A 60948-nucleotide genomic window follows, 5' to 3' on the forward strand; every position below is an offset into this window, starting at 1 on the left:
TAGGTTTTAGAATTTCATCAGTTTCAGAATGTATGCTTAATTGCACCAGACTCACGATACAGCAAGTCCAGCATTTTCTTTCTTTCTTTTTTTTTTCTACTTCCTATTAGCCAATGCATCTAACCAGTCAGTTATGTTTGTGCACAGCAATCACATGCTGTGATTGTCTGCTTTCAATGAGTGAAAGACTGTACCTGAGTTACAGGAGTTCCTTTGACTGCATTCAACCTATTTAAATGATCTAGATATATGAAAAATACCAGATTTGTTGGTATTGCTAAATATTATCACCCAGCTCTTTCTGATGTTTTCCAAAAAGAAGTTGCCTTTATTTGTCTCACATACATTACTGCACAGTGAAATTCGTTCTTTGCATATCCCATCCTGGGGGTTGGGGTCAGAGCACAGGGTCATCCATGATGCAGTTCCCTCTGGATTGGGCAGGTTCAACCCCGATCTTCAGATCAACAACCCACAGCCTTAACCACTTGAGCTACCACCACCCCAACAAGGTGCTTAATTCACAGATCACTAACAGCCCAATTATTACCATTCGTGACTCGTCCCTGTTCGGTAATGAGAGATATTCTGACTGGATTATGGGGAAATATTTCCTGTTTGGACCAAACAACTAGAGTGTTCACTGAGCCTTTCTGCTAAACATTCTTTCTCTAACAAAGTTTCAATTCGCCTCAACTGTATTATCAGCAAATCATGGCATTTATGAAGAAGGGAAACTAATCTCAAACTCTTAGCTGCTAGAAACTGTGAAAGAAGTTTATTCAAGTGTTTAGTTTACTGGGCTAAGGGTTGATTTCGAGTGAGATGCCAGAGACAGGATTTACTTCCTTCTTTCTTCACTTGGTCAGCCAAGATGTGTTTGATGTCAGTTATTTGCTGCTTGGAGCTATGAAGCCAACATAATTAGCTTGTAATAAGCCAACAAGCTAGCAAGATAACCGTGCTGCGTGACGCACGTCCGCCTCCTTAAACAGCAAACTGTATAGTCAATGTTATCGATTTAAGAAGCATGCACACACCTGTATTACTTATTAGCATCCTAGCTCCAGTGTGAAAAATTAGAGAAGAAAACATCTTGGTTGACTTTTGTCGAGTCGCTCTTTTAGTTGTCATTGTGCCAAATATCAGGCAACGACTCATAACGATTACGTTCAAAACCGAAAGGTACACAGTGTATAGAGGTCAGTGATCTGAGAAGGGTATCATACTGCGATGCTATTACACGCCATTAGTTTATCTATCATAATATCTGGCTTCGCTAACAACAATAGAGCTACTATAAAAACGTTTCATAAGAAACCTGACGATAAAGGAAGCGATGATGTAAAAATCCACCATTGTATCCAAACGGATCGACGTTTAGAATCTAGACATATCGACGAGATCCTCGACAACGGCATCGTATACTGTGACTCTGTTATACTGTCTTATACCACAGCGCTGTGGATTTCTTCATTCTGATTGGTCAGAGAGTGTTGAACCATTTCCTTCAACAGCAGACACTAGTGCAGCTGCAAATCACAGGTTGATATTAACGTGTGCATCGTTCTCGTACGTTCTCATTTCTATAGTAACGGCTAATCGTTAAAGCCGACGATTCACGATCGACCTAAACGGATTTGACGTGTATAGTTGTACATGCGTGAATTTTTCTATGAGGAGATATGATATTTTAATGGAAGGCGTCTACAGCGTCAGCACTTTGTAACGGTCAGTTTCTGATACAGGGAAGTTTTCAGGACAAAGACTTCTCATTGTTTTGTTTTGTATTTTTTTTTTTTTTTTTTTTTAAACTTAATAAAGGGAGGCTGGTGAGAGAGTTTATAGCTGCTATAACCTAAGTGATAACAGGAATTACCTAATTTTTCACAGATAGCCGACAGCATTATAACTACAGTTAATAACAGAATCGATTGAGTCATTCTTTAGTAAACGAACAACTTTTATAGAAACTTTTATAGAAAATTGCTGCGGTGCAAAAGGAACAATATGCGTTTGGATGGAGTGCATTACACCCTCGAGGGTTTTACTCCTCGTTTCATCCAACCTTTATAACATGTCTGTATAGAATTGGAGTTAAACAACTGAGTATGTTAACACTAGTTCACGACGGTTCGGATCGGTCGAGCTGTCTAACACTAACAACTTTTAACAGTTTATTTAAACCTGAAGTTTTGTTTCAACATTCGGAGCAAATTCTTTGCTTCTGTTCTGTTCATTGTTTCTGACATTGTGATTTTTTTTTTGTATGTATGTTTGTACAATGTGCCATCGATGCTCAGAAGCCCGGGGTTTCCTGGTTAGTGTCGACTATGAACCCCGTGTAAAGCACTTTAGACTGAATTATGATTGTTAACATATATGTATAATATATATTTAAAAAAATTACAAGCAATAAAATAGTACATTCTGAAAATGAGTCTGGTCACTTTTACTTTTTTCATGCAAAATTGCATTGTGCGCTGTGTATATAGGTAAAAAAAAAACAATATGAATTTGTCATTACAACTAGTTTCACTTTTCTATAAAATCAGGATGATGGGATTGTCTTCATCACCTGAGCTGAAGGAGACATCTGGGTCTGTATTCAAGAAATTTCTTGCGTGTAAAGAGTTTCTCCTAGTGACGTAATCCTAAGAAATTTCTTAGAAAGGTGGATGTTTTCCCTTGAAATTAAAGAGAAGATCCTAGTAAAGATAAAAGTTACTCATAAAGCATCTTAACCCTTAAAAGAGCTCATAAGGCCAAAAGGTGCTCGTAGTGAGGAGGACATTTAAGAGGCTTAAGAGTTTTTTAGCAGAGGAGAAAATGGCCGAATGGTGAAAAGAGAGAAGAAATGTATTGTATACAATATTTAATAATGATAGTGAGTTAATAAGATGATACAGATTAGATCGTGTAGGGGTTATGTTTGTGACCAGTCATGTTAGAGGTAAAATCTCAGACACCGAGCCTAAATGCCGTAGAGCCAGATATAAATTATATAATTTGTCTCTATGGGCCTTTTTACACCTGGTCACTTCATGTGTTGTCTCTGATCCGATAGCTATCTGATTTGTTAAAACTTCCATTTACATCAGGCCACATAAATGCGTCTCGGCGAATCGTATATCAATCTGATCTTTCTACTCCCACCCAATATGCAAATATATTTCACCTCATTTCTGGGGTAATTGAAATGGGACACGCTTCGGTGTATGCGATTGCTACAAAAAACAGCATTTACTGTTTGCTGCATTTTCGCTGGCGGCAGCAGCGCATCTTAAGACCCAACGAGACACCTGGGTGAAAGATCGGAGCCAGCACTGGTGGGAAAACCTGTGAGTGACATACTTGTGTGGCTTGAACAACCACATGCATTTACACCTGTCCAGTTTCATCTGAAATGAGTCCCAGACCACCTCCTGAAGTGGTTTGAGCGATCGGATTTATATCTGTCTCGAAACCGTTTCGGAGGGCATTTAGACCTGGACTTTTTACCATCGGATAGCTATCGGATCACAGAAAACACATGAAGTGACCAGGTGTAAAAAACCCCTAATATGATCGGTAACGAACGTAAACCCTACATGATATAGTCTCAAATATCTTAACATAGAGACAAAGTGAAGGCTTATAATAGACCAGATATTAAAAGCACTTTAATCATTATGAATACGGGCTCTGATTTTTTTGAGCAGGGGTATTGCTATCGGGCTCGAAGTGTGCCTTTTTTATATATACATATATATAAACCTAATACTGTTACACGATTCAAAGAAAATCTTTGCGAAACCTTTTTGAAGCCTCCTCATGAAGGGAAGCCAAGTGTAGATCCAAAAGTGAACATCATTGTGTGTTAGCAGCTACGTTGTCAGACATCGAATAAACGATCACGAACACTCATTAAAGAATGCTGAACTTTACGCTTCATTGTTTTTATTTAAAAAAATTATCTTGTATATATTTAAAAATTTGTTCATCAATGCTCACATGAACTGCTTCAAGGGGATTTCACGTGTAAACAAACCAGCTAACCCATATGGAAGCTTATTAAAGGATAAAAATACAGCAGCACAATGAGATTTCCCACGATCTATCCTGGGATAATACATTGTTTAGTTTGCATAGTGTGTAACAGTTAGTGTTTTGGGCATGAAATCATTTAACGTCAAGAACTTATCTTGAATTTAATTCAGTAACAAAAATGTACCTGATTGAATTTTTTTGAAATAACAATAGAAAAATTAAACCTAATATGTAGTCTAGATTGGATTTGTGTTCTGCTAATGAAATTTGAACGTTATTACAACCGTACACCTTTTCACAGACCTTGGGAAAATGTTCCCAAAAGTTTGGTAGCATCAATGCGTGATGTCACAGCTCTCCGTGTCCCATCTCGGCTTTGACCTGTTCGTTTTGGATGACGTCTGTCTCGGGTGCCTTCATGTTGGCGTAGTCCACTTCTCTCCTGAGCTGCTCCACAGGAGGCAAACCGAAGGCCAGGTTTCTCATGGCAATGGCAGTCATTAGAAACCTACATGAGACAAAGCATAATTATTGAACCTTGATTTCTGCTTATGTTGATGAAGCTCCGCCTGTTGGATCTACGGTGTCATGTGACTTACTACCCTGATCAGATATCTGATGAAACGTTCACATTTATCTGAACAATCTTACCCTCGTCGGATCATGTAGTATTTTTTCGTTGCAAATCGGTTGAACCTCTCGAGTAGGGGCGCCTCTCGTCGCTTTTTCACCTCCTGTATGCGCTTTTGTCGCTTGAGGAAGAGCCGTACCAGTGGGTCTGTGGCGTTGACCTCTGATCCATCATCATCGACACCGGTTATAAGTGGCTGCAACTCTGGGGGGAGAGGCTGTGTCTCTAGAAGATGGTTCGAATTATGCATAAAACATTATTATTATTTGTATTATTTATTATTATTTATTTATTTAAAAGATCAGTGTAAGCATTTTGGTAAAATCCATATTTTTTATAGTCAATTCATATCTCTAGTCATTTTTCAAATCCGCTACACTAAAATACAACTAAATAAAGCCTCTTAAAAATGCTCATGTTCTGCACAATGCTATGACAATCTTTATTAACTAATGGTTGATGTCCTTTCTTTAGTTCTCAGTGAAGCTACGAGGCTGTGAGCACTGACCTGTCCCGTTGAGGACTTTCTCCTTAAGCTCCATAAGCTTGGTTAAGTTCTCCTGCAGCGCTGCTTCGGTGGTGTTCACGTAGATGTACATGTAGCAGGACGGGATATCGTTCATGGTGTACACTTTGTGATATGCTCCAGCAGGAAGCTAGGTACACACACGTAACATTACATGTCTACCAGATGGTAATTAACCTTGGATAAGTTGTTAAAAAATATACACACCTGCATCTTTTCCCCTGGAACGAGTGTGTAGTTCTTCATCTCCTTCAATATCTCCACGTTCACGGTACCCTGCAGTACCTGAACACTGGTGTTCCCCAGATCCTCACTCACATAGTTCTCTAGGTGCAGGCCTGCCAAAATAGTGCCACAAAGGTCAAAGGCGGTGCAAGACGATTCTGATGAGTAGTTACAGTAGTCTTGCATGGTAAGATACTTTATACATTTATTTTGACTCATACAACAGGTGACTTGTACAGTATATATAAAAGACAGAGACATGTATCATGGTCTTGAGCAACTGCGTATGGAGACTGGTGCATACCTGGGAAGTCGGCTATAAACACCACCTCTGTCTGGTTATCCAGTGTCCCTTCAATCTCTTGAAACTTCGTCCTCCATGGGGACAAATCGACCAGCAGGGGCATGAGCCACGGGTTGGTACAGAACGGAGACCAGTCTGCTTTCACGATATCGACACGGGGGTCAAATATCCTACAGTCAGAAGAACAAAAGTTTGTAGAACACAAGACGAATTCTCTTTTACTGAATTTGCGCCAGATTTCTTAAGCGACTTTGAAGAGTGAATTGTTAATGAATTTTATCCGGTTGCCTTTTGTGTTTTAGTACGTTCTTTTAGCTTATCCTTTTTTCCCCATATACTTTGTCTTATGCTGCATTTAAACTGTTTTTTTCACTCTTTCTACACTGGTGGCTGGTCTGGCAATGTATGGTCCTATCTTTAGTTGAATTCTAGTTGCCATGGTTTTATGGAAAATATATAATACAAGACATATTCAAGACCAGCTTGAACACAAATAATATAAAATCTTCCTGCTAAGAAAGTGATGTCTTTCACATCTTTGCCACAAATGTGTCCTTGATAAAAATTTGATTCTGGATGAAAGTCACTTATGTGAATCTGGGAAAATGGAACAGTTGCAGCTTGTGATTGGGAATTAGTGCCTGGAACTAGAGGTCTAAAGAAATGTACCCGACCCGAAGTGACCCGAATCACTTTTTACCCGAACCTGACGTGCATAATTATTATTCTTTTTTTAAGAACGACCCGACCCGAGACAAACCAGAAAAGATTAGACCCGAGTCCGACCTGACCGGTTGGCATTTTTTTTAACCTGACTGGACCCGAATGTTGCATAACTCTACACTAAAGTAACCGCTACAGCATGGATTGACAGGTCTGTTTCAACGAAAATTATCTTAGTGCCAGCCACACGTCACTAGCCACATGTCGCAAGCGGTCTTGGCAAACAGAGGAGAGGTTGGGAAAGGACTCGAGTCGATACACACACACGAGATACGGTAGTTCGGGTCTTCTCGGGTCCGTTCGGTAAAAACACATTCATTTTAAATTACCCGAGACCTGATGCCGCTATTATTATACCCGACCGAGGCACACGGGAAACTTTTAGACCCGAACCCGCTCGGGTCTCGGGTCAGACCTCGGGTTTCGGATCTAAGTGGACCCGTGAAGACCTCTACCTGGAACTGAAAAACTAAAAGTTAAAGCACGGAATGGCTGTTCCACCTCCTGTTGATGCACATCAACCAGTTACCTCTTTCAATCCTGAAATCCTTACCTCTGCTGAAAGCGGTCATTAATGGACACCCAGATGTCGAAGTAAATCTGGGGCTCGCTGATGTTGTAGTGGGGTAGAGTGCGACTTAGACAGGCAGCGTACTGTTTCAGCATGTCTCCGTGATCCTTCCATCTCCGACTCTGTGTAAAAACCTGCAGTATACCAAATGACACTGTTGCAGCGTGGTCTAGAAGGAAGTGGACAGTAAGCAGTTTTGTTGTTACGTACGGTCCGGTCCTAAAGTCCGAATCTACTGTTAAATAATCTATTTATCAAAACCAAACGCAACATGTGTTTCGGTATGTACATCCACTAATGAAGCGAGTAGTGAGAAAATTACCCCAGGGTTCAGGTAGCCGATCTCTCCTGTTACTCCGTCTTTGTAGGTGATTTTAACATGCTGGTGAGAGCGAGAGTGAACCATCATGTCCCACGAGTAGCCGTACAGTCCGTTAGTCCAGTTATTGTAGCCCTATAAGAATCCAGAGATAGATACAACAGCATTTCAAAGAACATCTGATTGCCGAATTGTACTTTGCTCATTGTGTAACAAAACAAATAAAAACAGACAGCACACATAGTTAAGACAGAAAAAAATTACTTTTGTAATGAAATGGGAATAGGGCAAGAAAAATTGCTCCGCGATGTACAGCATGGTGAAGATGGCAGCTATTTTGTGTCTAAAGCGTTTTGTGGAGGGTTTTGGAACTGTCCGTGTGTCTGCTCGCTCGGTTGAGCCGCTTGACAGACTTGGGTACAGACATGAGGCGCTTGGTTGGGGAGGCGGAGTCACCGTGGGCAGGACAGGCCAAAGGAACTCTGGGAAGTGGCTGAAGAAGCGCCTGGGCCAGTCGGCGTAGCAGAATAGGGGACTCGTAACCAGCATGGTGTAGGGAAACATTCCTGTATGGGTACAAAAAATAATCATAAGATAAATTAGGTAATCATTAGATAAATAAGTTACTGCAGATTGTATTAAAAACCCTGATAAATTCTCTCTTTGTCTCAAATATAATTATATTTGAATAACATATTATATTGTATTATTTATATTATATATTTATCTAATTATATTATGTATTATAAATAATTATATATAATTATATTTTAGAATTTAAAGGTGGTGTCTCCGTTGTTTGAAAGCCAATGTTGACATTTGAAATCACCAAAACAAATACGCCCCTAACCCAAATGGGTCCCACCCCTGTTTTGCTAGCTCCGCCCCACACATACACTAGACAAGTATAACCCAAGTATTAAGGCGGAACCTGTTGGGGCAGCTGTTCCAGGGTATATATTTATCAATAAATGAACTCAATGAGTAATATTATGGTAGTACAAATGTGTTTTTGTAATACTGTGTGTTGTACCATGAAAGGTTTAGCTCCGTTTCACACGGAAGACTCTCCAGAGCTGGAAAGCTGATCCTATATTAACACGTCCTACTTCTTGCCTTATCGTAAGCCTTTCTTCGCTTTCTTTCTTTGTTTTTATCCTCCATGTCAACGTTAAATCCGCTTTCTGCTAATGTCACACATGCGCACTGAACACTCTCTCCGCCTATATTGACAAGACACGCCCCTTTCTGCACATTGGCTACACGTTAGTTTTGTTTTTGTTTTGTTTGACGACCCTCAAACAACGGAGACCCCACCTTTAATCAGTCTTGTCCCATGTGTAGTTTGATGTTTGTGGAGCAGAAATGTGACATGGAGGAACTAGATTAGTTAGTAGTTAATATCATCTCTCAAGCGAAAATCTCCGTAATATAATTATATAAGAAGTCATATGGATCAGATTAATCTCAAGAGTCCTGATTAAATTCATGATTAAATGATAAATTGATTAGACGCTGTACTGCACATCACACTTTAACATGTATTTCCTCTCTAACAGATGCTGCGACAGCAATATATATACGTACGTGATCCGATTATTATCTTTTGAATGTGACCCATGATAAGCCTCTTACCGATCTCGAACAGCTGCGAGTTCATACAGTGAAAGTAGCTGACGAAGAAAAAGGCAACCGGCCGAGTGATGTCGAAAAACAGCAGATAGCCGGCCGTGAGATCCAGGATGAGTCCTCCACCATGGACCACCATCAGACTGACCCACTCCACAGGCAATATCACCCTAATGAAGCAACACATGATTCACATTTTAATATTGTTATGGATAAACTGATCAGCCGGTTACAGACGTGAACATATGAGAACGAGCTAAATCCCTATGTTTGACGTTTAACAAAAAATTAAATGTAGAGAATTTTCCCCTCAAAAAACTTTACTACACGTTAATGCCCTACTTACTAGACAATAACTACTTAGAAGTCAGGTTTTCTGTGGTTTGATACGGTTTCATTTTTGTATCTAGGAAAAAAAAAAGCCAGCTGTTTTTTCCAGACATTTTCTTCCATGCAAGTGAAAGTGCATTCCTATGATTAAACCTGCTTCGAGTTCTTCCCAAATCTCGAAAGTTTTTAAATAGAAGAGTAATGCTGAGTAATGAAGCAGAGCATAGTTCTTTGTCGTTTGTTCAGTGGTACACTGAATCATTACTCTTTAAAAAAAGGACTGAAAATGTTATTTTATTTCAGACTCACTTAAAAGGGTCGAAAAGCCAGTGATGAGCCAGATATTTCATGGAGTAACCTTCCACCCAATCAGCATCCAGCTTCTTTACCCCAGCAATGAAGTAGACTATGAAGATCTGTTAAGCAATTGAAAAATTATGGTGTATCGTATTTGACGGTTAAAAACTACTCGTTACAAAGCATGTTAACCGACGTGTCATGTGTAATGATGAATGGCGTCAATCAAACTTTAATTTACTAAAACACAGACCTGCGTTCTGAGTAGAGTGTAATTCCACAACGGCACATGCGCGTTCTTCTTCCTGGGGTTACGGAGGCCGTCGATTGACCTGCAAACGAGCAGAAAAGCCCACAGATAAGATCTCCTTCATATACACTCATTGAAATGTTTAAACTAGAATGTTTTATTACCCAAAACGGCAAGACGGATGAAGGAGGTTGCAGGTGAGAGTGAAACAAGCCTACATTTTTTCCCCTCACATAAAATTATTAATATTACGCGAATGTAGCGCTTCACTGCATATATCGTGACTTTACTAGAAATGAGAATTAGAATGATTAAAGAATTTAATTAATTGAATGGGGAAAAGATTTAAATATTTGAATGATTTAAAAAAAAATAAAAAGTCCTTGACCAAATGCATTTTAAGGGAATCTGTGAAAGGGACACAAAACAGGATTTAATAAATATGATTCTGTTACGGATGTTTATCTACGTCCATCAGCTCACCAGTATCTGTTGGCATCCATCAGCATGAGCTGGAAGCCGATGAGCCCGTAGAGGTACGAGTGATTGTTCCAGGCCGTTTTGTCCAGGAAGAAAACGTACCAGTAGGTAGAAATGAACATGAGGCAGGAGAGGCGGTAAAAACAGCCGAGCATGATACCAACAGCGCCTGTGTAACACACACACCAAACACCCCACACACCCACCAAACACCCCACACACACCAAACTGTCAGGGATCCACCAGCCACACCTTCACCTAACACACCTATGACTCCTAGTAGCTCCCCTACTTACTAACGTGCTACACCTGGCACTCATAACCTCCGTTCCCCACCAAGCTCATTGTCTGTTCTACAGTTTAGGCTGACGAACATTGCTGAACTACGCAAGCTACTTTCACTATGTGTCATAGTATTGTTTTCACAGTTTATTTCTCTTTGCCATTTTCGGTATTTGCCCTTTCGTTTTTTCTATTAAACCTTGTGTATTGCACTTCAGTTTCCGGCATGTTCTTCCGCCTGACAGAAGAATGGACTTTGACGGTGTAATCAGCTCCTTAACCTGAACCCATGCAGCTCGGATCACAGCGGCTGTCTCAGCAGGAAAGGGAGCGCTGGTGGGCAAACCGAGCATGTCTCTACTGTGGAGAGAGAGGGCATCGCGTGGCCCAATGTCCGACTCAACCTCCTCGTCAGACGGTGAGTACGGTTAAGCTTTCCCTTGACGTTGCCCACCTGTCCACACTCACCGTCACCTTAGTAACTCCTGCTCTCTCTCTGTTGGCCACCGCCCTAGTCGACTCTGGCTCCATGAGGAATTTCATCTCCCAGGCGTGTTTAGAACACCTCTGGCTACACCGGAAGAAGGGAATACGGGAGTTGGCTGTCCAGACCACTGGTTCCGGGAGAGTGTCAGGACATGGGAGGCAGCACATAATCAACTGCGCAGGGCTTTGAGAGACACTCGGCAACACGCGAGTGCACGGAGGTTGGAGGCCCCATCTTACATGCCCGGGGATTTGGTCTGGCTGTCCACCAAGGACCTCCATCTGCGGCTCCCCTGCAGAAAACTGAGCCCCCGATACATCGGGCCTTCCAGGATCGAACGGCAGATCAACGAGGCGGCGTATCGGCTGGAACTCCCCGCGCAGTACCGAATTCACCCCACCTTCCACGTGTCGCTCCTCGAGCCGTACACCCCATCGACCACTCAACATCCCGGTGAGGCAAGGCCACCTACGCCGGAAGTGCTGAACCAGCCCTCGGTTTACACCGTGCGAGAGGTGCTGAACTCTCATCGTCGGGGCAGAGGCCTGGAACACCTAGTGGACTGGGAGGGCTACAGCCCAGAGGAAAGATCATGGGTGGAGAGACGGGACGTTTTAGATCCGACACTCCTGGAGGATTTCCACACCGCCCATCCGCTTCGTCCTGCGCCCCGGGGTCGATTCCGACCCACACGGAGGGTCAGGGCGTCAGGAGCCGCCCCTGGGGGAGGGGGTACTGTCAGGGATCCAACAGCCACACCTTCACCTAACACACCCATCACTCCTAGCAGCTCTCCTACTTACTAATGTGCTACACCTGGCACTCATCAGCCTCCAGGCTATATAACCTCACCAACCTCATTGTCCGTTCTACAGTTTAGGCTGACGAACATGTCTGGACTACGCAAGCTACTTTCACTTCGTGTCATAGTATTGTTTTCACAGTTTAGTTCTCTTTGCCGTTTTCGGTATTTGCCCTTTTGTTTCTCTATTAAACCTCGTGTATTGCACTTCGGTTTCCAGCACGTTCTTCCGCCTGACACAAACACACCAAGGTTTAATTTTAAACTTGACCTTATCACCCCTTAGCTTTTTCTCCTACAGTGCACCTAGCATAAAATACCAGTTATTTTACTGGTTACACAATAACACACTTCACCTAATGTTAGCTAGCTTGCTACAAAGCTTAGCTATTTCTTTAAGGTAATTACGTCTTACTACATCATCATAATTCATATATTGTTAGCTAGCAAAATGAATTGTAATGGTTTTACATTAACAAAGAACTAAATTAGTTTGCCTCATGATAACTAGACGTTTATTTGTCCTATCCTACATGATAGATCATTTTCCTGAGGTAAGCTAACTTGCTAGAGGATTAACATAGTAGTTTTAAAACACTGAATTAAATTTCGATCTTAGCTTGCTAATTAACTATATAGTTTATTTAGCCTATATTATCAAGATTAAATTAATCCATTATATGGATTAATTTAAATTAGTAGAAGACACCTGAGTAAACAACTGTGTTGAATCAAAACAATTTGTTTAAGTGCTATGTCTGACTAAAACAATGGCTAGTAATTGCAATTATTTCAGTTGGTCAGCATTATTACAGATTAAATTCCACAATCATTAGAATATTATATAACTTCATGTAGTTTGAAAAACATCATTCAGACAGGAAAATAGCTTATATAGTCATCCTATATATGCTACCTAGATATTTATAAGTAAATTACCAGACATTATGATGGAAACCAGTGAAGAAATTTTTGCCTTTATATATTTTTGTATGACCATTTGCTGATGTTTTTGATGTCATTTTTATCCACGATTTCTCTTTAACTTTATAATAATTATGATTTGCATCTCTTATACACGTTCTAACTCATTGATATATACATATTTACCCTTAGGGCTGTTTCTGGATATGTTGATTTTCTGATTCCTTGTGTATTGGTGAACTGGGTCTTTGTGATAGAACACTCTTGGGTCAGAAAAGATAACACACCCTGACGTAGTCCTCTTTTCTTTGTATCTACTCTTCCCATCTCTCTTCTTCTTCTCCTCCTCTTCAGCTCTCTACACAAGTTTAGCCTTCTCAAAGTTTGGAAAAACAAATACAAACTAAAGATTGATCCAATTCGAACTTACTGACTTTCTAACATGAGAGTTGTAAATATTTATCATGATATAAGACCGTGTAGTAAAAAAATGTATCTTTAGCTAGTAGTATGTAACCTAGAGTACCAGAGTTCCTATGATAGAGACTTAAGCACTGCTGTACGTCGCTCTGGATAAGGGCATCTGCCAAATGCTATAAATGTAAATGAAGTAGCTAATAGCTGTGAGAATGTTTACAGAAGGCCTCATGAGTTAGAACTTATCTGAAATAGAAGAGCAGAAATAAGTTCACTGACCAAGGAACATCACCAGATAGACAAGATACATCCAGTCCATAGGCAAAGGCTCCAGGAAGTTGAAGAGAGGGAAACGGCACACAGGAGCCACATCCAGGTATTTATAGTCCAGGTGGCTGAGGCCGCGCTCCTGCGTGATGTCCACAGCCATCAACATACCTGCAAATAACAGAGCAGTGTGTTCATTAGTGCATTTACACACCTGGGAGAGGACAAAATAGCTACAAGCACTAAACCAATATATTTCCTTCATGAAACGAGGAATCCCAAGGGAACTCTTTGTTGTATCTGGTTTATTTAAGTCTGCAGTACACATTTCATGCAAATTACCAATTTTTTCCCTCGGCTGTGCCTCACGGACCACACTAAGAATCACTGGATTAACTGACCAGGTCAAGAACATTCTTGAAACTTCCCAATACTCATGCAAATGTGTGAACTTATTGCAGACTTGAATAAGGCTGTTTCCTTGCTGCTTCCTGAGACTGAAACACCTCAATAAGGGCTAAAATCATGGGATCACCAGCTCACCATAGAGGCAGCGGAAGATCCCAAGCGATGCCGGGTCAGTGGGGCGATTCAGGAGGCATACGAAGTGGTGCCATGAGGACAGGTCCTCCTTCTCAAAGCCAAACAGACTCTGCATTCGGCTTTTGACCTGTGGGCCTATTCCACTTCCATTTCCTCCACTTGATCCTTTGGACTGCTTAGCAGAGGGAGCACCTGTGATTGTAGGCAAATCAATGAATAAAATAAAAAATATATATGATCACACTAAACATTATCCTACAAGATCATATCAGTTTGTCCTCTTCAAATTGCATGTGTATAAACAACTTTGTCAGTAAAGAACATTATACATTATTATTTGCTAGACAGTAAGTTGTTGATGAGGACATAGCTAATTAAAATAACAGTGCATATGAGTAGTGTCGCTTTTTTTTATTCTGCCCATGTGCACTACAGTTGTTTACCTGCGCTCGTGCCTGCTGCCATTGTGCACCGGATGTTGAAATCACGGCGCTTGGATATGCTCTATACACGTAAACCGATGGTCTACGTGTCAAACAGCAGCAGTTCTGTCTGAACTCCCTTAATTTTTTCCCCCCTACCCGTATTATGACAAGTCCCGCCTTCGTTCATTCTACTGTACCGCAGCTAACTGAAAAGATACGTCGAGGGCTCCGCCATGTTGGGAAGGTCATGACTATGCACGTGCACTATACATCCTCACGCAATTAGCTTTCTTACGTGCTTTTTAGATACCCCAGTTATTCCAAATAACAAATAAATTGTATACAAGTATATTAAGACCAGATAAATACCTATAATAAGATTTTGTGTTTGACAGACAAATAAATAAATAGATAGATAGATAGATAGATAGATAGATAGATAGATAGATAAATAAATATGAAACATATTTTGATACATGTTTCTAAAATAATACGTTTGCGTTTTAGACACGTTTTTATCTCAGATTACAAACTGCTGTTAAATGTCCATCGTAGTCTTTGGTTGCTAGGGAAACGTAAAAGACTTTTTATTTGTCCAGTCCTGAAGTCGGGCTCGAGGACAAGCTATCCAATCACAGAGCAGGAGGCGAGATTGTCTGTGAATACGGGTGGGTTTAACCGCACAGACGGACGTTGGTCGTTTGTAAACAGAGAGCCTTATTGGCTGGTGAAAAGCCACGCCTACGAAATACCGTTGGTGTCTCAGTAGTGCCTCCTGTTGGTTAAAACGGACAATGACAATTGAGTTTCAGTTTTTTTTTTAAAGCGTTCATATTAAAACACACAAAGAACACAACATATATAATCGATATAAACAATTCTAGCTTATTAGGCCACACTTATTTCACGATTTTTACTAGATATTAAAACAAACAAAAAAAATTCTTAGGACTGTTCGGTTCCAGATATTTTGGTAATTGATTCAGGGAGTCGGCATCGATATGGAATCGACTCCCAGATTTAATTCCACAGAATGATTTTCGATTCTCAAAAAAAAACAACACAGATTGAAATTTAACATATCGTTTAAAACAAGTGAATATTAGTATATACAGCATGAATATTAAATAAAAAACATTTGTACTGTAAATAAATATATTAAATCGTTTCGTCTCCAGGCCGCTAGGTGGCAGAACACAGTTAGTATTTCTTCACTAGACAGAAGAGTGGAACTGTTGTGTTTGTTTGGTTCAATATTCCCGACGTTCATGTTTTCTAGAGATGTACACAGCAGCTAAACAAATTGGACTGTTACCGAATTGCTAAATGTGTAATTTGTTGTAAATAAGTGTCAGTCTGCAGTCTAGCTTTGTGCTGAGGACATTTCAGCCTGATTAGCATCGTGCTGTTTCTTCCTCCAGTCGACTTCCAGGTGAGAAAGAACCTTAAGTTCAGTTTCATTACAACAAAAGTGTTCATATGTAAGTTATTTACCTTCTCTTTGTATTCCGTATGCTTTTGTTGGGTCACTAAAGAGCTCATCTCTATTACTTTATGGAAGCTGTAAATAAATAAATAAGTGCTTGAAGGTATTTTAAAGTTAGCACACATGTATTGGGCAATTTAAAGGAAATACTAAATAAATAATACAATCAGCAGTTAATTGCTGATATTCGTGCAAGTGTTGTTTCTGGGTTTTTTGGGTTTTTAAAAAAAAAAAAGAATGAATTCAGGCTTCAGCTTAGAAACGTTTTATTTTGCATATTTAAATGTGCTGATTTGCATGTGTAACAAAATCAAACGAAACGTGGGAGTTTAATTGTTTATTCATATAATAATGAATAATTTACTGAGAGTGTTTTCACACTCGGGTTAGACATTTACAGCGTGTGTGTCTGTGTGTTGGCTGTGTGTTGGCTGTGTGTTGGCTGTGTTGTCTGTGTGTTGGCTGTGTGTTGGCTGTGTGTTGGCTGTGTGTTGGCTGTGTGTCGGTTGTGTGTCTGTGTGTCGGTTGTGTGTCGGTTGTGTGTGGTGAAGGATGGGGTCACTCGGGAGTCGTTTCCAAGCTTCTCCCCACCGCCTCAGCGAGACACCACAACCTCACTGTGCAGGGAACACACACATCTGTGAGTGCAAGAAGAGGAAACGGAGCTCACACTGTGAGTGTGACAGTGAACCAGAGGAAGAGGACAGTCTGCTGGACACACCGTGCAGGTCTCTCACACACACTCACACTCACAAACATACACATATACTCACACACACACACTAGTTCTATACAGTTTAATTGCAAACTTTTGCAAAGCTTTTACTGCATTGGGTCTCACAGATTTTTGCTTCAGAATCAGAAAGGTCTTTATTGCCAAGTATCTTGCCAGTGTTACGACTCTAACTATAATAACGCTGTTGGATGTTATTCCTCACACATGCTGTAATGATTGCATTTCATTTGGTACTTGTGTAACAATGTTTAAACTGCACTGTAACAGGAAGAAGCTAAAGAGCACGTCCAAGTATATTTATCAGACGCTGTTCCTGAACGGCGAGAACAGTGATATTCGGATCTGTGCACTCGGCCAAGAGTGGAACCTACACAAAGTTTACCTGTGTCAGGTACAGTGCACACTTCACTTCTTATTAATATGATGACAATAGCGCTGTTGAATTCTCAACTCTGATTGGTCAGGAACTGTTGATTCATTCTCTATAACAGCAGCTCTGACCGCAGTACAGCCACAGAACAGGGTTTATATGATTCGTCGTTGTTTTTGTATTTGCACAGTGACTTGTATGATGGATACCTCATATAAACAGATAAAAAATACAGCTTTTCTGTGAGAAAATGTTTATTTATTTGTGCCATAAAGATGGAGAAAGAGAAATGAGGCTGTTTAACACTGCTATAACATGGTTTAATGTTGTTGGTTTTTTTAAACCTTGTATGTATCTATAAACGGATAAAAAGTTTGCACTATTTGAGATTTGGTGTTTGTGTATAAATTCCAGCAGTGTATCATCATCATCATCATTTCTTAGGAGATGAAAAAGAAGCAGCATATACGGTCTAGTGTCTTCACTCTCATTGTTAGCAGCCACACTGAGTCACTCCGTATTTGCATGAAGTTTAACTGTTGTCATTTGTCACGGCTGCATGTCACAGGAGGTTCGCGACTGCGTTTAAAGTTGAATCTCAGTCGATTCAGATAATATTCTGCTCAAGATCAGGTCCGGTTAAATTGCTGACCAATCAGGAGAAGCCACGTGTCCACATGTTGTTATATCAGAAAACACCGTGCTATAATGTTCACCAAATGTAATTTGGTGCATGTCGTCTTTTTCTTTCCTATTCCCTGTCTTGACATGAATGTTCCTAATCGCATATCCGTTTTGTTCTTCGTGCAGTCTGGATACTTCTCCAGCATGTTCAGTGGCTCCTGGAAGGAATCCAACATGATGGTCATCCAGTTGGAAATCCCAGATCAGAATATCGACACAGAAGGTGAGACGAGGTGAAGACGGGAAAACGCTACACACAGTCATCTTTAAGCTGGGAGAAAGCTAAATAAGGATCCTGGGTTGTGGGTGTGTCTGTCTCTGTTTGTATGGGTGTGTCTGTCTGTCTGTGTGTGTGGGTGTGTCTGTCTGTCTGTTTGTATGGGTGTGTCTGTCTGCCTGGGTGGGTGGGTGTGTCTGTGTGTGTATGGGTGTGTCTTTCTGTGGGCGGGTGTGTCTTTCTGTGGGTGGGTGTGTCTGTCTGTGTCTGACTGTCTGTGGGTGTGTCTGACTGTCTGTGGGTGTGTCTGACTGTCTGTGGGTGTGTCTGACTGTCTGTGGGTGTGTCTGACTGTCTGTGGGTGTGTCTGACTGTCTGTGGGTGGGTGTGTCTGACTGTCTGTCTGTGGGTGGGTGTGTCTGTCTGTGGGTGGGTGTGTCTGTCTGTGGGTGTGTCTGTCTGTCTGTGGGTGGGTGGGTGTGTCTGTCTGTGGGTGTCTGTCTGTGGGTGTGGGTGGGTGTGTCTGTCTGTGGGTGTGTCTGTATGTGGGTGTGCCTGTCTGTCTGTGGGTGTGCCTGTCTGTCGGTCTGTCTGTCTGTGGGTGTGCCTGTCTGTCTGTGGGTGTGCCTGTCTGTCTGTGGGTGTGCCTGTCTGTCTGTGGGTGTGCCTGTCTGTCGGTCTGTCTGTCTGTGGGTGTGCCTGTCTGTCGGTCTGTCTGTCTGTGGGTGTGTCTGCCTGTCTGTGGGTGTGTCTGCCTGTCTGTGGGTGTGTCTGCCTGTCTGTGGGTGTGTCTGCCTGTCTGTGGGTGTGTCTGCCTGTCTGTGGGTGTGTCTGCCTGTCTGTGGGTGTGTCTGCCTGTCTGTGGGTGTGTCTGCCTGTCTGTGGGTGTGTCTGTCTGTCTGTGGGTGTGTCTGCCTGTCTGTGGGTGTGTCTGCCTGTCTGTGGGTGTGTCTGTCTGTCTGTGTGGGTGTCTGTCTGTCTGTGTGGGTGTCTGTCTGTCTGTGTGGGTGTCTGTCTGTCTGTGTGGGTGTCTGTCTGTCTGTGTGGGTGTGGGTGTGTCTGTCTGTGTGTGTGTGTGTGGGTGTGTGTCTGTCTGTCTGTCTGGGTGTGTGGGTGTGTCTGTCTGTGTGTGGGTGTGGGTGTCTGTCTGTGTGGGTGTGTCTGTCTGACTGTCTGTCTGTCTGTGTGTGTGTCTGGGTGGGTGTGTGTGTAGCTCTTCAGGTGGTGTTTGGCTCCCTCTACAGAGACGACGTTCTGATCAAACCCAGTCGAGTTGTTAGTATCCTGGCTGCTGCCTGCATGCTCCAGCTGGTCAGTGAGCTTTATTGTGACAAAAAGCTACATTTTCATACATGTAAAAAATAAACACAACACCATTCTCTCACCTGCACTGAATTTGGTCTCCCTTTTTGCATCAAACAAATTTTCATCCACACTGTACACTGTAGTGTATACACACACACACACACACACACAGACTTTTAGATCAAAACATCCAAACAGAGAGTGTCTGGTGAGCTGGTTTTGATCCACATTCACATGAACAACTTTGAAAAAAGAATTTTTCTCTTTCTTCTTCCCCTCCATTTTTGTAGACGCAAGCTGCTGTAGCCACAAAGCACAAACTGAGCTGTATGACGATGCTGCAGAAATGGAATCTGGTCTAAAGATTTGAACAAAAAATAGAAAATAAACACTTGATGTAATGCAGGAAATAAATTTATCCTCTTTTTGTTTTTTTACGCCCATCACCGTATTACTGGTCTGGGGTTTTTATGGAACGTTTTCAGCCCTAAGCGCACATCAGCCACTGATTTTATACTTTTTTTATTCGTTTAATTGTGCACCATGTAACAACGAACTTAAAATAAACTAGATGCGAAAACCATCCAAAAGTATCACTCTCACTCGGAAAATTGACGGACGGATGTGAAAACACTGATCTTATTTTTCTATAATTTTTCTGTTTGTGTAGATCATCGGTTTCTTGTAAAAGCTTTTATTTGTTCAGATCTAGACAATTCAGGCCATTGTGCTTATGTCATCATTTATAATCTGTAATTAGTTCTGCATTATGGTGTGTGTGTGTGGTGTGCACGCAGGATGGACTTATCCAGCAGTGTGGTGAAAGCATGAAGGAGAACATTAGCGTGAAGACAGTGTGTGGCTTCTATGCCGCCGCTAACATGTACGGCCTGGACTCTGTATCGAAGAAGTCAGTCTTTTTCTTTTTTCCATTACGAGTCACTTGTTTTTCCTCCCTTATGCCTTTTGATCCCAGTCTTTGTGTATTCCAGGTGTTTGGAGTGGCTTCTCAATAACCTCATGACCCATCAAAATGTGGAGCTGATGAAGGAGCTCGGGTATCTGCCCATCTCGGTCATTTACACACATCGACCTTGTTAAATATACAAGACATGTATACATTTTATTTATTTTTTTAATTGAAGGGTTGAAATCATCGAGCAGCTGATCCAGTCGTCAGATCTGTTTGTCATGCAAGTCGAGATGGATGTGTACACCGCTCTGAAGAAGGTTCATCTGTCCTGACATTAAAGCTGTCAAACGATCTTGTCAATCATATACGTATTAATGAATCTTTTTATTTTTTTATTTTTATTTTTTTATGATGGTGCAGTGGATGTTCCTGCAGCTCAACCCGTCATGGGACGGTCCCATCAAACAGCTTCTGGTCGATGCAGACACGTGGCTCTGTAAAAGAAGGAGCGGTGTGTATGCGTCACTGATTTCCCAGCCAACTGATTTATTTTTCAAACTGTTTTTCATTACATTGGCTCCCCCTGCTGGTCAGGTCTTATTTAAACATTAAATCTCATAAAGGAAGAAATGATTTAGCACCGTATGTTCGTTATAATGACGTAAGTTTAAGAAAAAATTAAAAAGTACTATTAAATATCAAGTGCTTACAAAGTAGCCGAGCAACAGTTTCACTTTGTTATTTATATATCTTTGAGTCTGCGATCAGTTTCTGTCTGACGGCGTGGCTTCTCCTACAGAGCTGGGAGAAGATGAGCCGTTCCTGTGCACAGAGCAGGGCTCGCCTTTCACCCCCGTGTTCAGACACATCCGCCTGCAGTACATCATCAACGACCTGGCATCGGCCCGCATCCTCGAGAGGGACAACATCATTCCGCCCGGTAAGATTCTTCCACCATAATCTCATCTTACTGCACATCTTAAAGGAGAAGGTTAGTTAAAAAAAACTTTAATGTTGAAACTGAATCTTAGTGTTTTTGTAATTAATTGATGATGTGACTCCTGACTCTCTCTTTTTCAGACTGGTTGTCCAGGATATACAAGCAGCAGTGGTTCACCATGCTTCGAACAGAGCATGACAATGACAACGGGTGAGTGGGAGCAGACCCCAAATCACACACCATTCAGAGTCGAGCACAAGCTACATTAGACTACGTAGAGACCACGTAGACAACCTAGAGGCGTGTTTCAGTATTTAGTCCAGCAGCACTTCTGTTTTAAATCCTCAAATCACATGTTAATTGAGACTAGCTTGAAGTTCAAGTTTCACAGAATAAAACTGATTAGTAAGAAATTTGATGACAAAAACACTCTTTTAAATATATCCCATGTTTGTACATTACTTCAAGGCAGACATCCGTTATCTTAAGGTCTAATTAGTGCCGTCTTTGTGTCCCTGAATGATTTAGACCCCAAGAGGCCAATAAGGATGAATTCGAGAAGAACAGCATGCGCTGCGGTCGAAAGCTGAACAAAGATGGAGATGTAAGTGTACTCATTTATTATTATTATGATTATTATTATTATGTAATAATTTTACAGCAGCGTTAAGAGTTGAAACGAGGTAATGTGAGAATCTCATCCTCAGTACTGCTGGAGATGGACAGGATTTAATTACGGGTTTGACCTGCTGGTCACCTACACTAACCGCTTCATCGTGTTCAAGAGAAACACCCTCAGTCAGCCATGCGGGGGCGCCGTCAGCCTACAGCCACGGCGACACCTTGCTTTCAGGTAAGAAGCCTGAATAATAACAAAGATATTGTTGTTATTGTGATTGTTGCTTTTTACTTTTCATTGATATACCTGTGATTCTAACGTGTGCCAATATTTATGAGAAAAGGTTTTTCCACCAGCAGATAAAAGCATAATAACGTTTTGTCATCTGTTATGTGGCTAATATGCTGTTAACTGGACAAATTCACTCCTGATCAATTTCTCCTCGGAATAATTTTGTTGCACATCCATCATCCATCAAGGGTTTTTTAGATTGATTTTGAAGGGTTGCAAAAATTCTGTGCATTTTTTTTTAGCAATGGGGCAGTCGGACTGTAACATTCAAAATAGCCTCCATCAGCCAATCATTTGACCGTGGAAACAAGCTTTTTATATCAAATGTAAATGTTTCATTTCTGTAATCACTGAATTCTGTAATTTTATGAAAGCTTGAAAAATTGTCCACCAGGGGGAGTAACTCAGATTTATTTAATAAAAGTAAATGCTTAGCTGGCAGTATATTAGATAGTTGTACAAACCTTGGTGTCTTAAGGTTTGAAATTCTGTACCCCCTGACACACACACACACACGCACAAAAAAAAATCAACTGCCACTGAGAAACAGAAGGGTGCTTGGACTCTTATTTACTGAATTTTGTGGTTTTATATTTTCTTTACAGCTCTTAAGTCACCCTTCATTTCATTGTTATAACCCCTCTCTCTCTCTCTCTCTCTCTCGACAGGTTGCGGCTCGCATCGTTCGACAGCTGTGGCAAACTGATCTGCAGCCGATCTACATGCTACCAGCTGCTCACTCTGGAGAAAGATCAGGTTTGTCTCTCTCTCTCTCTCACACACACACACACACACACACACACACACACACACACACACACACACACACACACACACCCATTAAAACAATCACACACTTTACTATATAATTGCATTTTTATTCAAGTGATTTCTAACAAGAAAGTGAATATTGTGAACTAACTGCTAAAGAGTTGATGTGTGTGTGTGTAGGAGTACGTGGTGATGAACCTGGACAGCCGTCTCCTGTCTTTCCCGCTCTACGTCTGCTGTAATTTCCTGTACACTTCCCCCTCCCCCGAGCGCCGAGCCGACGAATCAGAAAGCAGCTCCCGCAGCAAGTCGTGACTTTCCGGCCAATAAGCTCCGTCATGATCTTGTGACATCATCACTTCCTACCACTCACTCACTTTTTGCCATCAGTTTTCTATACCTTGTTATTTTTACATTTTTTTAAAGAAAAAGTCTATACTGATAATTTTACTGTTTTATTTTACTTTTATATTTATTTCAGAATTTTTTTTATGAGTTTAGTATATAATTAAACCCAAGAGAGTCCACAGTGAGCACGTTAGTTTTATGCCTTCTGTTGTTTTGTACGAAGTGAACTGTTGTAATCTTGTGTCCGTTCATACTGCACACGAGTCTGATTTTGCCAGGCATTCCTATTTATTCAGCTGTTTTGTACTGTTTAAAGAAAACTGGTGCTTTTTTATATAAATCGCTTTTTCTTCCAGTGCAGCTCTCAATTCACATCACACAGACAAATGGCCATTTCATATTTTCTGTAATTATATTATTGTGACTATGTACACATGATGATGATGATGATGATGATGATGATGATGATGAGTGGGTCTTGGTTAAATGTAGAAGATGTGCATTATGGGATAATGACATCATCGTTCAGGCATGAGGATATAATCATCGCTGGCTGGTGAGAGCCTATTCTCAAAAAATAAAATGATGGAAAAAATGCCGCTTTGTATCAGTTTATTTCATCTCTGGTTGTATTTGCTGATTTATCACGAACCAAACGAATGAAAATACTTATTTATTTTTTGTGTCCATAGCGGAGTACAGGTTCCAGGATGGCTAAATCATTCCAAAGGATTTTATGAATCTTTTAGTAAAGTCGTGCATCAATATTTTCTACACAAAACCGAACAAAGTTTTGCTAATTTTCTTCATAAACTTGCATGCATTGATAAATGCCAGGTTTCATGGCACAGCTGGTTTAAGTTCAGCCACAAAACTCCATAAAAGGCAAATCTCAGCTGTCAATAGACTTAACACAATTCCTCCTTTTATAGAGCTCTATTCCTTTACTTGAACAGCTCATATTTGTCTCATTTATGGATCGAGATCAAATCCTTTCTTAAAAGTTTTATAAAATGTATTGTCTGTGTCCTTGCAAAGGGAAATTTGCACAAACAAAACGACAAACAAAAAAATGTTTTTCCAACTACCTGGATTTTCAGGAACACATTCATTTCTTATGCGAACAACCGACTAATAAATCGACAAAAAGACAAAATTACGTGTGATCAGATTTCTGCTTTCTACTTCAGGACTTTGTTTTTAAGCTTAAAATTTAACAAATGTTTGGATAAATTGTGTTATAATTCTTATTTCAGGAAAAAAAAAAAAACTAATTTCATTCAAAATATTTCGGGTACCTTTAAGACAAAGTCAAACAACCAGTTTTGTTTAACGTCACAATAATTGTTTTTATTGTCCATACAAAAACGAGCAGTTGAGGCGGTAACGCTGATGATGACCAACATAAAGCTCTGGCTTTCAGTTGAACGTGTGATCCTTCACATTTTCATCACTGATAGTGTTGTAAAAGCTGACTGCTCACTGTGGTATAGACTCCAGGTTCTGCTTCAGTCTGTGTGTCATGCTGGGCAGCAGGTTGAGGTGATCTTCCACACAGCTGCCTACACACTTATCCATAAGAGCACGCACAGCTGGATCCTTCGCCCCCGAGTCAAACAGGTCTTTGGCTTTATCATTGCAATGCATTGTACATCGTGTCAGACGATCCTGAAAGATGGACGATACATTTAAAAAAAAAAAATACTACTACTACTCAGCAGTAATAACCAAACACACAATGCGATAATGATATTGTGTTTTAATGTATTCTATAAGTATGTATATCTGGGTATAATTTTTATCTGAAGATGAGGGGATTAGCCTGGGACTATGACTCACCAACAGTTGAATTGTTATTACCTCACCAATGTTTTTCTCAATTGTTTTTGTCCTGAAATGCATCAATGCTTGTGAGATAACGTGGTCATTTTGTGCTATAAGCTGCACAGTGACCCCTTTGCTGCACTGAGAATCTCCATGAGCTGCATTTAAATCCTGGATCATACGTCTTTGAGTATGACCGGACAAGTACGTTTAGTTTCTCCTACATCTGAAGTCTTCTGTTGGCTTTTAATCCATCAATGCATCAATGTTAATTCCTTAAAGATTAGGAACTTTTTAGATTGTTATGAAATATCTGTTTCTTTTGAACGATCAGGTCTCCACGAATAAAATAGGACGTCACTAAACAAAATCACTTTCATTTCACCTCAATATTACAGTATGACATATAAGCCTCAACGTGGGCGCATTGGTGTGCACTTACCTGAAACTTTTCCAGTTCACTAGTGACGAGTCCCTGCGCTTTAGCCAGAGGTGTGTGACAGCGCTCTATACACTCATGAACCTGACTCATAGAGGCAGTTTTACGCTCACAGCATTCTGCACTGCACCGGAACATCCGGCCCTGAAAGTCACACGTAAACAGGCTTGACAATACGTTCAGGATAATATAATTATTACACATTAGTTGCATCTGTATGCCCTGTTTTTGAAGTTTGATGGATAAAAATAATACACAGCTAGTGCTATAAATTGATCTTTTGGAACACAAAACCTATTAATCTTCAAATTCTCAACTCTGATTAGCCTGCATTACAAATTTTGGAGGTCTGCTAAAACTGTGATGGGAAGTATGTAGAAAACTTTCACTTAAAAATAAACCAAGCAGAAATGCTTGGATATTTCATAGGTAAGGAAGATGAATGCTTCCTGGGTGATTTAATGTCCAAAATTTTGCCATGCGTCTCTTTTACTATATATGCAGGCAGCAAAGTCGATCAAACTTTTAAACGGATAAAACTTTGGCTTTTTTTTTTTCAACATGCACCAAGTGTAAAATCTACACCTGATCAGTTGTTATTCTTTACATGCTGAGAGACTGTTATTGCCAAATGTAAATAGGATGATTATAATGATGATTATGATGATGATGAAGTTTATGATGATGGTGGTGTTGATGATGACGATGATGATGAGTTTTCATTGTAATGATGTTTTTTTCTGCTGGATTACAGCACACTGGTACTGTATCTCAGTGTATATTAATCACACCAGGTAAGTGATGATGATGATGGTACAGTGGGACTGTATCTCAGTGTATATTAATCACACCAGGTGAGTGATAGTGATGATGATGATGATGGTACAGTGGGACTGTATCTCAGTGTACATTAATCACACCAGGTGAGTGATAGTGATGATGATGATGATGGTACAGTGGGACTGTATCTCAGTGTATATTAATCACACCAGGTAAATGATGATGATGATGATGATGATGGTGGTGGTACAGTGGGACTGTATCTCAGTGTATATTAATCACACCAGGTGAGTGATGATGATGATGATGATGATGATGATGATGACACAGTAAGACTGTATCCTGATGTTACCTGCATGGTCCTAATGTGATCCCTCTCCAGGTTCTGCACCATCTCCTCCACCGCGTTCTGCATTCGTCCCTGATGCGCCTCGGCCATTATTCTCTATTTATAACTTTATAAACTACTGAATTAAACCGAAGATCTGCTGAAATAAAAACTAATCAGTCCTGATGTGTCGTTAAGCTAAACACAGAAATAAACAACAAACAACACAATGTAGTATTTACCGCGTCGCACAAAATCCCATTCAATAAAATCGTTTTGTTTTTAATTATTGATAAATATCCTGTAAGGTCACCTCTTAGTCCATGCCGCTTCCGGGTGTCTAAACACGTTACTTCCGCCCCCTTTGCTTTCTTCTTCTTCATCTACTCATTTCAGCTTGTATTTAGTGCATTTCCGCCCCCAAGTGGACTGGAGCATCGAAAACTCGTATAGAGTATATCTGTGTCGTATATCTCTCTCACTCACTCACTCATTTTCTACCGCTTATCCGAACTACCTCGGGTCACGGGGAGCCTGCGCCTATCACAGGCGTTGTCGTATATCTGTGTTGTTTATTTTGTATCTACCAACTGCACTGCGATTGGTTGTTCAGTCGTCATACTATGAAAAACGAGCCAATCGTATAGTTAGAATTCGACACGAGCCAATCCTAGAGCAAGAGAGGCGGGCTTTTCGGAGTACGGGTGGGAAAAGATAACTTATAAGTTAGACAGTTAGCTAACTAGCTAATAGTCTACAATTATCATCGGTTTTAATCGGTTTTCGCTGCGAGCGGTTAATATCCGATTGCAAGAAAAGACAATATTTTTTTCTGCTTTAGAGGTAGATATTTGGGTAAGTTAGTTTAGCTAGCTAACTAAGTTGTTATGCTAGTTTACTGTAACTTTGGGGTAACAAGCTGAGATTTGATGTTTTATTATACTATGGAGGGAGATACAGATTCTGACATCATACGCTTTTTAATTTTAGCTGTAGAATGACATCGAAAGCAGATTTAATTTACTGTGTAAAGTTACAGTTTATTAGTGAATGCTGTGTATTTATATGTAATTATTAGAATACATTAAGTTTAAATTTACAGTTATCCAGAGCTGTGACCTTTGAGATGGAACGGTCTGGACTGTTGATATAGATAAGATAAGATGTGTGTGTGTGTGTGTGTGTGTGTGTGTGTGTGTGTGTGTCTGTCTGTGTGTCTGTGTGTGTGTGTGTGTATGTCTCTGTGCGTTTGTTTCTGTGTGTGTATGTTTGTTTGTGTGTGTGTGTGTGTATGTGTGTTTGCTTTTGTGTGTGTGTGTGTGTGTATGTGTGTTTGCTTTTGTGTGTGTGTGTGTGTGTGTATGTGTGTTTGTGTGTGTGTGTGTGTATGTGTGTTTGCTTTTGTGTGTGTGTGTGTGTGTGTGTGTGTGTGTGTGTGTGTGTGTTTGTTTTCCTTCAGGAGTCATTTCATCACTCAGTCCAGGAGTTCACATGTTAACTCCTTTTTATTAACATGCTTTTCTCCTTTTTTCCTTCTCAGATGTCTGTACCTGTGAAGGTCTAAACCCTCATCATGTCTGTGATAACCCTTTCATTCAAGGCTCTTCTGTTCCTCGGATTGTACCAGGTTGGATGCCGAGGTCTTGCTTCTGCCCCAGAGCTACGGGTACCGCCGAAGAAAATCGGTAGGTATCTTTTTCCTGTTTAGTCATGTAGAGTGATGCTGGTTCTGCATTTCAGCTTCTCTTTCTTCTGCTTACTGCACTTCATGACACATCCCGATTCTCACTCAAAGTTCATGTTTGTTGTTTGACATCCGCTTCTGGAGATAGAAGGTGAGTATAATGGAAGTTTATACACCCAGAAAGCTTCTGTGTACAAAAAAGAAGAACTGTATCCAGCTTTTTCTTTGCACTTGCTAAATTAAGAATGTTGTGCAAGTTGACTTGTGACACTACAGAGATATGTTCACTGAGCTGTGCATGATATACTGATTACATTTACTGACTATGGCTTTGTTTTATTGCTTTCAGCCATCGTTGGAGCTGGAATCGGAGGAACAGCAACAGCGTATTTTCTCAGGCAGGAGTTTGGACCTGGCGTCAAGATTGACGTGTACGAAGCAGGCACCATTGGAGGACGCCTTGCTACAGAGAACATCGAGGGCCGGGATTACGAAACAGGAGGCTCCATAATACACCCACTTAATTTGCATATGAAGCACTTTGTGGATAGACTAGGCGAGTTTTGTTTCTTTTATCATCTTCTAACTTATTCATACACACTTTTGTGTGGTGGCCTTGGAGAACCTTTCACATGGTAAACAGCAGTCTTTAAGGGTTTCGTTTCAAATGCAATGCAGAAGCATAGCGGACATTTCCCAAGTCAGGATCCGATTCCTGCATGAACTGATTAGGTTTTCTAAAAACGTGAAAAAATGACCTTCAGTGTTTAAGGAAATCAAATGCAACAGGCAAGCTTTTAGACGTCTTTCGAGTTTGTTAACATTACAATGTGGAACCTTAACCTTGGAGCCTAGGCGATGTTAAGAAGAAAATCCTTCTCTATAATGCGATATCTAGAAGAACGAGTTGGTGGACCTGAAATCGATTTGAGATTTGTAACCAGCTGTGGAGATCGATTTAATCATGGTCACGTTCTGAAAGGCTTTTTTCTTCAATAGCTTCCTTCCTGTTTGTTGTACAGAGATGGATCTCACCCCTTCATGTTCAGTTCTGCAGTAGGTTCATCTGTGTGTCTGTCCAATCATCTCTGTGTGTCTGTCCAATCATCTCTGTGTTTGTTTGTATGTCACGTGACATGACAAGAACAAGCGTTTAGGATTTCTGGTGAATTTTAATGTTAACCAGCAGATGAATTCAGACCTGACAACCTTTACGCATTTTGTGTAGCAGATACGCATTTAGACATTAAAGTACGCTGCTACGATTTCAGACCTGCCAACCTTGGAAAAAGTTTTTGAGTAGCAACTTACTGCAGCGATGCGGCGCAAGGTCAGGCACATTTGCTGGTCAGTGTTGATTAAGTTCACAGGCTCACTCATCACAACTTTTTACTATATTTTTCCTATATAAATACTGGCAAATAAAGTAAAATTTGATCTGTGTGTAAAACTTAAACTTGAGGCACAACACCGGTCAAGAACTTCTGAGGGGCATACAGTATACTCGCTTCTTTTTAGATTTGCTTCCCTCTCCCTCTCTGTCAGTGTCCTCATCTGACATCATGTGTATTACTAACTGCAAGGCACACACAAAACACACACATCATCCTCCTCATGTTTTTCATAATAGGTTTCCACGCGCATTTGCGTGAAAACACTTTGTACATTATTAATATGTTTCAAGGCACAAATGGCATGTAAGAAGATTTGCATTTTACAGTACTGATGTACAAAATGTACAATAACAATACATGAAATAATTTAGCTGCTACTAAAATAAAGAGTATAACGTTATGTGCATGATCGTTTGTGTATAATATTTGCATACTATTTTAACAACTCTATGTATTCATATGCTATAACATGACGAAACTAATGTAATCTTTAAATATCAATCATATTCTGACTCGATTGTTACCGGCTCCTGTAGATCACATCTGATGGACATCAGATTTTTTTGTGAAAAGCAGGGAAATAGAAGCAGAAAGTAGAAATGATGAGGGAGGTATTATTATATGATCAGCCAGTCAAAACCAAGTCTAGAGTTGCATTATTGCTGAGAACATTAACACATGTATGTGTTGTCCGATATTAAGTAACTGTTTAGTTCATTAGATCTAATTTATGGCAATACATAAAGAGTTGTTAAAATAGTATGCAGATATTACACAAACGATCATGCGTGTGTTTTGTGTGTGCCTTGCAGTTAGTAATACACATGATGTCAGATGAGGACACTGACAGAGAGGGAGAGGGAAGCAAATCTAAAAAGAAGCGAGTATACTGTATGCCCCATAGAAGTTCTTGACCGGTGTTGTGCCTCAAGTTTAAGTTTTACACACAGATCAAATTTTACTTTATTTGCCAGTATTTATATAGGAAAAATATAGTAAAAAGTTGTGATGAGTGAGCCTGTGAACTTAATCAACACTGACCAGCAAATGTGCCTGACCTCGCGCCGCGTCGCTGCAGTAAGTTGCTACTCAAAAACTTTTTCCCGAGGTTGGCAGGTCTGTGAATTGATTCGATTTTGGAAAAGGCTACAGCAAGGTCAGATGTCTGAAGTTATTTGTCTTCAGTAGCTTTCTTCATGCGTCCATGTCGGCTTGAATTCGACTATTATTTTAGCCTGATGTCCTACAGGTTTACCCAGACTACCACCCAAAAAAGATTTATTCCTATAAATCCAATGTGATATATCAGCGTACACATTATTACAACATCTGCTTCTTGCTTTTTATATCAATAAATACAAACCTTATAGACCGGACTGACTCAACTGCAAAAAGTAAAATGACATTTAATTATCAGCACTGATCATGAGAGTTTTTGTGCGGCTGCTGTTTCTTCCAACTCCGACTCTATCTCTGTCTCTGTTTGTCTGTCAGGTCTGTCAGCCCGTACCGAAGTCCCTTCGAAAATGGCCATCTTTGACGGGACGGAGCTGATGTTCGAGGAGAGCAATTGGTTCTTTGTGAACTTCCTCCGCATGCTGTGGCGCTACGGCTTCAACGCTCTGCGCATGCACATGTATGTGGAGGGACTTCTGGACAAGTTTATGAGGTGAATCCTTGTCATCTGTAATATAAAGTGCACTCTATATAGTGTGTGCATGCTGTACTGGGTGAAGATGAACTGATTGTGCATGAATACATGATTTTTGGTGCTTGTTGGTACTGATTATGATATTTATCAGGTTATTTGTACTGAACCGTCTCGTCTCGTCTTGACAGGATTTATCAGTACCAGCAGTTCAGCTACTCGTTCTCGAGTGTTGATCGCCTGCTGCACGCGATGGGCGGAGACGATTTTCTCGCTCTGCTCAACCAGACACTGGAGGAAAACATGCTGGCTAACAGCTTCTCTCAGACCTTTATCAATGAAATCGTCACCCCGATATCACGTGTTAATTACGGCCAGAGCGTCCGCCTGCACGCCTTCGCTGGTACTGTAGATGAGGATTAGTCTCCTTAAGTATTTCTGTAGCTGTTTGAAACGAAAACCTTAAAGCTAAACTAAACAGTTCTCTTTGGCAGGTTTTGTGTCCTTGGCCGGCGCTGACTCTGGCCTCTGGGCTGTGGATGGAGGTAACAAGCTAGTCTGCTCTGGGCTTCTGTATAACAGCAAAGCTGAACTCATTTCAGCTCGTGTGACCAACATCGCTATCAAAACGAGGCCCTTTAAAAGCGGTACAGAAATTAGAAATTAAATGTCTGCTTAATTTTGTCCTTAAACTTTTGCACACACTACTTTTATACAGAACAGTATAATCACCCTGATGTCTGTCTCTTGCCGTTCCTCTTTGCTCCTACAATCAGGCACCATCACAAACTTTTATGAAGTGAACTACGTCGGTGAATCAGGCCCCGCCCACAGCCTTTACGACATTGTGGTTTTGGCCACGCCCCTCCACCAGGGTCTGTCTGATATCACTTTCTCAGGATTCTCTCCTGCCCTGCCCTCACACTTTCCTGGACGTTACCAACAGACAGTGAGTACGCTAGTCCTTGGGCGTCTCAACGTCTCCTACCTGGACACCAGAAGGAAACCGAGCGAGTTTTTCTTCTCTGACATTTTTACAACAGATAACGAGAAACTGGGCATTTCCAGCTTGAGCTCCCTGGACCCTGTTCAAATCACGCCAGGCTATTCGCGGCCTCCGGCCAGCCAGACTACAGTGTGGAAGGTTTTTTCTCCTGAGCCCCTGACCGAGGAGCAGCTGAGGATGCTGTTTGTCTCACGAGAGCATGTGGTAGAGAAGCGCTGGCTTGCGTATCCGTTCTACAAAGCCCCAGAGCGACAACCTCCACCCTTCATCCTTCACCAAAACCTCTACTACCTCAGCCCCATCGAGTGGGTGGCATCAGCGATGGAGATGAGCTCTATCTCAGCACGAAACATAGCACTGCTTGCCTACCATCGGTGGCACGGACATACGATGAAGGTGGATCAAGAAGGGCTGCACGCTCGCCTCCGGGGGGAGCTGTAGAGACGCAAGAGGCACTTTTTAATGAGGACAATCAAGAAATTTACAATCCACTGGCTGTTTGTGTGTGTGTGTGTGTGTGTGTGTGTGTGTGTGTGTGTGTGTGTGTGTGTGTGTGTGTGTGTGTGTGTGTGTGTGGTGTTTTTAATTTTAGGAAAAAGATGATGCTCCAAGCATCCAAGGAGGCTTTCCAGTCTCATTTCTTTTTGGGGGTTTTTCAAAAAAGTTGAATTGTAAGAACAAATTAAAAAATTTTCCACAATACTAGAGATTATGGCTATAAAGGCATTTGGCATCAGAAGGTACAGATGCTAAGGCTTGTGAATTAAGTTCCTCTGAAACTATCCAAGCTAAAGCTACAGGAACAGTTTTACCAAATGAGCCTAAACCTTTCCCTTATACAACTAAAGCAATCTAAACTATCTTTGAGCACAAAGTCTTAAGAAGACACGTGCGTTAAGGTTGGAGCAAAACCTGACGTAAGTGAAGGATCATACTGCCTCTTTTTGACACTGGACTGGGATCAATAAAACTGTGAATGACCTCTTTTTACTTTTCTGTAGACTTGAGCAAGCAGATCAAACAAGTTCGTCAACACGGACATGTGGCACAACGTGCCGCCTTTACAGCATCCCGAGTAAACCCGGGTTTATTACGTGACTCATTTGTTTATATTTTGGTAACCATATTTGTTAGGAAATATCAGTCATGTACAAACTAAATGAGTAAATGATGTCATCGAGACAGAAAATGACACATGCACAATTTATCAACTGGGGTGATTTATTCTGTGAGTTGTCTTCAGGTTCATTTATAAGTAATGTTTCTATGGTAACAGATCAAGTGATTTTTATGATGTAAAAACGATTACAAAAACAAATTTTAAATAGATTTTACAATACCATACCACACTGATGTTGATTTTTTTTTTCTTTCTACTTGTTTATCTTTAATGAGATTTAAATCCATTACATCCCAAATGTCATCTAATTAAAGGTATATAAACGAGCTGAAAGGAAGCTAAAATAAATAACAAATAAATGTTCAAATCCTTCATTTGAGTGTATAAACATTTCTACACCATTTATGTTTGTAGCATGTTTGTATTTTTTGCACAACAAATCGGTCGTAATTTCATTTATTTGACTTTTTAGCAAACTTTTTTGACTAAACTAAAATGAAATGTTTTAAACTTTCTGTAACACACTGTTTCAGTATAAAACTGTTTTGTTTTTGTGTGATTTGTACTAATTTGCTTTAACGTTAAATAAAAGTTTTCTTAGAGTTGAGGAAACAAGATGTCGACTAAAACGGTTCTTTGTTTACATTCAATAAAAACGTGATTAAAGGTTAATAGTGTATAAGAGACGTTATTTAACTGAGTTTAAGGACAGATGATGTATGACTCTGTGTTAGTTTATTAAACCTTCCTGCCTCCTTGCTCATTGTGGAGGTGTTCAGGTCCCTACATGTGTGTTCAGAAAAGAAAAACTCAAGACATTTAATGTCCTACAGGAGACTTATTTGGTTTCTTTAGCTTCAGTGTGTGTTTCCCAGCGTGGCCAAAAAATAGCTAAAAGTCTGATTGTGCCTCAATGTTTCTCTAAACTCATTCTGCTAGATGTCCATTACACCACTTAGGGTCTATAATGCTATTATATTTGCACATGACACTACAGGGAAGATATTTTCATATATTCAGACTCTGTGATTTATATTACATTCCTGTATGAATGTAATGCATGCTGATGGTGCTGGACTTTAACACCCCAGATGTATAATAAAATTGTACCGTGGGTAAATTTACAAAAACAATCACAAAGCTTATCTGAGCATCGTATTGTCTCGTGAATGTTTGCTTTATGTACAATTACTTGATGCTTAACAATCATGTCAGCTTATTAACCTTTAAATGAAATTCTATGGTACATTGGCTGTTTTATTTTTAATCAGAAATATTTGCCCGAGCATGTCTAACACTCAGTGAATTTTTTTTTTTTTTTTTTTTTACACGTCAGCTCCAACAGCATCAGTGAAACAACACTCCTCCGACTTCTCCACCCACTTCAGGTCAGTATCGATCATTTATCAGTTAGAAGTGTTTAGTTAATCACTACAGAAAGGAAAGGACTATCCATTTTGGCAGTGCGCCTACCAAAACATCCCCTCTCTCCAAGCGCACACCAGTCTCCGGGCCGCACCACAGCGAGACATCTGACCGGGACAATGGAGCTCGTTCAGCGCTGAGATAAAGCCACTCTGTGCTTGTGGCAGGTTGAGCATGATGCACCGTCTGTTCACACTGAGCATGTGATGCCCAGCGGTGCTATAATTACCCCGACTGACCCATCCACACATCTAACACCAACTGAGATCATCACCATCATCCTTCAGCTTATCCTGAACAAAACCGCTCCAAGATGAGAGCCGCTGGTCCTGTGCTTCTGTTAGTGGCGCTCGCCGGATGCCAAAGTGGTAAGAGACTCACTGACTCACATTATCTGTGCAGCTTAATTCATGATTAATAAGATTATGTGAATAGAAAATAAACGTAATTAATTTAGTATATAAATGATTCAAGTTTGTTTGTTTTTTGGCATGTCCATAAAGAAAGCTCTGAGCTTCTATGTATGATGAAATGTTTGTGCTTAGTTACAACCTCCTAAAAAGACACAGTGCAAAAAAAAGTAAACTCTCACTCAAAATAAACAAACAAACAAACAAACAAAAACATTTGGAAGTTGTGCTGCGGTACAAAAAATAATCATGACATCAGTTGAAGTCACTGTTTAACTCTAACAGCAACTTTCCAATGATTATAATTGTTTGTTTATTTGTTGGTTTGTTTACCAATTGATTGGCACATTTAATGTTGTGGAATGTTGATCATTTGAATTAAATCAGCTATAAACGGTCATCTCCCTGTTCTCTCTCTCTCTCTCTCTCTCTCTCTCTCTCTCTCTCTCTCTCTCTCTCTCTCTCTCTCTCTCTCTCTCTCTTTCTCTCTCTAAAGATACAGCTTTATTGACATTGGAGACTTAAATGCATAAATAAATAAAAAGTAAAACATAAAACATAAACATTAAGAAAAAACTTCACCACATTTTTTTTATTATAAGAGTATGTGAAGCATCCACCATCCATCATCCACCATCCATCCTATGTGAGTCCTTACTATGGACACAATAACTTACGTGATTTGCATCTATACTATTTAATTTCATTTAATTTCAAATTGAAATTAATTTGCACGTCATCGTCTCCAGTTTATGATACACTTCCATCTTAGGAGGCCATAATGAGACCTAAATTATGGTTTAGGTATCGATGGCAATTATATCCTCCACTATGGGGGAAAACTTTTCCTGATATGTTTTTAGGCAGTTAAGAATTCTTTGTTTCCAAAATGGTTCTTTCCGAGTTTTATTACTTATTATCTACATCAGCCTCAATGATGAGGAAGAAAACCTCAGACATCTTTATGTTCTGCATTTGAGTTATAAAACATCAAAAATTCCCCAAAACATTTCTTTAAATTAAAAATTGAGTTGTATAAATATATGTGTAGTAGATTTACTTCCATTTAACTGTTTTGATGTATTCTTTTGCTAGCTGGGATTGTTATAGCTCAGTGGTTAAGGTGTTGGATGGTCGGAAGGTCATAGGTTTGAATCCCAGGTCCACCAAGCTGCCACTGTTGGTCCCCTGAACAAGGAAGGCCCTTAACCCTCAATTGCTCAGTTGTAAAAATTGAAATGAAAATGTAAGTCGCCCTGCATAAGGGTGTCTGCTAAATGCCATAAATGAAATGTAAGGTAATGTAGTTGGGGTTCCTTCACTGGAAGTGGTCCATGAATGTTGTCATGGTGCAGGTTATCAGGTTTTTACCTTTTTTTTTGTAGTGTTTTCTGCGTCCCTTGAAGTTGGTTCGAAGGAGGATGCATCCGATGATAGAGGTAATAGGGTTTCATAAATAAATAAATAAATAAATAAATAAATACCCTGCTCCTTTTTATTGCTATAGATTTAAATCTAATGATGAGCTGATGAACACTATTAATTTCTCTTATTAATCTTATTATTTTTAATCAGTAGAGATTAGTGAGCTGCAGATATCAGGTATGTAACAGTCGTGAATATCTTTTTCTTGCACACTACACATGTTCATGAGACAATAATAATAATCTATATAAACTAACACACCACACATCTCATTGCTAGAAATTTCTACTGTTTGTGTGTTCTGTCACTTCAATCAGGCGACGAATTGAATTGAGCTTCATGACTCACTGAGAAACTAAAACTGTTACCTGTTTTCTTCCAGAGGAGACTGAAGCTAAAGCAGAATCTAGAGGTGATTAATTAGAATGTTTTGATTTTAATATGTTCTTCTTTTGTCACTGATAAACGGGATCTGGAAAAAAAGATCTCCCCAAAGTATGGAAGCTTTTGAGATGCTCTGTATAATGCTGTTGTGATGATATTCACTTATTTAAATATTTCATTATTGGCTTGTAGACAACATAATGGTGTTTGACTGCTATGGAGGTGAGTTACACTCTTTACCACTTTAACTGATTATAATAATGTAAATCAGGGTATAATTATTGTCTTATTACATTTAATTCACTAAATATATAAGACAATAGATGATGCTATACACAACAAGAAAGAGTATTTATTTATTTATTTGTTTGTTTATTTATTTATTTAAACAGAGGCTACAAGAGAACAAGCTGAGGAGAAGTTTAACCCCACCACCTCTTCTTCATCAAGTGAAGGTTAGACAGTGTGCAGTAAAAACTCACTCACAGCCACAAGATGGCGCTGAAAGCTCTGTTTTCTTGGCAGTGAATTTATTTGGGATGTCACACTTCATACTAGTGGTTAACGGTTCATATAATATTATACATTTCATGTAAATTTTTTTTTATTATTATTTTTTTTAATCATCTGTTTTTTTCTGCCTTTACCTTTAAATTGTATCATTTGTTATGGTTTCATCTATGATATGTTGAACCCCACTGTTTGAAGAAGGGTTCAAACTGAGCAAGGTTAAGAGATTGGGTGACTTTTCAAAATTTCTATAATGACCTGTGCTGAATTTAATTTTGTACAGAAATGACACGAGACACAGAGACTATGAGTACAAAAGAGGAGAAGACTGAAGGTAAGACATCTTAATAGTCTTACCATATATTGTATTTAAGAATATTATCATCATGGACCCTCTGAAATATCTTTTCAAAATACCAATATTTTAAACCCTGTTTGCTTTGATATGTAAGATGGTGCTTTTTTCCCCTAATTTTAATTTTATTAGCAATAGAATATTTGTGAAGGAAATTACATCTTATTTAATTAATGTATGTCTCACTCATTAAAACCCTTGATTTGCCATTATTAGATGCCATTATTAGATTTGGTCAGCATTTTCTAAATGGCTTTTTATGGGTTGTCATTAAGTTTAATTATTTTATTTTAAATGAGTAAAAAAGCAGAAAAATATTCAACAATCATTGATTGTTATCTATAAAAAAAAGAGAATCTGGTTCTCCATAATGGTTTCCATTATGGTCCAGTATTCAGTATACTGTGACATTTTCATGTACTGTAAATCTAACTGACTGAAAGAACACGAGGCTCAAATGTCTGGAAAATAATTTTTTTGACAAACTGAAGTTTATCCTTAGAGAAAAATGCAAACATCCGACACCAAACATTCCATTGCTCACTTTTTTAAATTCTTAAATAAGGAGAGAATTTGTAGTTTAAGTGAATTTGTAGATTAAAGTGGACTATATAGTTAATATCAGTCAGAATGTTTGTCATGGGGAAAGTGTGTTATCTGTGTGTACTGTGAATGTAACCATGTCGTCTGATTAGCAGATGAAGGAGCTGAAGCGAGAGTAGAAGTGCAAACACAGAGTCTGGGTAAGCAACCTGTTTTATTTTGGGATGAAGGTTTTTGTTTGTATTAGAGTGTGTAAGTGATGTGAGAGATGTGTTACATACTAAAATCCTTGTTTAATTTCCTCAGACATGGCAGAAGAAGACAGTGACGATGCAGAAGGTGAGGGGACGATGTGTAGGAGCAAGAGAAATTTAAGATGAACCTGATTAAACATAGGGATTAGTACTGTAATTGATTCCTAGATGCATGTTTTATATACTGTATGTATATTTATATATATTTCACAAAACAACCTTATTCTGCTGTAATTATCTTCTGAGCTTTTTTTTAAACTGTTAACTGTTTCTGTTTTCAGAACGCTTTGACACTGACGTGCTTAAACGTGCAGGTACGTACAGGACAATAAAAATAATAACAGGCTAGAGATGGAAAGTTAAATGGCTTTTTCATATTACAGAAAGATAAAGGTAACATGAAATTTCACAAAACATAGTGAATTACTCTGGACTCTGACGCTGCTCTGTTCACTAGTCCTGGTTCAGCTTCAGTCTTCTGGTCCCTAAAAATGTCATGTTAGGATTTGATTTTTTTATGTAATGTCAAGGAATAAAATACTAGGGATGTGCTGTTAGAGAAATATAATAATAATAATAATAATAATAATAATAATAATAATAATAGTGACAGTGTGATGTGAAATCCCCAATATGAGGGACAAGAGAGTTACCGTTGCCACAACGAAGCTGATTAATTTCCTAAAACAGAACGGTCTGAAGTGTGTTATGATTTGGCAACAGTTAAACTCAATTTGAACCATTTATGGTGAAATTTAATGGTTTGAAATGTCAAAACTATTACAGCTGCTAAAAAACATGACGCTTATAAGACCGAATAAATGCTTATCATGTTACAAAAAAAACAAACATATTTATGCTTCACATATTTTAAATGATTTCTTTTAAATTAAATTTTACGTTATTTATATGCCACTGTTAACAATTGTTGCAAAGCAGCTTGGATGGATGGATAATGAGTAAGCCAGAGGTGATGAACACTCGGCTTCTTTACATTTAGTCTGATGGGAAAATTTTATTTTCTTGGCCAAACTGTTAGTTGAAACTATAGCGCCATACCACCACTTAAATAAAGGAAATGTATAATTGTGACAAAATAATAAAAAAAAAAAAATCAAAATACTTAAAGGACCTCTTATTTTAAACATCTGCACGTACAGTATAAAAAACAAAGTGTTACACCATGTGGGAGATTTTTATTTTGAGCACCCAGACAGTGCTTGTTTTCGGGCTCAGTGGTTTGGGTCGAGACTGCCGGAGAAGCTGTTTGGTGGTTTTTATAGGCCGCAGTGTCACAATGCAGTACTACAGTGAATGTGGGCCAGAAATCGAGGCCAGATCTCTCTCGCTCTCTCCCTCCCTCTCTCTGCCACAGCGACACCACACCACATGCCTTGATTTATATCTCCTGCATCGTTCTGCTTTATTTTGAGACCGAAGCGTTGCTGATGCATTGTTACGGAGTCAGTGAGGAGGAACAGTGTGAGCCAGGGTCTGATTCGAGGAACCAATCATATCTGACTGCTAATCATATCTGACTGTTAGCCTTAGGCTCACAGTACGAATCAAGTCTGAAGTCTGTATTCATCAGAAAATTTCTCCACAGCAGGTGAAGGAAACACAGCAGTGCAATAAGAGGAGCAGGTTCACACCTCCTGTACCTGCTGAAGAAACAGGAGGAACTTCTAATACTTAATAAAGAATAAGAACATAATTACAACCTCACTGTCTGCTCTCTGGTGTTTTTAATGCTGTTTAGTTGTTTAGACAAGAGCAAAATTACTGGAACTTAATATATATATATTTTTAAAAAGTTAATTACAAAATATGCTGTATTTATTTTTAAAATGTCTCCATTGCATCTTGGTGCAAGATCTTTATCCCAGTGTCCAATACGATTCATATAGCATACTATGAACTGAAGTATTAATATATATATTTTACTAAAGAAATCTAAAACTATTATCATTAAAAGTCATTTCTCAAGGTATAAAAGTTTAATTCCGAGCTCTTTTCCATCGAGTCACAGCTTTGCATAAGAATAAAATATATTAAATGTAGAATTAGTTAAACATTTGAACAGCATTTGAAGTATCAGCCCTAACAGCCATGCATTAAAATAAATCAAACCACAAGCCTAGATTAAGTCTAGGTTTTAATGATTAAAAAATGTGAGCAAATGTTTTCTATAAATTAGATTAATTCAGAGTATGAAGTGACAGAACCAGGTGACTAAAAGCCATTAAATATAGATTTTTTTTTATGCTGTTGTGAATATAAATGTCAGAGAAACACCCGCTAGTATTAATCTGCAATTAACTACATGCTCAATGTGCCTGTTAAAATCATTGATACAATAAAATAAACTACGAACTAATGTTTATAAATGGGTCCACATAAACTAAACAAACAAAACAAAAAAGGTTAATAAGGCAATGAGGCAAATTTCCCCCCAAAAAAAGTTTTATTTTCTCCCTCAAAAATCTTTCCACTCCCAAAGACAAATGATTATATGTTTACAATATACACACCAGTTTTTCTTTGGTACCTAAAAAAAATAAAAAATAAAATAAAATACAGAACAATATTAAGGCAACTACAGCAAATCTAAAGATCAAAATGCACAGCAGCAAAATCGCCACTCATTCACTAACTCAGGTTTTACAGCAGTTACTGCACGGCCATAATCAGTCCAACAGGGGGCGCAATGTAAAAATAAAAAAAAATAAAATAAATTTGCTTCAGCAGAATTCCTACACACTCCTGCTTTAGAGGAGATAAACAAAATGCCAGAGACCAATTCACAGCACGCTAATCCGGGTGTGTGGCGTGACTATTCCTTTTAAAAAGCAGCGTTTCATGTCTAAACCCTGCTCTGTGTATATACATAATACACACTAATTTACATGCTAGCATAGAACATCAAGCTTGTCTGGTTTCTACGGGTTTAACAGGCAAGCTAAAGCTTAGCGAGATTAGCATGTGATGCTAACAAGAAGCACTGCACTGCCTTATTCGATCAAGTTTTACAGGACAATGTTAAGCTTGTGTTTGCAGCATGAAGAAAGTTGTGTGTTGTATTTTTCCATGAGTGTTTACACACTGGTCCTGAAGCTACCGTCGCCAATTGTTAACCAAAATCATGCTAAAAGTAAACGTCCATTTTCCTTCTTTGCCTCGTTGCCGTAGTTATGACTAGTGATGGGGATGACAGTAACAAACATTTCAGAGCCTGCATTTTATTTCCCCCCCCCTCTCAGCAGCCAATCAGAACAAGCCTGATGATGTAAATAAATATAATTGGTTACAGAAAACAAGCTACAAAACTGAAAAGGCAGATTTAATCTTAGCTTTTAAATTATAAAAAATAAAAATAAAAGGGCAACACTTCGGTCAGTGACCGAAATCTATTGTGGTGTTTAGTGGCCGCGTATCCACTGAGCGATATTAGCGTATTTAAAATCTAAAGTTTTCTTAAGGAATTTCCTGCAACAATAACGGAGTAGAGATACAGCACGGGGAGATTAGTTAGTTAAGTGTATGTAGTTAAGAGCATCTTCCTTTGTACGTCAGGGTCATTGTGAAAGGCTGCTTCGTATCAGACAGGTTGTGCGAGAGGCCTCTGGTAGCATAGTTACACTTCATCAGCATTCAATAATAGCGCTGCATGGCAACACAACACAAAGCACGTAACCACCATATGGAGTCTGGAAACGTTTAGAGGACGTTCCGCTGATCCGAGTGTCACCAGTTGCAGAGGGCTTATAAAATGACGCAGCTCTGTTTCTGAAACAGAGCTTATATTTAATACACTTTAAAGCTAAATGGGCTTAAGATTCTAATTTACAAATCGATATTCGGCGGATTTGATCAAGAAACTGATCGTGACCTGTTAATTTATACCCTTTTTTGCTTGGCTCTGATTTCCATTTCAAGATAATCTGAAATGATCCAGCATCTTTTTTATTACCTAAAAAAAATAAGTTGATAAATGACTACTTAAAGTTGGGACGATATGTCAAAACCAAACCCATTACGATACCTAAAGTACCAATCTTGTAAGAATTCTGGCAAAACAGCCTTAAACAATCAAATCAATTCCAAAACAATTAAACACTTACAAAAGAAACAATTCCAACATCCAATCGGTTCATCTTTGCCTCGAGCTGCGTTTCGACAGTACAGACGACGGAATTTAGTGCAAGTCAGATATAAAGGTCATATTTCCAGCACTGTATTTTATTTCTAATGAAAAAATGGATCAGTGCATTTCTAGATCCAACATCAAAGAATCGATTCATAAAGCAGAAACACAGCAATAATGGGAGAGGTAAGAAAAAAAATAAAATAAAAAACACAAAACAGCTGATGCATTTTAGTTGCACTCCCAGATATGGAATCACTGTATGATAAATATTAGCAATGGAAGAGTCAAGACCTGCAGGAGTGCTTCTCAAATGCTCAGCAGATCATTATAAGGAATGGAAATAAAAAATAAAAATTCTAAACAGGTTGGTGACCTCGCTTATGTCTAAATACTGCTCTAGGCAGAGTGTTGTCTCAGTGAATCGTATGATTTAAGTGTAGACAGATGTGATGAGAAGTAGTAGAAAGCTAATACTGCACTGTAATTGTTCTCCCCACCCCACCCACCCTCCAACTTAAAAAAAACAAACAAACAAAAAAAGAAGAAGTTGAAGTTATATGTACATAATTACATTAAAAAATTATTCTGATCAATTATTTACAAAAGGAGTATGTATGTATGTATGTATGTATGTATAAATGGCAACAATTCATCCATTTAGAAAATGAAAAAGGAAAAAAAAATAACAAAATATTTTTTCCTGCTTCTTTAACAAGTGAAACCTGGTGCGCGTGTGCACACAGAACACAGATGAATTATCAACACGTGACGCAAGCTAAGAAACACAAACCCTAATTAAAAGAAAGAAAAAAAAACAACAATCTTGATAATTTAATCCCCAGTGCTGATAGACAGTGGAGCTTTAAGGGTAGTGAGGCAGTAAGAGACGGCAGAACAGCCAAATCTCTTGCGTTCTTAGCTGCGAACGGTAGAAGCTACATTATAGCAGGCTGTGAGGATTTAGAAAATGACATATATGAAGAGAGCCATGATGGCAGCGCTGATGAGACAAGAGATGGGCACGGTCACAAACCAGGCCAGGAAGATGTTGCGAAAAAGACGCCAATCCACGGCTTTCCGGGAACGCAGCCAACCCACAGCTACCACAGAACCAACCTAAGGAAGAGGGAGAGAGAGAAAATGGTTAGACAATTTCCACTGACATTTTATAAATCCATCCCCTCATTATCTTATAAAATCAATCCCTGTGACGTATTGTTAGTTCAAATGAAATCATCCAAACATTTCTAATGTTATAAGCTAATATCTAATTTCTCAAAGCTGAGAGACTATTTATATACTGAGACTTGATTGTTTTTCTTGTTGGGCTTCTTGTTCTTTAAATATATACTATATTATCGTTGGAACTGACTGTGTTAAATCTACAGTTTTAGTGACGTGACATACAGCTAAGTATGGTGACCCATAATCAGAATTCATTCTCTGCATTTAACCCATCCAAAGTGAACACACACACCGTGAACACACATCCAGAGCAGTGGGCAGCCATTTATGCTGCGGCACCGAGGAAGCTGTTTGGGGGGTGGGGGTGGGGGTGTTCGGTGCCTTGCTCAAGGGAACCTCAGTCGTGGTATTGCCAGCCCGAGACTTGAACCCACAACCTTAGGGTTAGGAGTCAAACTCTCTACCCATTAGGCCACGACTTGCCACATTTTTGCCATGTAGTTTTCCGGTTTAAGTGCTTGAGTTAAATCAAATTAATTTTTAAGCTCAGAAGTAAAAAGATGCCTCCACCACCACCATGACTAGTGCTTCCTTCTTTTCAGTAATTCATATGCCTGAAATCCCTTTAGAAGATGTTTCAAACAAGAGGGAAGTTATTGAAGAAAAACAACTTCAGACATCTGACCTTGCTATGATCTCGGCCTTTTACAATCAATTCCAAATCTACGTCGTTCATCTCCTGGTTGTAATTTAATAAACAATTCCTTACAAATCTTACAAACACTCAATGACTGGTTTACTTTAATGATCTAGATCAATAGCAACTGATATGCAAGGTATCCATCAAAAATAAATAAAATAAAAAAAAAAAAAAAGCACTCATCACATGCTATAATATATTAAGAACGGAGGTTAAAAAAGGACAGGTGCAACCTTATCACCCATGTGACAAATGGACTCAATGCATGCTGCTCCATGTTTACTTTATACCGTGTGACTAACTCATGCCTTTATTATACTCTGTAACAAGTTATTTGAATAAACCGGAATTAAAGCAAACATTAAATCATAAAAAGCAGCTTAGTCTGCTTTGGGATGTGTGCAAATATTTTTGAAAAATAGAAAGGATGTTGTATTAGTTATGAGCAAAGGTAAGGAAATGTACACAGCAAAAAGTGTTAAAAAAAAAAAAACAACTTCTACAGACAGCACTACCACAAGACCGATGGACTAACGTGTACACACACTTCCAGTGTGCACCCTGTAGTTATCCTCCTACACTGCAGTCTGGACTTCTCCACCCCATTCAAATGGACCTGTGCCATTGGCCTACTTTGCATCAGCTCATGTGTGAGTGTGAGTGTGTGTGTGTGTGTGACTCACCTTGCAGTGGGTAGTGGAGACGGGAAGACCGATGTTTGAGGCAATGACCACAGTGGCAGCTGAAGCCAGCTCGATGCTGAACCCACTGTAACAACAATAAAACTGTTCAGAACATGAACATTGGTGGAAAAATTTGCTACATGTGGAGACATTCACCACATTATCATGGTGGAGGATACAGAGGCGGGAAAATGGATCACTACTGAAAAGATGCTTCAGAAAAATAAGAAGTCATTCAGACTTAAATAATGAAGTAAATAATACCAAAAAGAGATTTAAAATAAACAATAATAGACAAATAATTATAAAAAAAAAATGGTGCATGAGGACGAAGACAATAGCACATTTAAAAAAAGAAAAAAAAAAAGAAAAATGACCAAGGCAAAAAAAATAAGGGATAAAAGAATTAAAAAAAAAAAAAATAAACAAAGAAAAAAGGAACAAGAAAGACAACAGCTAAAGTAAGAACAGCACTTAAAGAGAAGTGTATAAATCATCAACAATACACAGAAATGAGCGCACGCACACACGCGCGCACACACACACCTGGAGGGAGTGATAGGAGTGAGATCTTTGCCCATGGTCTGGATGACTCTGCGGCCCCAAACCCACAACCCAATGCAGATGCCCACTCCTCCATACAGCAGCAGCCAGAGAGGGGTAGGAGCAGTGGACTCCACTGAACCACTTTGATAAACCAACCACAGCGCCACCAATGGACCAATAGCATTACTGCAGGAGTGGGGGGGGGGGGGGAAGAGAGAGAGAGAGAGAGAGACGACAAATCAGATTTAAGTACATGATCCTGAAGGATCTCAAAAAAGTATGTTTACTGTCCTGAGGACACGATGCGACTGGTACACAATAAAAACTTTGTTTATGGCCAAAAATATGAGACGAGTATATATAAAACGAGTCACTCAATACTAAAGCATGCTGCTATACAACTTTTAAATCAGATTACCAGCTGTCTGTTTTACATTTAGATCAAAAGCTCATACCTGACGTCATTTCCACCGTGGGCGAAAGAGCCAAAACAAGCAGTAAGAATCTGCAGGAACTGGAACAAAATGGAAACTTCTGGTTTATCCGCCTCTGTCCTTTCCTCCTCCAGTGTGCTGCTGTTTCCTCCTTCTTCAGTCATCTCAGGGGTCACTTCTAAGTCTCCGATGCCATCTTCGGGAGCTCCGTTCTCAGCAACAGCATTGCAGTAGCTTGTGTAGCTGTCCATGCGGACCCTCTTGCGCTCTTGCACCTTGTCCTTATCTCCATCCTCACAGGCACGGAAATCCGAATCCCGGGGCTTGAACTCGCTGTGGAGGCCGATGATGGCCAAAGTATAGGAGGTGTAGCTGTTGTTGCGGCGGATGGGCCGGTCTCCACCCTCGCCCATGCAGTCGCCCACTTTGGCGAGGTGCAGCTTGTGCAGCAGGTCCTTGTAGAGACCCGAGTCTTTGTGGACAGTGTGGTACTGACTGTAGCCATTACTGGGGGCGTGGGTGGGGCCGTTGTTAAACTGAACGTGGGCTGATTTGGAAGCTGGTCAAAAATGGGAGAAAGAAAAAAAAAGGAGAGAGATATTTTTAAAAAAGTAGGTCTTTGTCAGCTTACATTTATAAAGCAAGATATTTTATTAATTTGTTTTCCCTTCATGTACTTTGATTACAGCCCTCTACTTTATGGTGGCAGACATGGGGCTGTTAAACAAGGCGTATTTTATTCCCTGTATGTCCAACACGTCCTCGGTTTCAAAACTCACCGCTCCCATTGCCGATTTCACCATCTTTCGGTTCAGCTTCGTCCGAGTCCCCGATGTCGAAGGTTACTCTACGTTCTTCACAAGGAGCTGCTGTTTGAGGAGTGCTGGAGGTCAGGGTAGATGTGTTCTCAGGAACTGGTTTGAGGATAGGACAATGTGCCTCTATATCCCTCTTCTCCATTAAGGGGCTCTCTGAGGGGCTAGAAGACTTGATTTCACCTACACACAGGAAAAATAAATAAGAGTGAAAGATTAAGACGCATTCCTAACCCCAAAACACGTCACTGCGTTTGCAACACACCCACGATAATGAAGCCTGTCTGCATGGAGTACAGTTCTCAAGTGCAGGATCACACAATCATGCACAGATGCCAAAAGGAACAGGGCCAAACATGAAATGCATCTAGATTTATTTCCATGAACCCTAACCTTAATGTTAACCCAAACACCCTCCATTACGTAGAAGGAAACTGGGCAACATGCCATACTTCTCCAATGTGTGTCAATTCCTTAGTATGAAGCATTTCAACATTTTTGTGTCATGTTTCAGTAAATTACATTACTATAATACTCCTTGTTAGACAGTAAAACTAAAGTGATTTTAAAAATACCCCCTGATCCTCTAATCCTGTTCTGGAATCTGTTCTCGAGTCTGTTTGCTTGTTGTCTTGTTCAACCAATTATCAAGGCCGGTCAAACAGGCTGACATGTACTCTAGTCCAACATCCAAGTGGCGCGTGATCATATGACACAGAAAACGTGCGATCAAATGGCTTAGACTTTGCCTACAAACGTAGAGCAAGAGTCTTAACAGGGTTAGTGTCCGTCACAAGAATGGCTATTCTAATCCTTTAGGCCAATTCCAATTACTGGATAACTCTGAAAATCACTGACCCAGTCTTCCTTCCTAAAGCAAAGGCGCTAAGGTATTCTGAGCTAATGTGACCGAAAGGGATCCGTCAGCAGTCTGTTACTCACATTATTGCATGCTAAATAATTCAAATCAATTGAGGTATTTACGAGACATTATTGGGATCACTTTAATCATATACCTAAGATGTAGTATTCACAACAACATGGCAATATTTGGCACAAGTAGGACAAAAAATGTCTGAGAAGACGATTCACGCAATTTCTAAAATGATATAATTAACTAAGAAAATGAAAATGTTTAAAAAGTAGCCCACAGTGCTTCTAAATGCTGCCTGACCCTTAATTACCTTCTAGTTAAAAAAAAATTGCCTGCCATTTGTTTGGGTATTGTGTGGGCTGAAATAATGAAGGCCTTGTACTCTAATTAAAAGCAAACTACAACAAAACACCCAGACGTATATAAAACAAACTGCAGAGAAATAAATAGAAGCGTCACTCACGTTTGATCTTCCTCTTGAGGTAGGGGCAAACAATAAACCAGACGAGGAGTGCAGTGAAGATGCCAAATCCGATTGAGATGAGGAGGATTCCCCACCAGGGCAGTTGATCAAATCCCAGCACTGCAGATCCATCAAGAGACAGAAGGGACAGAGAAGGGGGCAAAGGGGAAATGGAGAGAGAGATACAAAGGTGGTTTTGAGACAAAAGGGCAATGTGCTCTACCAAAACTGAATTACATAAAATGTAAGTAGTTTTTGGACTGGGACAAGCATAAAAAAGGGTCGGGTAGGGTAAATAAAGGACAAAGGACAGGGACTTGGGAATCATACGACACCTATGGAGTTATTTAAATATATTAAAAAAAAAAAAAAAAAAAAAAAAAGACAGTTAAAGCTAGGTAGCAAGTTCAGATTACTGTAAAAGCCACCAGCGTCATCTGCAACCAGGTGACAAATGTAGCAGTTAGGTATGAAGTGCAAGATGGCAAAATGAGAACAGCAGCAAAATGCTGCTGTGGCACATCATCTCACAAACAATGTATTGATAGAAAGGGCTTTTGCAGGGTTACAGATCACTGTACCGCACCATGGACATCTTGTTCAGGATCATCGTCCACAAATCTACACACCATACTTAGGTGTGTACAATGCATTGGAAGTACAATGAATTAAAAAGGCAAGGGCACAGGTATGGGAGACGTCAAATGGATCCAACAGTGAAGCATTCATTACGAGTACATGAAAAAAAATATATAATAATTTATAATAAAAAAAATTATTTAATTTTTGGGAAATATTTCTCCAATTTTTGTGCCAAGACTGCAGAACATAAATGTGACCAGCATACTGAGAAGACAAATGCTGGCACAGGAGGATAGACTCTGCAATGGGTGGACCAAAAACACAAGTCAGCATAGTGGTGGTTCCAAAAAAAAAAAAAAAGTGGGAGGGGAGGGATAGAGATAAACGTGTGTGGAAATGTTCTAGATGAGACCGGTTGTAGCGAGCCTGGTGGCTCTCCACCTCCGGCTCTGACTCACGTGCTCCTGCAGCACGCTTTTGCGACGTGCTCCACTTACACTAGGCAAAGAGAAAGGACAGAGTGTTTTTTTTTTTTTTTAGGGTAAAGGTAGAATGGCTCTCTTTCACAGCCAGGCGTGCCTCATGGAAAAGATTTAACAAGTGTCCGAAAACAGTGGGAGGAGATCAGGATGGCATCATCTGACCAAAACTAAATATTATAAGCTAAAAATTTGAGTCCTTGGGAATTAAAAATCTGTTGTTTTTTTTTGAGTCAGTGGGGACTCGTTTAGAGATTGTTAGGAAAAGAAAGGAGGGGGGGGGGGATATATGAATTTAGATAAGTACATCCCCTGTGGTTTCAGTTTAAAAAAATAAACAAAGAAAAAGAAAGAAAGGTATGTACTGTTCATCACGTGAGAAAGTGCCATTACAAAAAGAGACGACACTGCAGCACAAACACGCTGCAGGATAAACAAAGAGAAAATGTGTGCAGCTCAACTTAAATACCGCTTGCACAATCTATAAACCCAGCTAAACCATGGCTTCAGTAAACAATAATAAGAGTTGTTTTCAGAGTCGACGGAGCGCCATTCTTTATTGCCACGACTGTCTGATGACTATTTATGATCCAGCTGGAAAAAAGGAGTGGTCATTTTAGCTTTGTGGGAAAGTATAAGCTCATATAACGTGTTTGTTGTGTTCACTACAGGAGTCGTATTTACTACTAAAAGTCGTGTGTGAACGTGTGGAGAAAAAATAAAAAGATAAGCAAGTCTTATCTAGAAGTCTATTAAATAGAGGTATTTCTCCACGAGCTTATCAACAGGAAATCGTAAATCGGATCACAACCGTGGATTTATATTAAATCAGGAGTTATATTCCAGCAGAAGCAAAGGTTTCAAAGTCAGTCATTGTTTTATGTCCAATTTACATTCATGACTTGTTTATAAACCATTATTACTGGCACGGTAAAGACATGAAACCCAACAGGACTGATTTTTTTTTTAATAAACAAGCCTGACAGCCCAGGGATTTGGAATGAAGTGATGGATTATATAATGAAATTATTTAAATATATTGCACTTTAAAGCATTTTATAACCAGTATTTGTCAGAATTGTCATTCACAGTGTTACACACATTAAATACCGCTTGGTTGATACTTTATCTGGTATGATCTTATAATTGCCTTGCCAAGTCATTTATAACACGGTCACCAGATCAGACCTAAAGTGACAAACTAACCATTCTAACCGAACAGGAGGTCAGTCACCCATTTTCTGTTTACTTTACAGCCCCAGGTCACGCTGCTGATTCTAGCTATGGGGAAGATAAAAAGCTAAGCGTTTTTGTTTTTAAAATCATAAAAAGAGTGTGCCACTAATGTCGAGGTGAAATCTAAGAAGATTCGCCTTGCTGTTATGCAAAAGTGAACAAGCAAACAGGTTCTGTCTGGCTGCGAGTGAGCCATGCTACTATATTCATGTGGGGCACAAATAACAAGCTAAAGAGCTAAGTGAGCCATCCAGGCTTCATTCATGCTACTCTAAAGGATCAGTTACAATTTAGCATAACAAAAGAAAGGACGGTGTGCTGGGGAGAACGTTCCACACAGAACTACCGCTGTTGTAGCTGGGCATGCTGATAAAGCGGAGAGGGTTATATCTGTTAGGATTCTCATCAATTTACCAACAGCAGCAATGCCATTCCGAGCAGGGGCTTTATGAGTTTTTAAAAAGAAGCAAGAGCTGGGCGGGATGTGTTGAGAAATGAGACTTCATACCACAGAGAGGAAGTGCTTTCTCTTTACTGGACTGCATTTTTATAGGTTTTAACTAGATAACCACTTCAAACTAACCAACAGAACTGAAATGACGACTCACGGCATGCGGCAGTGTTCATAATAAGCTGCTGCGCCCCTAATGTTTTTTTGCGCAACCATGTTATTTGCATTAAGCTCCCAGAACATTCCTCACTCCCAAGCCTGCAGGGCTTCAGCACAACGTATTCGAGTGGTGGGAATGATTGTAGTGCTTTTTAAGTCTTGGCAGGTGAGGAGAGATTTGTAACCCTTCAGAAAATTTAAGTGTAGATTTCTCATGTGATCAGGGTATTAAAATTCAATGACAAGCCTAGAGAAGTCACAGCAGCTGTTTAACACCTAAAGGAATCAGGTGTGTGTCCTCCCCCTCCCCCCCAATCTATTTGCTGCTTTGATATTTCTGCTTCATGGAATTTGATCATTTAAAAAAAAAGGGGACTAAACTATGAGTGCAGGGAAGCAGATGTCCTTTAGTACAGTTGGGCCAGAAAGATGAAAATGTTCCAGCCCTCCCGGTGTGAGAAAATTGATGACAACATTCGAGAAAAATATGGCTGAAGCCAAGAAATATGTGCCTTGAGGGCATTTAATCATGAAGGAAGATCTACTGATCCTGAAGCTAATTCAGGAGCAGATAATACGATGAAGTCAGCAGAGTGCAGCCAAAGCTCATGGGCTAATCCTCGCATTAATCTGGTTCCATTACCGGAGACTACACAGGCCAACACCAGAGCAGGAGATTTTGTCCAAAAGTGCACAAGTGTGTGTGTGCGTGTGTGTGTGTCAGTGAGGGAGGTAGAATGACTTCGATTAAAACTGGTCTCATAACCCTGTCTAGTTAAAATTTAATGAGATTCAGGTTTGAATATCAAAGATCACAAAGCTAGAGGAAATCTAAACTCTATTTAGAACATGAATTACAAAAGCTAATCATTTAAGTGGATCAAATATTAGGCGGTCATATGGTCAGAGATACAAGACACTGACCATGTGGAAATACACTTTTTTCCATAAATTCAAGTATGAATCATTTCTTTTTCTAGACGTTAAGCTAAATGTTAAAAATAAATAAATTGGTTTAAACAGATAAAAATAAGTTTTTGCTCAAAAATTAATCAATCATGTTTTAGGAGTACTCTCTAATCCAAAACAATCAGCCTGCACAACAAATTAAAGTGTGTGTAGACAAGCCTAGTGTTCATAGAGCTTCCGTCGATTAGTAATTTTAATGCACTGCACTAATAGTGTTGCGTGTTGTGTCAGGCCTTTTTTTTTTTTTTAAAGAAACGGCTTAATCATAGAGATGGAAGTGACAGGAGGAGAACACTCACTCGGTGCGCCTGTAAACATGATGGAGAACAGATTGATTCCCATAGTGACAGCGTAGAAGACAGGCAATGCCCTGAGTCCGTTGGGAACCGGATCCTTCTACAAGCACAAAAACGACGATAGAAAATATACTCAATGGTAATACAAAGCACAGATATTATATCTACAATCACAGACTGGCTTCAGCTGCAACCATGACCGATTAGATAGATAGATAGATAGATAGATAGATAGATAGATAGATAGATAGATAGATAGATAGATAGATAGATAGATAGATAGATAGATAGATAGATAGATAGATAGATAGATAGATAGATAGATAGATAGATAGATAGATAGATAGATAGATAGATAGATAGATAGATAGATAGATAGATAGATAGATAGATAGATAGATAGATAGATAGATAGAGGTTCCATGCTGTCTTTCTAGAATATCCTCATTGTAGCGCCTAGGCCATTATGCTTATACAACCTTTGCCATGACTCAGAGAGCGAGCAGCCAGAGGTTTCTCCTGCTTACCTTTTTCAAGATAAACATGCGGACAAAGTAGAAGAGAACAGCTGATGTGAAGCCAGAGAGGAGCGGAGAGAGGAACCAAGACGCAACTGAAGGAGGAGGGAGTAATAAAAAAACAAACAGCGTATGAATATAGGGCAGAACAGTCAATCAAGTGCAATTCTGACACATCAAACCCAAAAAAAAAAAAAAAAAAAAAAAAAAAAAAACTCACTTTGAATGAAAGTTTAAGGGCATAAATAATGAATATTAATCAGCCTGCACAATCCTTTTAAAAGACAAAACTATTAGTCTAAAATTAGTCTTTTTTTAATATATAAAAACTTCAGATACGAATCAAAAATACAAAATCAAAAATGTATAAAACCAAAAATTAATTTAAACAGACTCACCAATTCGCAGAAGCTCAAACCATCTGACTCCCTGTACGCCTTTTGCCACCAGGGAGTAGCCGATAGTTGCTCCTACGATGCAATGTGTACCAGAAATGGGCAATTTGAGAAACGAAGCCATCAACTGCCAAACAGCAGAGCCTGGAGATTTAAAGAAAAATATCATTCCATTAAAAGGAATCATTAACAAGTATAGGAGATTTTTGCTCAGAAGATATCAACTTGAATAATGTAGGCCACTTACCAACCATAGCGCTGACCGAGCCGGCCATGAGAACGTGCTCATTTCCGGCGTACATGTTCACGTCAATGATCCCTTTGCGTATTGTCTCGCTGACTTTGGCTCCCAGAAGCACTGACCCAAGGGTCTCGAACACGGTAGCAAGGATGCATGCGACTTTCAGGGTGACCACGCCAGAGCCCACAGCGGTACCAAATGAGTTGGCGACGTCGTTAGCACCCACGGAAAAGGCCAGAATGAAGGCGATGATGAATCCGACAATCAGGAGCCACAGGTAGTCAGTCAATGGGCCCGTGGTGGCTAGCACCACAGTGCTCATCAGCGTTACTGCAGCTAAAGTTGTTGAAACCATTTTGTGCAATAGCTTTTTTAAATTATTCTTCTTCTCTTTCAAGTTTTAAATAGCGTCACAATCTTAAAGGGTTAAAAAAACCTTAATAGCCCTTAATTTAAGCAGCACACTAGAATTGTTTAAATAACTGAGGTACTATTGTTTCTAAATATTTGTTTTCTTTCTGAAATTCCCCAAACCTACCTACCTTCACCCTCTGCTAAAACAGCAATTTAGAGCAAATCCAGACACTAGTGAGAGAATCTGCACTGCTGTAAGTTGTAAACTGGTGTATAATGCTGAGGGAGAGGGTGGAGTAAGGGGGCTATTGCTATCCTCTGAATATACTAGCACTACTACAATGCGTTTTAGTTTGGCCAATTAGGCAGACGGAGCGGACATCCATTGTGCAACAGACAGGATGGATGAATGGAAGCTCATTCCTAAAAAGGAAAAAAAAAGAGAGAAAAAAGAAAGAAAAAAAAACAGGGAAGGTTTCCCAAGATTACATAATTTACAGACAAAGCACATGCACATTACTACTACTACTACATTGAGGCATCAGTGTCATATGTGCTTGAAAAACATGATAGAAATCATATGTAGGCATTTATTATCATTTAAGGAACTTAACCGCCTTCCTCTGCTCATAATCAAGACTTCAATAGGTTTTGAAAAATGCTACACGACAATATCATGGAATACAGTTTTACTATTCTATCGTTTTAACATACCAGTATTCTACTTCCTCATCACAAAGAAAAACAAGCTCTACACAATAATTCCATGGAAACAAACGTTCACTTTTAACATTCCTCAGCTGTGTTCAGGTTTACAGTGTTACTGTAATATCGTATACACTTGACTTAAACTATCCTGTACTCCTAAATGCTGTTAAGATACACGGCGACTGGGTTTTCACCCCATGGTTGTGTTCTGCAGATAATTTTACAAGGTGGCTATCTTCTTAAGTAAAACATTTGACAATTTTAAAGGCAAGTTAAATTTCCTGCTTACACAAGGGAGAAAAAGCAATAAATAAAACAACTATATAAATATATAAATAAATAAAATACACAAATACATAAGTAAATACTGCCCAGATATCAAGCCCAAAACTATTTGCTGTTCTATATTTACAAAACAGCAGCATTACCAAACCAGAACAAGGGTACACAAACAAACAAAAAATAATGACTGACCCTACTGACTTAAAACATACATTAGTTTCATTGTAATGCTCTTTGTTGCGGTACACGTAACATCTTATATTTGTGCTGTTTGAATCACACTGACTGATGCACTAAATACGTAACAGGAAAAATATTATAGTTATCAACCACAATTCATCCTTGCCGGTTGTTATCTAACAAATGTATGATTCATTACAGCTTACACTGTAATATAAAAGTTTCATCAAATTTTATATGTACATACAGGCTTGCTAGCCATCGCCTAACTATTTTAGGATGTGCTGAATTTCTCTCCCCCACCCAATGGTAAAACTGATGAGAGGTCAAGCATTCAAAGCCTCAGCCCAACATAACTGGTCAAAAAAGAAGCAAATGGCAGCTCAGATTTCAAACTGCATGTCCAAGAGTGCTGCAACAAATTTCAATCTCTACAAATAACTTGAACTAAACAAGTGAATAGAGAAAAATGCAAAGGCCAATAGAAAAAAACTTCTACACAAGGTAGCTAGGACACAGAGTTAACTGTAATAACCATTTAACGCCCACTCGAGCTTATTGCGACACAACTCAACAATAAAACATTTCATTCCTGTCTCGTCCAGTCCAACTGCTGGATATTTTAAAAACAGTTTTTTTTCTGAATCCAGCCATAACAGACACCATGCAGACTAAGCAAGGACTTAGAAACACATGGCAAACATGCGTCATAACCACAGCAGACCCTAAGTAAAGTCTCTGGTTTGGTCTGGAACACGCAGGTAGCATCCGTGTGGGAGGTGACTGGGTGTCGCCATATTCATAAGGAGAAAAGAACTTTCCACAACACCTGGAGTTCTCGCCATGTGTTGCCTCTATGTTTAGAATAAACCTATAAATGTTCATCCTGTAGTTATCCTGGTGCAAGGTTAACTTTTTCATAAGGCTAACAGATAAGGGATTGGGTTTAAAATGGCCAGAAATCTGTCTAGAGAACGTATTTATAGATGATACTGAGCTGTTTTAACCCCCTGTCCTTCATCTGTTGGTTGAAATTAAGCACATTTTAAATCACAAACATACAAGGTTTTTTTTTTTGTTTTGTTTTTTTTTGGGGGGGGGGGGTAAACAACAACAACAAAAAAGCCCTACATCCTAAAATACAATCGTACACAAATTACTAGAAATTTGCATTCTTAGAGATTACACCATCACTTTAGAATTTAGGGTAAAGACTAAAAACACATATCACTACATTACACAATCAGGGTGGAGTTGGTCGCATTACTATAGTCTATATCAAGGATAAACGCCGCAGCTCAATATTGGCAAACAGCCATGTCCTCTTGTTCACTTCCCCTTAATGCAAGCTAGTCGGCTAATGCAGCTGACGTAACCAACCCCACCCCCTGTTTTAATTCACTTTTATGTCTTCAACTGATAACATTTCAGATATTTTTCCACTTACATTGGTTAGGAAAGCATAGAACAAAACACATATCAGCGTGTCGGCACTCGATAATCCAGATTAGCCGTTAACTCGCAAGCTAACTGCGGCTAATTTACGGAGCACGAGACCGGCTCAATGTTAATCCCATTCTTTTAATCGCGGCCAGTTTGTTTTGTAAACTTATCGTATTTCCGTTTACCCCTGTACTATGAAGTAACTTGTAACCTTATTACACTAATATGAACACAGTTTTAACAATGTGAACTTCGTGTTCAGCACGTTATCTTAAAACGCACAATGACTTGGTGATGGGAATTCCAGCCCCTTCTATTGAATCAGATCAATCGACTCACTTTACCAGAAAATTCTTAACATACTTTAATCCAAGATTTCATCGGCACGTTCTTCAGCAGCCTTTACAGTTACCAGATTATCGTAGGTTTTTGTACAAGAAATATAACGGGATATGATTCTATCGTTTTTGTTTACAATAAACATTATAAAAATAATAAAAAGACGTGGATGTACGGAGGAGAGTCGACTCAAAGTGCCGACTCGATCGTGACTACACGTTAGAACAATGAATTGCTAGTTCAGACCTCAACGTTAATACGTCGCTTTTTGGTAGGAATTATAAACACTATTGTCTAGTGAGAAATCGCACTGGTTAATAAAAAAACGTCATATTTGACTAGTTAAAAAAAATCGATCTTGTTGTTATTTCATAAGACACGACCGGCAAGATTCACTTTCTACACGTGACATTGACAACCGCTAAAAAAAATAAACAATATCCAAATCAAAAACAGACAGTCGGACCTTAAAATACACCGTCGCGCCAAATTTCCTTAAATAAATAAAACCAGATTAACATCGTGTAAATGAACCAAGACACGTTTCCTATATAAATCAGGCGCGTTTAGCCAGTTAGCGGTTAGCTTTAACTCGCGCCAAGAACAACCCATATAACATTCATTCAGTGTCACATATTAAACCCGAATACCATTTAAAGACAAGTAGACAAAAGAATACCGTACGGTGTTAAATAAAACAGAAGTTACCACGGTAAAATACTGATGATGAACGCGAGCTTCTCGTCTCTTCTTCCACCTCAGACAGCGCGCCCGATTAACGTTCAGGTGCGCGCGCGCTGTGGATTTCAAAATTAAAGACGTTAAATTTTAAAATTACACCAAATGAATTTAGCTTCAGTCGTATAAACAAAAGTGAAGGTTAAATATATAAAATAACGCTATGTCGCTTAATTACTTACAAACTGCTGAAAAGCTCTGAAAATATCCGATTTAGGAGGACGAGCGCTCAGCTGTGTTCTTATACGGTCTCTCTTCCACGCGCTTCACGAAGACGGAAGCCTTCTTTCCTTTGAGTGATGTGACGCAGAAGCCCTTAAACCACACCCACTTTCCATATATGGAATAAAAAAAAATCTGCACCCCACTGGACTAAACTGGTTCCAGGCTAACTAATGTCTGATATGTGCTTCTGGTCTATTTTTGTGTCTATTAATGCTTCCAGTTACTTTAAGTAATTGTCTTTAATTGTACGTTTTAAATACACAATGTATTTACATTAGTAATAGTTCTCACGAACCGACATAACTATCGACTTCTTCAATGTGTGTGATTATATATATATATATATATATATATATATATATGTATATATATATATATATACACAGTCTGTATATATATATATATATATGTATATATATATATATATATACACAGTCGTATGCAAAAGTTTAGGAACCCCTGACAATTTACATGATTTTCATTTATAAATATTTGGGTGTTTGGATCAGCAATTTAATTATCAAATAACTGAAGGACACAGTAATATTTCAGTAGTGAAATGAGGTTTATTGGATTAACAGAAAATGTGCATTATGCATCAAAACATAATTAGATAGGTGCATAAATTTGGGCACGCCAACAGAAAAATCAATAAAAATATTTTATTAAAAAAAATCAATATTTAGTAGAGCCTCCTTTAGCAGAAATAATAGCCTCTAGATGCTTCCTATAGCCTCTAGATGCTTCCTATAATGAGTGTCTGGATTCTGGATGAATGTATTTTGGACCATTCCTCCTTACAAAACATCTCCAGTTCAGTTGTTTTGGGTCGTTGTCTTGTTGAAATATCCAGGCCTGGCATAACTTCAACTTTGTGATTGATCCCTCAACATTATTCTCAAGAATCTGCTGATATTGAGTGGAATCCATGCGACCACCAACTTTATACCAGATTCCCAGTACTGGCGCTGGCCACATAGCCCCACATCATGATGGAACCTCCACCAAATTTTACTGTGGGTAGCAAGTGTTTTTCTTGGAATGCGGTGTTCTTTTGCCGCCATGCATAACGCCCCTTGTTATGACCAAATAACTCAATCTTTGTTTCATCACTCCACAGCACCTTATTCCAAAATGAAGCTGGCTCGTCCAAATGTGCGTTTGCTGTGCCCGTGGTCTTCCATTTCCTCACTATGTTCCTCACAGTGGACGCTGACAGCTTATATCTCTGCGATAACTTTTTGCAGCCTCCCCCTAAACCATAATGTTGAACAATCTTTGTTTTCAGGTCATTTGAGAGTTGTTGCCACTCTTCAGAGGAGAGTCAAGGAGAGCAACAACTTGCAATTGGCCACCTTAAATACCTTTTCTCATGATTGGAAGTTCAAGGCTTAATGAGCTCACCAAACCAATTGTGTGTTCCAATTAACCAGTGCTAAGTAGTTACAGGTATTCAAATCAACAAATTGCCCAAATTTATGCATCTGTCTAATTTCGTTTTGATGCATAATGCACATTTTCTGTTAATCCAATAAACTTTATTTCACTACTGAAATATTACTGTGTCCTTCAGTTATTTGATAGATCAAAATGAAATTGCTGATCTAAACACCCAAATATTTATAAGTGAATATCATGGATATTTTCTGGGGTTCCTAAACTTTTGCATATGACTGTATTTGTGTGTATGTACTGTACTGTGTGTGTGTGTGTGTGTGTGTGTGTGTGTGTGTGTGTGTATACAGTATGTGTGTGTGTGTGTGTGTGTGTGTGTGTGTGTGTGTGTGTGTGTGTGTGTGTGTGTGTATGTGTGTGTATGTATGTATGTGTGTGTATGTATGTATCTGTCTGTCTGTCTGTCCAATACGTTTCAAATCTAGCACAAGTGGAAAGTGATGTAATGCAATTTATTTTTATTTTTATTTATTTAATTTTAATTTTAATTCTATTACTTTTCACCACAAATTAGGGGAATTATTTTATCATGTATATAATTTTATATGTATGACACATTTTTTATTGAAATACTCAGAAATGCTTCAGAAATGCTAAGGAATAGTTATTAATGATTTTTCTTTCATCTACTTTTAATACTGTTAAACTCTAAACTGAGTCACGGGACAGTTGATCCTTCCTGTACCAGACATTTTCCCTGCCGGTCAGCCTTTCCATAAAGACAAGTTATTACATATTACATCAGCTGTTGTACTATTAACAATAGAAAAAAAGAAGCACTTTACGGAGGACCTCAGTGTCTCTGAGAAGAATGTTAAACAATAAACCAATTCACCGGATGGTCCCAGTCTAGTCTCCGGTCAGCCATGAGACACCAGACTTTGTCCGTCCCTTTTGGCCTTTTTGTCAGTGCACATGCTCTTACCACATTGGTTGGTCTGCTGAAACCTCGCCATCAGTTTCTCCATGCTAAAGCAAAAATAGCCCCAGACAGTACACATTCACAACTCTGAATAGCTTCAGACTACACAGTAGAATTTATAAGTAACACTCATAGTAAACACTTTCACTTACTTACAAACATAATTTCACAATAATGCATTTTTCAGTCTCAGTCTATGCCTCAAACTCATTACTGAACTACCATTATAAAAATTATCCAATTTATTTGGCACACAATTAAACCAATGTTTGTAAATTGTGGTTATTCAGCGGTCATTATGGTATAACTGCAATAGTTTCACCATAACTGTGTTTATTCTGTCTTCCCTCTAGTAAGCCCAACTGGAAGGGATGAAATGTGACAAAAAATGTACGAAATGAATACCTGTTTATGTGGAAATGGTGTAATGTGTGGCAGCCATGGTCATGTACTATAAAA

The 60948-nt window shown here is 39.3% G+C and overlaps 6 protein-coding genes across 9 annotated transcripts in view; 3 read left to right on the forward strand and 3 right to left on the reverse strand.

Moving 5' to 3' along the window:
- Nucleotides 1-2440, forward strand: part of snx24 (sorting nexin 24) — a 7676-nt gene extending 5236 nt beyond the window's left edge. The window contains exon 7 of the mRNA XM_027175441.2: nucleotides 1-2440. This exon is cut by the window's left edge and continues 702 nt beyond it. The gene's annotated coding sequence lies outside the window, so the exon portion shown is untranslated.
- Nucleotides 2441-3906: 1466 nt separating this feature from the next.
- Nucleotides 3907-14637, reverse strand: ggcx (gamma-glutamyl carboxylase). Its single transcript, XM_027175341.2, has 15 exons — nucleotides 14480-14637; nucleotides 14037-14228; nucleotides 13506-13664; nucleotides 10318-10483; nucleotides 9838-9916; nucleotides 9597-9703; nucleotides 8964-9127; nucleotides 7593-7894; nucleotides 7332-7463; nucleotides 6992-7143; nucleotides 5716-5885; nucleotides 5394-5524; nucleotides 5169-5316; nucleotides 4681-4885; nucleotides 3907-4537 (listed from the first exon to the last, which is right to left on the reverse strand). Exons 1-15 carry the CDS (start codon nucleotides 14499-14501, stop codon nucleotides 4378-4380), a joined length of 2289 nt encoding a protein of 762 aa, XP_027031142.2. The 5' UTR covers nucleotides 14502-14637; the 3' UTR covers nucleotides 3907-4377.
- A 1001-nt stretch (nucleotides 14638-15638) lies between these two features.
- gmcl1 (germ cell-less, spermatogenesis associated) lies at nucleotides 15639-23739 on the forward strand. The gene is made up of 15 exons (XM_027175348.2): nucleotides 15639-15893; nucleotides 16499-16675; nucleotides 16951-17074; nucleotides 17864-17960; nucleotides 19168-19265; nucleotides 20057-20169; nucleotides 20252-20317; nucleotides 20405-20489; nucleotides 20593-20683; nucleotides 20972-21112; nucleotides 21253-21322; nucleotides 21641-21716; nucleotides 21820-21965; nucleotides 22691-22778; nucleotides 22974-23739. The coding sequence occupies exons 2-15, from the start codon at nucleotides 16500-16502 to the stop codon at nucleotides 23106-23108; spliced, it is 1506 nt and encodes a 501-aa protein (XP_027031149.1). The 5' UTR covers nucleotides 15639-15893; nucleotide 16499; the 3' UTR covers nucleotides 23109-23739.
- Nucleotides 23740-24214: 475 nt separating this feature from the next.
- On the reverse strand, nucleotides 24215-27029 carry fam136a (family with sequence similarity 136 member A). Its single transcript, XM_027175351.2, has 3 exons — nucleotides 26537-27029; nucleotides 25408-25548; nucleotides 24215-24809 (listed from the first exon to the last, which is right to left on the reverse strand). The coding sequence occupies exons 1-3, from the start codon at nucleotides 26621-26623 to the stop codon at nucleotides 24621-24623; spliced, it is 417 nt and encodes a 138-aa protein (XP_027031152.1). The 5' UTR covers nucleotides 26624-27029; the 3' UTR covers nucleotides 24215-24620.
- Nucleotides 27030-27198: 169 nt separating this feature from the next.
- pcyox1 (prenylcysteine oxidase 1) lies at nucleotides 27199-34036 on the forward strand. Of its 2 annotated transcripts, none has more exons than XM_027175347.2 (7): nucleotides 27199-27355; nucleotides 28053-28197; nucleotides 28546-28752; nucleotides 31085-31259; nucleotides 31430-31641; nucleotides 31733-31885; nucleotides 32015-34036. In XM_027175347.2, exons 2-7 carry the CDS (start codon nucleotides 28086-28088, stop codon nucleotides 32683-32685), a joined length of 1530 nt encoding a protein of 509 aa, XP_027031148.2. In that variant the 5' UTR covers nucleotides 27199-27355; nucleotides 28053-28085; the 3' UTR covers nucleotides 32686-34036. The 2 variants fall into 2 exon arrangements, with proteins under 2 accessions (XP_027031148.2, XP_027031147.2); XM_027175346.2 differs by having other exon boundaries at nucleotides 27207-27367.
- A 7079-nt stretch (nucleotides 34037-41115) lies between these two features.
- On the reverse strand, nucleotides 41116-58227 carry slc20a1b (solute carrier family 20 member 1b). Of its 3 annotated transcripts, none has more exons than XM_027175342.2 (12): nucleotides 58070-58227; nucleotides 57858-57946; nucleotides 53850-54620; nucleotides 53606-53746; nucleotides 53217-53302; nucleotides 52693-52789; nucleotides 48518-48637; nucleotides 47145-47363; nucleotides 46387-46924; nucleotides 45932-46117; nucleotides 45386-45470; nucleotides 41116-43933 (listed from the first exon to the last, which is right to left on the reverse strand). In XM_027175342.2, exons 3-12 carry the CDS (start codon nucleotides 54196-54198, stop codon nucleotides 43778-43780), a joined length of 1977 nt encoding a protein of 658 aa, XP_027031143.1. In that variant the 5' UTR covers nucleotides 54199-54620; nucleotides 57858-57946; nucleotides 58070-58227; the 3' UTR covers nucleotides 41116-43777. The 3 variants fall into 3 exon arrangements, with proteins under 3 accessions (XP_027031143.1, XP_027031145.1, XP_027031146.1); XM_027175344.2 differs by having other exon boundaries at nucleotides 57834-57946; XM_027175345.2 differs by lacking the exons at nucleotides 57858-57946; nucleotides 58070-58227 and adding an exon at nucleotides 56815-57104.
- Between the last annotated feature and the right edge of the window lie 2721 nt (nucleotides 58228-60948).

Source organism: Tachysurus fulvidraco, chromosome 20, assembly GCF_022655615.1.
Source record: "Tachysurus fulvidraco isolate hzauxx_2018 chromosome 20, HZAU_PFXX_2.0, whole genome shotgun sequence".
In the NCBI taxonomy this organism is placed as follows: domain Eukaryota; kingdom Metazoa; phylum Chordata; class Actinopteri; order Siluriformes; family Bagridae; genus Tachysurus; species Tachysurus fulvidraco.

What these genes read in the sequence shown, in the direction of transcription:
- pcyox1 (XM_027175347.2), top strand. Translation starts at nt 28,086, where the DNA reads ATGTCTGTGATAACCCTTTCATTCAAGGCTCTTCTGTTCCTCGGATTG. An exon ending in CTTCTGGACAAGTTTATGAG is followed by an intron (nt 31,260 to 31,429) that starts GTGAATCCTTGT and finishes TCGTCTTGACAG; the next exon opens with GATTTATCAGTACCAGCAGT. An exon ending in AACGAGGCCCTTTAAAAGCG is followed by an intron (nt 31,886 to 32,014) that starts GTACAGAAATTA and finishes TCCTACAATCAG; the next exon opens with GCACCATCACAAACTTTTAT.
- slc20a1b (XM_027175342.2), bottom strand. Translation starts at nt 54,198, where the DNA reads ATGGTTTCAACAACTTTAGCTGCAGTAACGCTGATGAGCACTGTGGTG. An exon ending in CTCGGTCAGCGCTATGGTTG is followed by an intron (nt 53,747 to 53,849) that starts GTAAGTGGCCTA and finishes TTAAATCTCCAG; the next exon opens with GCTCTGCTGTTTGGCAGTTG. An exon ending in TCTCCACTACCCACTGCAAG is followed by an intron (nt 43,934 to 45,385) that starts GTGAGTCACACA and finishes CCTCTTCCTTAG; the next exon opens with GTTGGTTCTGTGGTAGCTGT.
- fam136a (XM_027175351.2), bottom strand. Translation starts at nt 26,623, where the DNA reads ATGGCCGAGGCGCATCAGGGACGAATGCAGAACGCGGTGGAGGAGATG. An exon ending in ATCACATTAGGACCATGCAG is followed by an intron (nt 25,549 to 26,536) that starts GTAACATCAGGA and finishes TGTGACTTTCAG; the next exon opens with GGCCGGATGTTCCGGTGCAG. An exon ending in GTGAACTGGAAAAGTTTCAG is followed by an intron (nt 24,810 to 25,407) that starts GTAAGTGCACAC and finishes TCCATCTTTCAG; the next exon opens with GATCGTCTGACACGATGTAC.
- ggcx (XM_027175341.2), bottom strand. Translation starts at nt 14,501, where the DNA reads ATGGCAGCAGGCACGAGCGCAG. An exon ending in TGGCTTTTCGACCCTTTTAA is followed by an intron (nt 9,128 to 9,596) that starts GTGAGTCTGAAA and finishes TTGCTTCATTAG; the next exon opens with GGTGATATTGCCTGTGGAGT. An exon ending in TTCCAGGGGAAAAGATGCAG is followed by an intron (nt 5,317 to 5,393) that starts GTGTGTATATTT and finishes GTGTGTACCTAG; the next exon opens with CTTCCTGCTGGAGCATATCA.
- gmcl1 (XM_027175348.2), top strand. Translation starts at nt 16,500, where the DNA reads ATGGGGTCACTCGGGAGTCGTTTCCAAGCTTCTCCCCACCGCCTCAGC. An exon ending in CTGCTGGACACACCGTGCAG is followed by an intron (nt 16,676 to 16,950) that starts GTCTCTCACACA and finishes GCACTGTAACAG; the next exon opens with GAAGAAGCTAAAGAGCACGT. An exon ending in GAGCATGACAATGACAACGG is followed by an intron (nt 21,323 to 21,640) that starts GTGAGTGGGAGC and finishes TGAATGATTTAG; the next exon opens with ACCCCAAGAGGCCAATAAGG.